The sequence below is a fragment of the Manduca sexta genome, chromosome 10, assembly GCF_014839805.1.
Source record: "Manduca sexta isolate Smith_Timp_Sample1 chromosome 10, JHU_Msex_v1.0, whole genome shotgun sequence".
Taxonomy (NCBI): Eukaryota; Metazoa; Arthropoda; class Insecta; order Lepidoptera; family Sphingidae; genus Manduca; species Manduca sexta.
Window position 1 is genome coordinate 7,578,539 of NC_051124.1, and position 72,089 is coordinate 7,650,627.

A 72,089-nucleotide genomic window follows, 5' to 3' on the forward strand; every position below is an offset into this window, starting at 1 on the left:
TATACATTGCCCAATGCTGGGCACGTGCCTCCTCTACTACTGAGAGGGAATAAACCTTTGTCCACCACGATGGCCTGGCAAAGGTTAGCGGACTGCACAACCCTTCGAAATTCTTATGACGTATCTCAGGTACGTAAGATTCCACGATGTTTTCCTCCATTGTTAAAGTAAAATTAATTGACAATCAAATCAAACATAATTTCAGAAAAATCATTTTGAATCTGCTGCCTTCATTTCGGCAGACCGCTCCATTCTCAACTAGTCTATCACCGCTTTTTTACACAGTACAAAATAAATCCCTGACCCATTAAAAAGTGTGATTGTGACATTTGGTATTTCCTTGATAAAGTCATCCGCACCTGTGTATATCGAGGTGAACAATCGCGGATGACTCAAACTGAACACACCTAATAATATTAAACACATCATAATTATTGCCTGTTTGCGAAATATAAATATATAGTTTATAAAAGAATCTACTGTAGCAATACACCAATTGTTTTTAATAATCATGAATACAATAAAGTACTAGATTTCTCTACATATTACAATGCAAAGGCAGCCATTCTAAATCTAATTCTAATACATGTGGAATAGTTCGAATGTTTCTAGAATAAACCCATTATATCTATAAACACCCATATCCCAAAATATTCCATCCGCAGTAGAACGATGCGATTTCATCGCCGCTTTTTACCGCGCACATGCAAACTTTGAAATGAACTCCCTGCATCGGTGGTCCCCGAGTACTATGACTTGTCCTTGAAACGAGGCTTAAAAAGAGTCCTCACTTCCACGTAGGTACCGGCTTGCTATGCCTCTGGTATTGCAAAGTCCATAGACAGCGGGTGCTGCTTTCCATCAGGAGGACCGCTTGCTCGTTTGTCTAGTAAGAGAAAAAAATACGAATCTCACAAACATTTGTCTCAGGTTTGAACCTCTCAGTTCACAACTGTCGGAATCCAGAACGCGTTCATACGCGAATATCGTAGTTGTCGAAAATGATTAAAACAAGCACGAAAGGCGCTTCGCTGGATCGTAATGGTGGACTGCGAATGAAATGACATTAGACATTTAACGTACAAGGCTATATATTTTAAGGCCCACTCTTATGGGACCGTTTGGGACCTTATGTTGTGTCGCCACAGCCGCTACGGGTTAGCGATTGCGCCTGTAGTGATGGCCGAATGTCGATATCGATTTATTTCGATCGATAATTTGTATCAAATAGTTTGACGTATCACGAGATCTGGAAGTGAAATAGGTAGAATACATCATAAATATTATATTATGTAAAAATCTCATTTGAAAAATCATGGTTCGGTTTTTATACATTATCTATGTATAATATAATTATGTAGAGGTATATGTACCGTAGTTTATGAAAGTGGTATAAAAATTCATGCTTACATGTATTTATTATTGTCAGAATAATAGATCTTTTACTATACAATTTTTACTTAAAAATTGAAGAAAAATATTTTCATAACCTATAAAATAATACAATATGAAACTACATGACCCCTATTATTTCACCCCAAAAAAGAACTTTTCGGCGACACAAAATAGTTGTTAGCATCAACATCGATGCCTGATACCGTTTATACTTGACTCGTTTATCCTAGGAAGGTATTTCTCACAAGCAGAGCCACATGTAAACTAATGGTTCATACTATCGACAGTTGGGTGCCGTCTCTACACCGCCCACGCGGGTCGCGGAGAGCTCGCGCCGCCCCGTTCGTGACATAACATCGCAAGATCGTTCAATATCTTTCGCAAGACCGGTGTTGCAAACATTGGGCACAACACTAGTTAATGTTGTTTTAAAATGGTTTTAGATTGATGTAAAAATTTTATATCTGTTTTATATACGCGTACTTTACTGGCAAATGCAAATGCATTCATAAAATATTTTGTTATTAGTCACATACTAGTTTATTCAATTATGTGCGAATAATGAAATATTTACATAAATAAAATAATAAAACTTTTTGAGATTCACATTTTATAAAAGCTCGGCTTGGTTTTGAGAGTCTATATTTACATTTAATATATGTAACCTTCGTACAAGAACGTATACAGTACCCGCGTATTTTGTTACTTAAATCTACATTGAAATTGTTTACATATCATAGTATCTCCTTACACTCAAACTGCTCCTACCTCAGAAATACGTACCATTTTACCACCAAAATCACCCAGTGGAAACTTCAAGTCGTTGCTAATTTTGTAAGCATTTTATCTTCACAACACTCGAAGCTACACCATCTCAAACCGGAATGGCAAACCACACCCAGCTCATTACGAACATATAAAAACGATATATTGCCTTTAACGCAAACATCACGTCAAAACACCCACAAAACTATTATTTATGTCCCCATATCGTGTTCATTCAGGGGCCAATTACGTTCATCCATTGACAGGTCGACAACGGGACCGGACTGTCACAATATTGTAATATAATATCAGATCATTAAGGCACTTAAACGCGGAAGTGTGTGGGTGCGAAACAACCGTATCTAAATTATAATTTGAGGTCTGACTCTTCGGTCCGTTATATACGTCTTGTGATGTGCGTGACGGTTGATAATTGTCGGATAGATGATTTGTTAAACTGCGAGTTTTAATTGTTAACACGTGCGTCAGCGTTTGTGGGTGCTCGTCGACTTTCTATTTGTATTAGTTGTTTACTATGCGTTCGGTAATTCTGGTTACGAACGCAATTTGTTACACGTACTTCACAATGTCATAGGTGTGTGTAATACGTTGAATTTATTCATTAGCAACCTTATTGCAATCGTTATACGGAAGAATGGATTTCAGTTATAAATTATTGTTAAATTTATTGCATATAAAAATGTAAAATAATTCACAAGGCGTTAGACTAATATTTCATCGATTGTGCAACAACAGCAATTCTCAATATAGATGACACATTTGGTTTTTTTATAGCACGTATTAATAGTCATCAAGCAACCACTCCTTAAACAAAATATACCTTATATACGTAGGTAAATCGTACATGCTATAATATAAATAATCCCAGAGATATAAAAAACTGCAAAACAGATTAAAAGAATAATAGACCAACAATCTGTAACGGAAAATTATATCAAAGAAAGTTCTTGACATATAGAACAGTAACCAGCGTAACTACTAGGCATAATAAGACAACATCTTCATGTCTCAAGATGGCGAGCGCAGTGGAATACCAAACAATACTTTGTAATTCAAGGTGTTGGATGGTGTTTCTACTGTTTATAGGCGGTCGTATCCCTTACCATCAGACGAGCAATATCGTCTCGTCATTCAAAGCACTAAAAAAATTGGAACGCAACATCAACGACACTAATTCAATTTACGTCAAAATAATTAAAACAGTTGACAATCCCTGCGTGGCGCGACGACGCGACGGCACGCGACGTTGCCCGACGCTCACCCTCGGTACGATCAAGCGATTTATTCAATGGAGATATCCGCTCCGGTTACTATTGATAGCCCTTTATTACTTAGGGTCACCATACAAATTTAACGCAATTTTATACGCGTTTAACGCGATAGGTGCAAATTTGTATATTCCAACAATAATTTTTGCTTTAAATGAGTTCTTAGTATATCATTGACCTAATATATAAGCTATTGCGTTTCAGTTTGCTCCGTACCCATTGAAGTTGTGGAAAGAATTAGTATTATATGTAAGAAAAAAAATAGAAATCTGGAAACCATTTTGCCCATCCAACTTTAACTAATGGGCACTTAGAAATGACCAAAGGAACTGCACTGTCTAGTTATGACGCCATGCAGAAATATGCATTTAATGTTGTCACCTGTATATGTCTTAGAAGGCCAACGCTATCAACTTTCCACATAACATCCTAGGAAGTTAAGAGAGGCTGAAAACCTGCACTGCTCGGAACAACTGTCTCGGTCAGCACAAGCAAGGCCGCTTCCTTTTGTCTTTATTATAGTATAAGTATAAGAATATGTATGTTATCATTTATGTAATAAGACAATAAACTGATTGATTATGATGATTTATTATTATATCCAGCATAAATACTTTACATCTCATATTGTCTTAGTGCACAATGCGCAGTACTATGCATTATAATCTATATATATATAAAAATGAATCCCTATATCCCTTGGTCACGCGTGAACGGTTGGACCGATTTCACTATTATTTTTTTGTTGTTTTTATTATTGTCAAGAGAAGAACCTTCTCCTATGAAAGAAAAAATTCAAAAAATTGCGCAGACAATTAGAAAATTTAAGAAAACTTAACGAAAATATGAATTTTATATAACTGTCAATTATTTGAAATAACTGTCAGCGATTGACAGAATGCGCGCTGCAAATTTATAGTTAAGACGGGACAACGTCTGTCGGGTCAACTAGTTTTTAACTAACTCTAAGCCCTTAATGTTGTTTACGCTCGTTAGCCCTTCAGTTGTTTAAAAATATCCATTCACAATATAAGACGACCCGTCAATAGCAAGTAACAACCCTTTACATCAATGCAAACCCAATGGTTTAGTGAATGGAGCGGGTCTAACCGCCGCGCGATGTCCTACACGATGTCTGTCTTGTAACTACGAACGGTGCCGCGTTATTTATTACTTTGAAGCTTGTATTAAAAATTACCATATCGTATAAACTATTGTTTTGGAACGTACTTTCATATATTTATAGTTCATTTTGGGTTGTAAATAGGTTTGTGTAGTATTTTTTAGTTTTAAGGTCATAAGTATTGTAGTTAGTGTGTTTGTTTTTTGATGTGTTATGAATCAAACAAATACAAATCCTGTATATTTCTATATAATGTAAAAGTCGGAAACTGTAATGAAAAATTAAATAGAAATTTCTAAAATTGGGTTAAAATCCAATATTAAATGATTCACATATCATTTTAGAACATATAGTATATACGTTTGTTTACGCAACTGTACTGAGTGAGTCAAAGTTTCTCCGAAAGTCAATTTCACATCACTTTAGACCGCAGTCATATCGAGTTTATGACATATTATGATTAAACGGCATATAACCGTCACTCGTGCACGTGGAGTTATTAAACTTTAGAGTAAGCATCACAGTGGACAAGTTTAAACTCCCTAACTCCTGCTGCAGCTACAACAAAAAATAACTAAGTGATATAAAACTATTTTTACGGATTTTATGGCGTTGTTTTTATATTATAATTTTCTCCCGATGTTTTGAAAACAGTCTAAGTGGTTCCGGAGCGAACATGGGATGAAAATTATATTATAAAAAGGCACGATAAAATCCATCAAAATAGTTCTATATGTCTAACGTTCGCATATATACATAAAAAATGGACCGTTTTATAAAATACTGGAAAAAATGCTCGACTGACGAAGCCCGTCAAAGTCGATCGAGAATCAAATGTCGGGAAAATCATTTACATCATGCGTTAATTTTTTTCTTTGCAGTGAAAGTGATCTATCACTTTCGACCAGCGTTTATGGAGGACGACTGGACGGTTATATTGAGTTCGACAGCTTGTGACCCAGCGTTGAGCTGCCTGAAGAGATGAAAACGTCGGGCGACTGCCGAGCCGAGTTCCTAACATATTCCTAAGATAATATAATACTATATACACCCTATGCAGTACCAACTAAAACTCCGCGATGGCCATCGCTTTCTTCGGTGCATTAAGGACGACTGCGGGCTTCCTCTCACGGCAAATATCTAGTTTTATACGCAAAAAATCCTGATCTTCTAGACTATTATTGCTATCCTAAGCTACCGAATGAAAATAATGCAGCTATCAGAAAAAAAATAACCACCCACTTAATTTAGTGTTATAATACTTAACCAGTCAAAATACAAATATCGAAGTAGATATTCAAATCAATTCTTAAACAGAACTATATTTCATTTTATTAATATTAACAAAACTTACTCTAAATTATTCATAACTTCAATCACAAACCAACGTACCCTAATTTCAGTTGAACATTCATATTCAGTGCCCATAACCCTACGAAGTTAAATAACAAAATACTTACATAAACGAAGATGACTGGGCCAAGTACCTACACTAATAATTTTAATGTCTGTAGGTTTATTCATATGAGACGTAGTACTACCAACCTGTTTCTAATAATTAATTGCCTTTAGTACTATATTATGTTACGTAGGCTCTATTTTGATTTGACTTTAATTCTGGGAAATATTTACGCGAAACGGAACTCTATACCATGGCTTTAGATGGACATAATTAATGTTGTTTCTTTCCATAGAAGACGTGAGCAGAAATTTTCATTGATTTCAGAACTTATAAGATTACAATTTTGTTATTTTGACTGCCTCGCTGGTGTAGTTGTATGGTGTACACTGCAGTGCTGAGGTCTCGAGTTCAATCTATGGATCAGGCAAAGTAATATTTGGTTTTTCTACTGATTACCAGGCTACAATCTGGAATTTCCGCCCGATATGGCAAAAGGCTCGTCCCTTATTATATCTTGCATCACGTCGAATACACACGGCGGAAAATAGGTGCAGCATTTGTGCTTCTGCCTACCCCTTCGGGGATACTGAGAGTGTGTGTGTATCATAAATATTGTAAACATTTTCGCCAATTTACATTATTTATAGAAGAACCTGCGCACGCGCAAGTGGTAACCACACCATAAACATTTACAATAATAAATACCTATATTTAGTTAACATTACACTTACTATTAAATAGAGTAGCTTTGTCACATCCAAAAGACATGTAAACCGTCGGACCTATTTTAAGTCATTTATTTGCCAGCCTTCAGAAGGAGGCTTAAAAACATACTAATCCAATCAATCCGCCGCCCGCATAGGATCAGAATCTCCCAGAACTACACAGAAACTACATACAATTATAAAAATATAAGTAATCCAAAATGCCTAACAAGACTCCAAAGCTAATCATAGATTAGTAGCCCTCCTGATAGGTTTAAATTTGTAATCTTTCGGTTATCTTTTCCATCTGTTGTGATAGAAAGGATTTTTACGTCTTATATAAAGAAAAGCGACGTTAGCCTAGTTGGTTGTGGAACGGACTGCCAAGACGAATGTCCGCAGGTCCAAATCCCAAGGGCACTCACCTCTGACTTTTCTAAAAAAAATATGTGTGTATTCTTTGTGAATTATCGCTTGCTATAACGGTGAAAGAAAACATCATGAGGCAACCTGCATACCTGAGAAATTCTCTATAGGAATTTTGCGAGGGTGTGTGAAGTCTACCAATCCAGACTAGGCCAGCGTGGTGGACTAAGGCCTAATCCCTCTCAGTAGTAGAGGAGGCCCGTGCACAACAATGGGACAGTATAATACAGGGCTGATATTATGTATTATTATATAAAGCAAAGGTGATTTGTGTAGCAGCAAGGGATTCTATTTACAGGACCGCCAGAAAAGAAATTGTCAACAGAGAACAATAGTTTAATAGAATTATATAATAGTTTAATTTGAATTAATTCGAGTTTGATAATGATTGTAACCTCGCGACAATTATTCGTAGTTATTAATGGCGCCTATCGTAGTAGTACGCGAGATTTAGTTGCATTTTTATGTTTATAAAAACATATATTTATTTTATTACATTGGTAATTTTTTAAACTCTATTATTGATTGATCGCGTTCATACAGAATTAAAAATTTTCGGTTCCAAAACGACTATAAAACCGCGGTGTATAAAGTAGTACGTGCGATCACAGGGTGCGTAGCGATAACATTGTGCCTTTCTAGAGGTGAACAGCGAAATGGGCTTGCGTTTATTTAAATGTCAGTCAAAATACAGATGTACGATTTATAATGATAGTATTCCATATGACTCTACTACGTACTATAACTCTTATGCAATTACGGAAAATCTGTAAAATACTGGCAATCAATAAGTTGGAAAACATTTAAACAATGGAATAAATATTATAACCTATTCCGATTACTATTATAATTTCATCCCTATTTACTTTTAACCGTATTTGTTTCTATGTGTTATGAATTTCAAAAGGTTAAATGAATGAAATAATTAAAGGCGGTTTTATCCAGTGAAATTGCTTGCACGCGAATCATATAAAACCAAATTAACTCTACTCAAATACTGCTATCTCCTATCCACAAGTTAAAAATGTATGCACACGACAGAGACGACTATATCGAAAATTTAATAACTCATAATTGTAAGGGTGATTGTAATTCACGGATATTCTGACACAGCGTCAATTTGTGGTTAAACCGTGATAAAAATATAATTACCTGCCATGAATGGGGTTCCATTCAAAGAAAATCGTCGGAACCAATGAATAGATATTAATGAACGAACATCAAAGGAAATTGGGACTGTATAAATATTTTCTTTATGAATTCCACGATTTGAGGTTAAATTTTATGTGAAGCGTGTCAATTTGATTTTATATTACGTTGATGGCGCGTGAATTTAATCGTTATAAATGTGGGTTAGGTGTTTGGATAAAGAATGAGTACATCATAGAATTGTGAGGTCACAGGTCGATATGTTTTGTAAAAAAAATTACAGAGAGAATATATATAAGCTTTCTACTTAATAGTTTCAATATTCTTTAGGAATTCGCACATTAGGTGCACACATAAATGATGCACTACGAACTAAACCCCTACAAAGTAGAGACCTATGACCAGAAGTGGGTCAGTACATAATACAGTAAGTAAGAATTTGTTACTCTTTATTTTGATAGTATTTTTTACATTTTTATATACTTATATCTTAATCATATATATATTTTCAATTATTACCCTCCGATAGCTAGGCTCAAGACCCAAACTACCGGTGGTTAGGGATTTAAAGAAAGTAATATCCACAAACAAATCAATCTAATTATATATTATTAAAAAAATAAACCGCAGATTTAAACCTCCTAACAGTTACTGATTCCAAATATGAATTGAAATTCCTTCCTTCCATTTAAACATTACGTTTATTCGTGTATTTATTATTGCCGTTAGAATTAATTAGAAACCGCAATGGTTTTTGCCTTTTCAGCACCTTACCAGCCAATGGTCCTTCGAAATGTCCACTTGCACTCAGTGTGAGTGTGAGTACTCAGTACTCATTAACACCCACACACGCCCACAAACACTAGTTATGACATTATTACGTGCCGCATTGTAGTTTCGTAATCAAAAATAAATATTTTTATAGTGCAATCAATGTATAAATAATGCAAAGAGTTTGATGAGCTCTCTTATTCACGTTTGTTTTATGGTATCATTTTTATGGTTTTTTAGTTGCATCCGTTTTGGAATTAAATGATTTTGAATAAGAATTTAATTTTGAATATGATTACAGTATTCAATAGTATACAATCAATGTTTTATGCGGCCTACGCTGGTCCTAGTTTTGTGGTAAAATCAATGATTGGAATAGTCTCTTTGAGGCCGTTGTGATTGTCAGAAATACGCTCAGCATTTCAAGTGTCTATCTTTTCTTAAAGGCAACCATTCTAAGAAGAGAAAATATACACGGTTAGTTATAAAACTTCGACACTTCAATATAAAAACGCTATGCCTGTGCGTGATATGAAAGAAAAATGTGTCATAATTTTATCTAAAAAACTTAATTAAAATTATAAACTTAAATACTCCCTGTTACTTATTTATCGTACTTTATTCCATAAAATTTAATCACCTTTATGTATCTGTTGATGTAAAATGCTCCTTAAAACAGTAACCTGAAAATATTCGAATATAGCTAACCTCAATATATTAATTACTACATTTTCACCGACATTTTGCCAAGAATGCATGCCTTCCGCTTATTGTGCACATCGCGCCGTGAGCGAAATTAGCGCCGGATCACCAGATCGTGTGTGTTTGTCTGTTTGTTTTTAGTTCGATCCGCGACTTGGGTAGTCCGAAGTACGTAGGGCATAACATAGATCGCCTTTAATTTTTATTATGTACTATATTAATTATATCTTTATTAACATTATTATGAAATATTAAAATCAGCTGTCAAGTTCAGGCGGGTGGACTATTTTCACATTTTAGTAACAGTTTTTATACGTACCGGCAAAGGAAGCGTTGGGCGCACCTCCAAGGTGGAAATACAACTTAATAAAGGTCGAAGGAACGCGCTGGATCTAGACCGTTTTTGTTGGGTCCCTTTAGAAATCTTTAGAGGGGGCCTAAGTTCTTTAAAATTCTTCATAAAACTTACCTTCCTCACAAATATGACTTTTTACTATTCCTTTACTATCGCTATTTTATAGCGTTCCGGTAACACCTTTTATAAGAAATACACGGCGATGGTAGGTAATAAAACATACCAAAATGACGCAAAAAATGGATTAAAAATGAAAATGACATAATATTTATTTAATACAAATGATTTTGCTTCACATAAAGAATATATCAAATATGATTTTTACAATTATGTACGAAATTACTAAATATTACGGTTACTATTAGGTTCTTTAAAATTCCTCAACAAAAATTATCTACTTTAATAATATCAGCCCTGTATTATATATCTCCCACTGCTGGGCACGGACCCCTCTACTAATGAGAGGGATTATGCCTCAGTCCACCACGCTGGCCTAGAGCGGATTGGTAGAATTCACACACCCTCAAATTCCTACAGAGAACTTGTCAGGTATGCCAGTTTCCTCACGATGTTTTCCTTCGCCGTTAAAGCAAGCGATAATTCACAAAGAATATACACATAATTTTAGATAAGTCAGAGGTGTGTGCCCTTGGGTTTTGGACCTGCAGACTTTCGTCTCGGTAGTCCGTTCCACACCTAGCTAGGCTACTGCCGTTTTTTTTTGTACCGTACAATTGACAAAATAATTACTAGTCAAGTCCATACCATTTCCTTACACTGTGAAGCTAGATGCTCGTGAGGACAGCGCGCCCATCGCTCTGAAACACTCAGCAACTCAGCACAATATCCACTACCGTTGCATTGTTTCAAATATTAACAGATCATTCGTTAGTTTATTTCAGAATACCATAAAGTCTAGAATTTATTTTACTTGGCAAATTATTGTAATATCTTTTAAAAGAAACAAGTGTCAATACCCACCACAATAGCCGGTAAATGTGTCGCGTTCCTGGATCAACCTGCATATATTGGGTTTAAATAGGCCGGCATAATTATATCGACTGGCGAGGGGTCGTCTATCGTCAGCCGACAGTTTTATTGGACCACTCTACTTGCTATCAAATGCAGGGTAACTTTGATGTGTCTGTTTAATAAAAGCTATTACAATAATTATAATATAATTTTTTCTCCCTCCTGAGAAAATGCTTTAATAACCTTAGGGACCGTTTGATAACACTAATGATATTTTTATTACTACCACAGTTTTAATCTGTCCTGAAAAATGAAAGTAAATTTACATTGCAACAGCGAAGGTCCCAGGAAACATGATGCCATTTAAATGACATTTGCCAAAAAATATTCAAACACGCCTGTCGTGACAAAGGCTGAGTGACTTGCGTTCCCTCCCCTGGCCTAGAACGTGGGAACTCGGCTAAAAATTCAGCTTTCACGCCGGCTTCCGTGGGGCTGTCAGATATTTGCAAACAAGTGACTCATACACGGATGTGGTGTGTACATGTTAAATATAAACAATTTTTATTTGTCAATAGTTTTAATATCTCGAAATATATGTTGGTACGTAATGAAACAGTTTTCAGAAATATTATTACGATATCTTCTGTCTCATCTGTCTTAATACAGTCTGTAAAATAATATAATATTAAATATATATACTTATATATAATTCCCGGACCGCGGAGATGAAAATACTTCGTAAGCGATCTCCTGATGCAATGACGTCTAGGTCTAAATTAGGGATTGCAATCCGGGAAAACGAGACACGGATATTTTTGAATTTTTTTTTCGTCCGAATAGAACTTTCATATGGCTGGAACGCAAGCAAACACCTAATAACTAATATAAAATATATTATTAACCCAAATTTAACCTAGTTATATTTTTTTATTATTATCGATTCACACTTACGTAAACTTACAATCATTTTATAATTTATAGATGTAAATAAGGATATCATAGAAAATAAACATTTCTTTTTGTATCTATGCACGTTCAAATTATCATCTTACTAGCGACCCGCCCCGGCTTCGCACGGGTGCAATGCTGACTATTTAATGGGTGTTATTGTTATACATATAAACCTTCCTCTTGAAACACTCTATCTATTAAAAAAAACCGCATCAAAATCCGTTGCGTAGTTTTAAAGATTTAAGCACACATAGGGACAGAGAAAGCGACTTTGTTTTATACTATGTAGTGATAAATAAATAGAAGATATTGCAATAAATAAACAAAATAGTTATGTGGATCCGTTCCGAATTGCAATCCTTAGTCATAATATTACTAGGTAAGTACTTATTTATATATTTCAGGGACAAACCACATTTAATATTACTTAAAAAAGTTTTGTGTAAGGGTCTATAAACATTATTAATTTTAATTTTTTAATAAAGGTATCTTTCATTGCCTTTCCTATAAAACATTTTACACCTTCACAAATATTGAACCACCTACATTTTCAATACATTTTATAGAAAGTTAAAATAAATATTAACTGTCTCGTTACATACGTCAGTATTAAAATGCGAGGACAAAATCTACGCATGAACCATGATTATTACAAGGCCAGATGGCAGTTTCGTTAAATAGTTGCATAATATGGAACAAAACATCTAATACGATAAATGTACTTTCTCAAATATTAAAAATAATTAAAATAATAAATACTTATAAGGAAAATCATATAAAAATATAAAAAAGTGACCTACGCCACTTCATCTACATTTAAATAAATTAAGTCCAACACAATATCTATACAGTCGAAGATTACGTAAACTTGCGTCATATTACATGAGATAATAGAATATAAGATGAATATTGTAATTATTCATATTCAAAAGAAAGAATTGTCTATTACATTCTATCGGTATGATGAAACCATCACAATAGTACCAGAAAATACTCAAGAATCGACATCGTTTACGCATGTATGGAAGACAACCAACCGCACATATAAAAGATGGAAATATTCCACTCTCAGAACACTATAGGCAAATAAATATGCTATAAAACAATTACAAAGCCCTGTAGACATAGGCAGTATCGTTGTCAATACACGTTCAGATGTATAAGAGACCACAGAACTTTCAATATTTGGTAAGATGATTACACAGAGCATATAAAAGATGGAAAGATTCCACTCGTAGAACATTATAGGCAAATAAATATGCTATAAAACAATTACAAAGCCCTGGAGACATAGCCAGTACGTTGTCAATACACGTTCAGCTGTACAACAGACCACAGAACACTCAATATTTGGTAAGACGATTACACAGAGCATATAAAAGATGGAAAGCTTCCACTCTCAGAACACTATAGGCAAATAAATATACTATAAAACAATTATAAAGCCCTGTAGACATAGCCAGTATCGCTGTTAATACACGTTCAAATGTATAAGAGACCACAGAACACTCAATATTTGGTAAGATGATTACCCAGAGCATATAGTAGACAGAAAAATTCCACTCTCAGAACACTATAGACAAATAAATATGCTATAAAACAATTATAAAGCTCTGTAGATACAGTCGGTATTGCTGTCAATACACGTTGAGACAGCGATGTATAAGAGACCACAGAACACTCAATATTCGGTAAGATGATTACACAGAGCATATAAAAGATGGAAAGATACCACTCGTAGAACATTATAGGCAAATAAATATGCTATAAAACAATTATAAAAGCCTGTAGACACAGTCGGTATCGTTGTCAATACACGTTTAGACAGCGATGAGTAAGCGACCGGTGCCCCGCCGTCTGGCAACCGCGTTACGCGCAAACCAGTTCCGCGCATGACCCGATCAACTTGTATGGAATTTATTTACGCATTTATATGTGCTTTGATTTTGCACACTTTGCAATGGACTGACGGCCACTTTGTTATTAAAATAATTATTTGTAGCAACTCTTATGGTTCTAGAGACATTGTGTTTTGGCAGATTTACTTTAGCTATTTTTACTTTCATTGTCATCTGTTGATTTTATATTTTGAGGCTTTTCGATATCGAATAATCGGTAAATAATACAACACAATATATTTTTATTAATAAGTCGCAGCCATTTCAAGCATATCATCCCAGATGCTGGAGTCATTTCTTGTTATCGTCGATTCATCTGGAACCTTATTATCATTTTTTACTAATATATGGACACTCCGTTATAAACAAATGGCTTCATCTCGTTTCAAATTGCATCTTCTTTTTACTGATTTGAATGTCCTAGTTTAGTTTTAATAAGATTTCTCATACGTTTCCTTCAGATAACTATATATTCTATTTCTAGTTCAGTTTTAATGTTATTTTTCTAGAATTCGTGTATTGTATCCTATGCAGTCTAACATTTACCTTGTTATATGTAGAGTATGATGGATCTTTACCTGCTTACTTCCTTATGGTCATGGCATTAAATAAGCCTTAATACTTTCGTATTAAAATGGGTTTTCCAATATCAATATATATTTCATCAGAAAGATTACTCATCGGATGTTTAAAATTAGGTTGATTAGATTTAACCAGAAATGTAATGATTCATGTATCGATTACTATCTCTATAAAGATGTTATGATCAAGTTTAGAAAATAGCAAACTTGAACCTCTTTTTGTAATAACAATGTCTAAAAATTCCTTAAATAAAATAATTAATAATTCATTTAAAAATTATCTACTTGGAATCTTTTGATATTAAAAAATCTTGTAAAGTTAACAAACCTTTTGAAATATTTTATGTTATATAGTATGACTATTATATTTCTCTAAGTCATTGCCTGACATTAAAGCATTTCAAAACAAAGATGTTAATAGTGTTATAAAATTCTGAGTAAAAAAGAAATTCATATTTCTACGTGACTCATTGACACGCTGACGTGAACATCTCTTGAATCACCTTAAATAACATCAACACCCAAATAAAAAAAAACTTATTAATCAATCAATTTATTATCATTGATTTACAATTTAATGCAATACATACATAATATAAAAATATAATCAATTATATGTTTTTACATCTAAGGCTCTATTTTCACAGAGCGTTTCATCGCGGCAGGAAAGCGCGTACAAAACGCTCGTGTGTAAATAGCCCCTAAAACTAAATAGAACATATAGCTAATAACAGAGTTACCTCTGTCATATTGGCACATGGAATATAAAAAAATAATTTCACCAAACATCCTTAAACATAGGAAAATGACGGCTTAACGTCTATTGTCACGGAAATATCTCAGGAATACATCTTAGCGCGGCTTCAAACAAGCGTGTTTTACTTGTAGTAAGATATATAATATAAAGGCAGCAAATGTGAATTAGAAATTAATTTAAAAATCTTACTTTTACTTCGCATTAACGAAATATAGTAAGATCTCGGCGATCAGGCGTCTCATTTTCTTGTTTATCAATCTCAATAATTATTTTTTAAATTCTCTTTACTAATTTGTAAAATTTTCTATTGTCCAAAAATAAGAGGTAAAAAATCGAATACAAAATTATTTATATTTTTCGCAATAATTATTTCCTAAATTCTCTTTACTAATTTATAAAATATTCTATCCAAAAATAAAAGGTAAAAAAAATCTAATACAAAATTATTGAAATATGTAAACAGAAAATTTCAAGTTATCTTCACATTATAGCTGTCTTTGTTATTTCACCTGCGATACAATAAAGCGTAAACACTATAAAATACCTTCTTAATTCACTCGGCTCACTCATACTTGAACACCTCGAAAATCTACACTTACTTTTTTAACCGGTTTCATAAGTTTAATTTTAAATACAGTCAATTTGCTTTAGAACCAAATCATTTTGTTTTACGATATCATAGCTTTACATATTGCGTATTTTAATAATATAAAATAAACGTACTCATAAATTGAACTACTACTTTATTACCTTCTTAAAATATGGATGTCAAATTAGCCAATAGTGTAGACTTTCTTATCAACCTTTTTAGTTCTAATCTTAACTCATTTCTACCCATAGTTAGGAACAACCCTAATATTATATATTAATAATAAGCGATTATTGGAATGTTATAAAGCATTAAAATTAAATAAATAACACAATTGATCATTTTATTCCGTCAAAGATTTGAATTTAGAACTGCATACGTCCCACGTATTAGAATAATAATATTTTAAATATTATATAAATATTATTTTTACATTATAATATATAATGCTAAGCAGTTAAGCTGTTTAAATGCTACCGTCTTAAATCTAATAAATACTATTTACAAATCACCAGAACGTTATGTGGAAAATTTTGCAAACCAATTCGAAAAGAATCAATGAAAAAATAATTAAATAACATTATAACTGGATCACTTTAATCAGGTGTTTTCAAAATTTCACTTAACTTTACACAACCCATATCCGCAGTCTACAGGGTGTTTCAAAAAATCCAATTAATTGCACTGGGATAGAATAACATGATATGATAAACAATTGAATTGTTCATCATATCTATAATCATTTTAAGATTAAAGTGAACCAGCCAGTTTGTAATTTAACAATGTAGTCAACAAGAAACATTTACAAGTCGCGGGAGAAACGGAAACCGAAAGAAAGGAGTTTTTAATTTTAAATCATTGCAATATCCCATTCTGGCGGTGTTTATGATCAAGCACGAATACTGTTGTGTAAATAACGCTATAGGTGATGTAGCGTGACGTCATCATTATGACGTATCACCATCTTAAATACATGGTCTCCTTGTTAGGGTTGTAGTGTATTTCTCTGTAACAAACAATTTAATAATTAATAACGTGAAGACATTTTAATGCGATTCTGGATTAATAAAGGCCATATGGGGAAAACTTAGGGATACTATAAAATTATCGTTTGTTCTGATTTCCGTATCAATTAAAATAACAAAGAAAATAGGTCATATTTATTTTTATTAATGTGGTATGATTTAAAATGAAATTTAGCCACATTTAGAAACTACAATGATTTTTAGTAAGATAGGTCTTTAAATCATTGACATTCAGTGAATTAATAATACATCATAAAATTGTATGTATACCATTTGTGTTATTTTTTCACCTAGAAAAAATTATAATACGTCTAAAATCAATGAGATTATGACAGTATTTAAATGGTGCTACGTTAGACAGCCGTTGGAAATAGCATGGAAAAGTTCAAATATGCTATACAAATAAATATTTAATAAACACGCCATGTTTGTTCGAAGCAGCACCTTTTAAATAAGCCATTATCAGTCTTACTTATAAAACATCGCGAAGCAATGCTTAGTTACATCTTAAACTTCTAATCACAGGCGATGTTTAATTTTTACAGCTATTTAAACAATGCTTAACCACATATTAACGCTAAAACAAGTTTATAAGTAAAATTTTAGGTAATCGGTGGCAAAGCAATTGATTAAAACATAAGAAGAGTTTATAAGTAAGACTGTATATTCTGAAATGCTTGCAGGGCAATTATAAACCAGCACGATCATTTAATTTTTAAAAATCCGTCGCGGTCCTCTTCTTCGTACTTACTTTCGTAGTAAAGTTGACATCTTCGATATATACAAAAAATATACTTAAGATAATGACAATAAGGTATAAAATATATCTTACTCTATAGTGTAAGAGAGACCGCAGTGGTTGGATCGTGCTTCCATCACCTTCACCGCCACAAGCATTGACTACATCTACAACAATTGAGAAAAAAATGTTATTAATAACAATCAAAACACACAATTGTTAAAACAACACGTTAATCAATTGTTAAATACGTGTAAACATTCTATAAATGATATTCCATTGTTTTGTTTTAAATAAAGAATAGAATGTTATTCATCATCATCCACTGCTGAGCATGGGCCTCCTCAAAAGATTTTTAGAATGTTATTATTTTTATTGAAATACTAGAAAAATAAAAATTAATTCAGAAAACTAGTTAATTTGGTGCAAAATTATTCGGTGCGTTTTCGGTTAGTCATTGTTAACGAATTAAAAAGACACCAAAAACACTTCATATTTGACATTAGGTAATAATAGAAAATATATTTTTGTTAATTCAAAACTCCGTTTTAATCCTTAAATAAGATTGTATTTAAAATAACATTGAGCCAACAAGTTGTTTGACATTTTTTTGCTAAATCGCATCACAAAGAACAGTTTTAACATTTTAAAAGGATTACTGTCCACGGCGCAGACAGCACGTTCCTTAAAACCAACAAAAGGCTCAATCTGTAAAAAAATATTAAGTCTTCAGACTTCAACCTTTCCATAAAACACACTTTAGTTAAGAATACACGTATGAATCACAAATAGATCGAACCATAAAAAGAAAAATAAAAACAAAACGATCTTAGAAAAATTATTTCCTTCAAAATGTTATTTGAAAACCAGAATCGCAATAAATCGAGATAATACAATTATTTACATTTGATCATATCTGTCAGAAGGTGCGCTAAAATAACAAATTTAGTCAAAGGTTACAAGTGGGCAAATTGAATGAAATGTCATCAAGTCAAATCACACGATCGTGATGAAGATATTAAACGTGTCCGCGTTATTAAAGTTAATTGTACCTTTTTTAATTTTAACAACAACCGAAACAGACGCGGAAACGAATTATAAAGCAATTATGACCCTTATTTGAATAAAAATGTAAAAATATAACAAAAAGTTTCCTTCAAACCACGTGTTTAAGAAAAAGTGAATCTAATTTCGTACTAATGGTATTCGAATCGAACTCGAAGTATCGAGATGTGTCGATACGAAGACAACAGTGTAAAGGCCGTAGGTGACAGCACCGGCATTTATACACTTCCGTGCGATACAAGACTAGGTTAGTTCGTGATCGCGCACCCTGTATGTGCGACTGTGGGAACCGTCTCTTTGTTTCCATATACAGCGTGCTTGTTATTTAAACAATTTAACGAATTTCAATTATAAAATGTTATTAATCTTAAAGAAATGTAATTCAAAACAACTATTCATGTAAAATTCATAAATACATTTTTAAATACTTTTTTATATCTTTAAAATTACGTAAGTTGTTAGTTATTCTATCAGAAATTTATTAACATAGAAACTAAAAGTAAGTAGTGTTAACAAGTTCCTAAAATCACACTCCGATAAATACATCCCATTACCTTTCAGAATATAATTACTTTTTCAAATCTTACTAATATTATAAATGCAAAAGTTTGTGAGGATGGATGTATGCTTATTCCTCTTTCACGAAAAAACTACTGAACGGATTTGCATGAAACTGTACCGGCATATTTTTTATACATCAGAATAACATAAGCTGGAATTTATAATGATTTTGTACAACTTGGTATTATAACGATACAAATCAAATAAGTCGGAAACAATTATCCCGGGGGGTAAAACCGCGAGCAAAAGCTAGTAATCTATAAATGCACAAACAAGAGCACCCTGTACACCAAGAACATTTCTCAGGGGTGCCTAATTAACCGCGTTCGGCACCTCCAAGGCGCGATGCGCACTATTGTGTGTCAGATACCTGTGGTAATTAAGCGCATCTGTGACTTTACCGTCACTTAACCTTTGCTTAGATAAAGTACTTTTCATTTACAATTAATCCCCGCTTCAAATGTTTTACTTGACTGTATCGTTTGCGTTAGTTATTTCTTAATCTGCGTTTGTGTTAATGAATTTTTAGATATTTAAATTGCTGAGTAAAAAAGACCTTTATTATTATTGATTGTTGTTTAAAAAAGGCCTTTATAGTTATTGTGCTAAACGTTAATTAATATTTAATAATTACACTAATAAAAGTTAAATCATACTCTTACTTACAACGTTATAAATGCGAACGTTTGTAAAAAATAACCACAGAAACTGCTGAACGAATTTAGACGTAATTTGCAGTATGAAGTTTTTAAGTTAAATGAAAATATAAATACCAATTACTCACTTCACAAATATTGATTGTTATCAACAATTAATTTAATTGCCATTTTAAGGTGAGTAATTGGTATTTATATTTTCACTTAGCTTAAAACCTTACTACACAACAACGCCATTTTGTAGATGATATTTTGTTCTTGGGGACCGTCGGTTTATTTAATAATACAAATAAACACTCTGTGATCGATCTCTCGTGGCTTAATCATTCAAAACGCAATTTGTAACGATGCTAAAGTTTACAGCGGTATGTTTTTAAATAAATTCGCATTTGACATTTGCTAAGGTACGCATGAACTTTGCTCTGTAGAAATATTCCATTACATTACCCGAAGCCACAAGCCTTTATATCTGTTTTGCTCCATTAAAAACCTTGTATTTGTAAGCTTACGATAATACCTTAGGTTTTGTAATGTTGGCATTATATACGCAAGCATCATGTTGTGGAAAATGATTTAAGTGTTTGAGTAAGTTGTTTTGGTGTGATAAAATCAAAATATTTACACGTTATACTAATTACCTTTTAAAGTTATTAGGATTTTACATTAACTAACATGATTATTACAGAAAAATTAACCTTTGGTCGCGGCTTCGAACGTGTGAAAGATTTTCCGGAATAAAATTGAAGTTATATTTTATTTTGTTATGTTTATTTGAATATTAGACATTAAAATTCAATTATTTTTCGGATTTTATCGCGGTTTTTACATTTTTTTAAAACCGCACTAAAATCCTAATAGCTAATATTGGAGTTCCATGTAGGTTTCCAATTCTAAACACATAAGTATTTTGAGATGTCCGAGGCTGATAATTTTACTTATATGTAATATGTTCTCTGCCTACCCATAAGAGTGCAGGCTTGCCTCCTCCACCTTGTGTGTTACAAAAATGAGCATGATGCACTACTACTGCCTTCACCGGAGTTAGAGGTACATAGATCACTTAAAATACGAACTCCAGAAATGTCAGCAGAGTTCATTGCTCATATGTTATATCATCACCGTAAAAGAACTCAGAATTTCATATATAATGTCACGTGGTTGTTAATTAAAACAATTTAATAGAAGCACTAGTTTAAAGACTCGAATGTTTACAACCATTATAATCGTTAATAGGCAATAATCGATATATCAACTCGATGCGCGAGTCGTGAATCGAACGTATCGACCTATTGAGAATCGATGTGCCGGAGATAGCGCATTGGGTCATCGGCGCAGGCCCTAACTAAATGGGACATCGCGTTCTCGATTTAGAATCGTAATTAAGCGAGATGTATTGTTTCCCATTAAGCTATAAATAAACAAGGACATGAGAGCCAACTGTAGTGCTTTCGACGTAATTAATTGTTGTTTATGATCTTAATTTGATTAATCTTGGATCAGGAGTTTATCATAAAGTATTGAGATTATTTTATTATATTTAAAATTCGAACACAAAAATTGTTTAACCAATATCATAAAAAAAGAAAACGTATAAGAAATTCTGCGAGTTTTAAATTTCCGCAATAAAACCTCCTGATCTAAATTAAAAAAAATTGGCTACCAAATTTGAACTTAGAACACTAAAAACCCTGTCCTCCGTGGAGGTTCACGACACCGTTCGGGAACACATGATCGGTACGCAGTCCACACTTAGCAAAACAATCAGTAGCGGTACTTATGCCGAGGGCGCTCACGTAGCGTACAGTACTGACGTTTCACACGCAATCCCTCATTATCCATCATCTCGGGTGATGTTCGGTAATATCGCCGGTGCTTTGATGAAGATATCGGTATTGCTACTTGGACTCTGGGTTGAAAGTTTATTGTACGGAAAGGATTTCACTAAAACGTTTTGATATTCTTTTGTTCGATTCTATGGAATTGCTGAAGAGTGTATTTTTAGTGCAAATAATCATGATTAGTCTGATAAGTTGAAATTAAGGAACACTAACTTAATCGTATTTAGAAATGCAATAACTATCTCTCAGAAGCGTTCTCAAGCCTATTATTTAGGATGCAAAATTAAACACCGACAGAAATGATCCTAGTTTAAAATTCGTGGTAAACGAAACACATTAAAATGTTCTCTAAAGGGCTCACCAAAAGTCATCGAAATATTTCAAATCGGATCGCACAATAACAGACAAATTGCGGCAATTTCGCAGTACTGTTAAGCGTGGTACACATTGTTATGCCATGTATGGTGGGCGCATAAACTGCAAATTATACCGTGGTAGTCACGTGTGGCTCGCTCTCGCGGGCTACCGTCAGCGTTCGCACAGTTTCGGAAGCATTAGGGCCCATTAAGCACCGTTAACACACGGCCACGTCACGCGTTCGGGTCGTGCGCAGGCCGATCTAGCGATCTCGCGGTAGCCGAGATGGCGGTCCTCCAGTCTTTTCACACGGAATGTAGTACGCATGCGCATATACACGTTCCCGCTCGTTCCAACAGTTTTATTGCACACGACATTTCGTGTGTTTGTTTTGCAAACGGTACGGACTGTCGCATAACATCGGTCATTACTCACGAATGTGTACCCGCTGTATTTTGGTATTGTTGTGTTTAAATTTGAAGAGCTATTGTTCTTTCACACAGTTATACTTTAGTTATTCTAATCTGTTACTTTCAGTTTGTATCCGATAGTAAATTACAATCTAAAATTACTCATCGAAAAGAGATCACCTATAAGCCTTCTACCAGGTTCACCTATACATTTTTCCATTTAGTCTTTTGCTTAAATATCGTCTACAAGAGGTAAATTAACCTACTCACCTAAATTATTATCTACCTCGTCTAAAACTTCCCACGTAATACATCATCCATATTTCCATAAAGTTAATTTTCAGAACACTACCTCTGAGGTCAAAATGAATCATCTAAGTTCTTAGTAGGTGTCAAACGACAACACACCTGTCAGATGAATTTTCAGATCCGAGAATCGCATGGGAGTCGGAGGGCGCTACAGCTACCAGCGTATTGTATGGTAATCCGTCTGTCACTTGACATGAGAGATGACAAGTTTAATGAACTTGGTGAAATAAATCAAATATAACAAGTTTCGGGTAAGGATGCTTGTGGATCATTGAGTTGTCGTTTTTGGTCAAATAAATTTGAGCTCAATTACTTCCAAATAATAAGACACATTTTCATAAACCTATGCCGTTGTAGTGCCATAAACAGATGAGACTGGTAACTTATGGCTTTTCCTATACTACCATATACTCAAAAGGAATGTAATACGCGAACCTATTTCACGTGACTGCAATTTTCTAGATTAATTACGACGTATATGATGATTTGTCAACAAATGCATTGTTTTGTTGTATCTTAAAATTCCTCTCTTAATCTAGTTTACCTACAGCTTCCATTTGAAACCTAATTTCTTTTCACGCTGTTTATACACTTAACAACACCTGTAGTTACGCAGCACTAAACCAAACACTAAGCAATAAACTTCAAGCATTGCATTATTAACCGAATATTAATAAAAATGTGGAATACACACTAGTACAACGCGCTAATCGTAATACAGACAATAAACTGTTTCACAACCCAGATTAGATAAGTGATGGTTTTATTACCAGCTTCTCTGTTAACAGCACAATGTCACAGCGTTCCGTCTCCTTGTAACTATTTGACATGTGGCACATTCGTTTTATTGTCAAAGAATTCTATTTTTAAATTTTGACATTCAGAAAAAAACGTGAAAACGAAATGTTCGATTCGGCATAGTGTTTTGTTTTCTTTGTTGGTGAATAGAATTTATTTTTTAATGTCGAGGTCAGAACTGTTTTAAGCCAGTGTTTTTTTAATAATTTATAGGCTAATGCTAATGTCTTGGACAGTGACGTAAAAGAGTTTATGACAAAAAAGTTCAGTCTCTTATTTCATGATTTAATTCATTTAAATTTTAAACTGTTCGTAAAATAGAAATAGCACCTAGAGTATGTATGGTGGTGTAATGAAAATGTAGCTTTCTAGTATTAAATTCAGCTAGCGTTGCGCAAATCTTTATCAACACCACATGTTGCGGTCTTAGAATCTTGTGTAACAGTAGTACGTTGATTAAGTGCTATGGTACATAACACCTCAGTGGTTCCGTGATAGGCCAGACCCTAATAAAGGTCGAGCCTGTCGACCACAGCCTCGTCACCTGATCGCGGCATATGTAGGTCGCCGTTATTCTGGATCATGTTAACATTTGGTTCTATGTCTGTTATGGAATCTTTTGTTCTAACTACAAAGAGGGTTTGTCAAATGTGGTATAGGTAGTAATGGACGATGTTTTTTTCAACATTAATATTGAGTAAATTAGCTAAGTATGGAATCTTTCTTATAAATTGCAGTCTTTTGTGATCATGTGTCAGTTACAAAGGGAATAAGTTATACAATGAACTGAGGATAGGTCCTAAGATCTGGTATTGTTATTTTAGATGGATATTCCCAATCTCTATGGAACAGTAAATATTAATCTTAGCTATCTATCATCACGCTGCATCCCTGAACGGGTAAGTAGAGGAGCAACTGGTGCACTCCTTTCGCCTTTCCGCCCCGAATGATGGGGGGCGAGCTTACTATCTTAGTATATTTTAAATAATCACATACTAAAGAGGTTCTGAAACGTCGCAGTTCTAAATGCTCAATTAATTTGTTAGTATTGCGGTTTAACTAACAAGTGACGTGGAATATAATTGTAACTGAATGAAATGTAATTATTAGTTGTCGAACAAACATATCGGTTGCGGTTAAGGCGGTTTACTATTGTAACTGAAATTAAGTTATTACTATAAATGTTTTATAGTACTGAAAATTTCACTTCAGTTTATAAATGCATTTGCTCTTTATCTTTCTTTGATATTTGTTATGATTCGTAGTATTGTTACAAAAAAATCTTTTGTTCTATTTTCTTTTATTGATTCGCATAACATGTGTGATTAGTTTATATCGATATGCTGAGTCTTAGGTTCATTTTCTGGAGCAAATTATTTTTAAATCCATATTTCTATGGATAAGAGAAAGTGAGCAGAACGCGCTGGAGTAGTATGGGTTCGAATCCCAGACAGAGAAAGGTCATGTTTTTGGAAATCCCAAAGTTCAGATCATTCAGGTCGGGTCCAGATATTTTCATATGATATGTTAAAATAAATTAAGTTATTTTCCTTGTAGAATAGTTGAGTTGTTTTTTTCAGTAATTTATATAAAATCACGTTACCGAGATAATTATAGCAAAATGTCAAATTCAATTAAGTAGTTAATTTTCGTATATCCATCGTTTACAAGTAAAATATATTCGAAACTAAGTAATTAAAAATATCAAGATAATTTATACAATATTAAACATGCCAAAAAAATATTAGTCAATTACGTAAAAATGTGCACTTTGCCAAATTACTTTGAGTTAATCTAAATTAAATATTTTTTTTATGTAGAGAATACTAGCACAAAAAAACCAAGGCTGTCCGGCTTATTACCTTTGCCTTTTCCTCCAAATATTTTATAAAAAAAAAGAAAAAAATAGACTCACCTGTGCTGGCGCAGATTGTCTTGCCGCTTGAAGCTCTTCCCGCATACTTCGCAGCTGAAAGACAGCTCCGGGCTCTTATGGGTGCGTTCGTGGATCATCAGGTTGTAGGACTTGGTGAACCGACGTTGGCAGTACTTGCAGACGAACTCGCATTTTGGGCGCAGTTTGCGTCTGAAATCCCGTGTGTGCTCTTCGTCAATTTGCATCACGGCGAACATTTTGTCTGGACTAAGATGTGATGCTTACGACGGGCGGGGCTTGAGCGCCTGTACAATGATAAGTTATCAAATGTGGTGTGCGCATGGAATGTGGACTTTATTGTGTGCGTGTTAGAGTTCATGTTTCAGTGTAAGTGCGAGTGTGTGTGCTGTGTTTGTGTACGCGACGATTAAATTTTTCGTCTCACTCTACATCCAAAATGTTAACCCTACCGAAAGTTAGTGGACGCTACTAAAAGTCCCGCCACCAGACAAAATAATACGACGTTGAAATTAAAACGATTTCATTTGAAACAAGATTATTCCGACACACCGCATCGACATTTAAATATTAAAAACGAACGAACTAAATACTCAATACAATTTATGACTACTAAAAAACCTTAAAACAAAGAAGATTAAAACACATACCTTTATAACTATCGAGGTGAAAAAAAAAATGCTTAAAAGCGCCGAGCACTGTCACAAACTTGTACGAGGATACACTGTCACAGACGCAGATACAGAGAGTCTAGATGTGTCAACGTTGCGTGCGAACAAGAGCGGGTGCGTTTAGCAACTGCGCTGGCGAGTGGGTGCGGAAACTACTGATAGTGTTACGCGGAAGGTGTGCTCGCCCCCACCACGCCACGTGCGCTCACTGAATGAACAGGTAGCGGCCGAGGTGACGGCCCGATGGGAAAATTTTATTTCGCCTCCACATTGCGAATATCGTTTATACTTATCCTCACAATTATCGTTTTAGTATTCAATTTCTATCATTAAGACCAGTTATAAAATAACATGGTAACTAAAACATCGTTAACGGTGGGAAAATGACACCGGCGGGTGGCTCGCGGCGCTTCCGTGTGTACAACTCACGAACGTAAGCGACCGCCAATCATTTCGAGCGCACACGTTGTTTACTGGTAAATTGGTGATGATTTTCGGCTTCTGTCATTATTGTGATGACCTTAGGTTAATTTGAGATCAATTGACAAAAAAGCTACTGCGTAAATTTGCGTACGGTTGATCTAGATTGTGTAACTCTATGTAATTTCTATTAGCTGCTAGATATTAGTCAGCCATACATGTTGTTTTTAAAATAATGTCCGATTCTAAAATATGTTTTCTATTTTTACCGATTTCGCCAACATGAAATTACGAAATAAGATTAAAAATGTATGAAAAAGAACTTTAAAAATAAAATAACATGAAATTAAAAATCACACGTAAGCAAGTCAAGAGTGCGCTTCGTTTTAAATTATTTTTTGTCTCGTTATATAGGGCCCTTGCGTTGTTAGTTCTACTTTCGTTTGCAAAACCACGAGCATGATACTGAATTCATCGCATTTCAAATCTATTTGACGAGTTTATGGCCATGCCAGGATCTGACAGTAGTGAGATAAATAATATTTATACATGTGCACCTAACGATCCCTTAGGGAGTATACGTGTGAACTCATGCGCACTCGTGTATACAAGTAGTACCCGAAAAGCAAATTGAATAAAATAATCATAGCTCTATACTGATTTACAGTCCACAGATCTGTTCAATAAACATACGAACGACACTGGAAAAAAACTCTAAACAAACATACTAAGAATAAAGGACGAGTTTAATAGCCAAAAAATTGCTCAATTTCAATTCATAGTTTTTATAACTGTATAATAAACACTATTTATAACAAAAAAAAGTCGAAAATCGTCGATTTTTCACACAATATTCAAATTTCGCGTGTTAAAGGAGCTATAAAATTTAATTCCTGGTACCGTGAAGCACTTATGGTCCGTTTTATGGTTGCGTTCATTCAAATTATCTCGACTCACCTACGTTAAAAACATTCGCTTAATGAGCATTCATAGTTGGCGAATGACTGGTCATAAGGCCGTGTAATTAGCTGCTATTGATTCGGTCGACTTCACTTTTAACACGTACTAAGATGGGATAAGTATATATTGTATTCGTATATCGACAAAGAAGAAAATATATTTTCTGCTCAGCAACAATTGGGATTCAATTGTCTGGTAACACAGTATAGGGAGCGATTTTGCTGAGATATGGAACGTGACGTATATTGCGTTTATGGATAGATAGAGTAGAAGAATATAATATTTTTCTCAACATAATGGCTACCTGATATAATAAATATTGTTTAAATGAAATTAATGAGCCGTCGTCTCTACAACAGTTAGCCTTATCTCAAGATATTGTTAATAAAAATTCATTGACGATGCAGTGGTTAATGCTTAGAGTCAGATTTATCTATCGAATAAAATAGACAGTCATTTGAAGTAAGAGAAGGTATCATAAAGTATAACATTTAGTATCTACTACAACAGCTACATTCGAAAGCATACGAATCCAAGACAGCGAAATTTTAAACAATCCAACAGTAATTTATTGAAATAACCAACAAAACGTTCGAATAATTACATCCATAATTCTGGCAATTATCTCAGTTTCGCTACAATTAGTTGTGAATTTTTATAACAGCGAATCCAGGCCGAGATTTGCATAATACCAACGATTACCATAACGTCCGTTTCGAAATTCACATAGAAATAAAAATGGCGGCGGCTCAAATGGCGTATCAGTATCCCTAAAGATTCATCGCGTCACGACTTGCACATGGCGACTGGAACGCGCAAAAAATTCACCAATCGTACATCTTAATATTTGGCCCAGACAAACCATTTATGGTAGCTTTGAAGATTATGATTTTTTCAAAGCCAAGCACCACAGAGTTGGAGTGATGAGGCGAGATGATAAACTCCGTTGGTCACGGTCGATCGCTAACAGTCGTAAAAGGCACTGGCGGACAGAAGTCAAAGGTGTAACGACTCACGGAGGCAAAATACTCTAATGTCATACTAGGTTATGCTAATGGTTTCGGTTGTCGTGTTTATCTTTGCAGGTACTGCGTTTCGGAATCATACTATCCAACCATCTAAAGGTACTGTGGTGAACTTTAGAAGATCATATTTAGCAGCAATTAATATTGGATATATTTCTATATAATATTGTTTTCTTTTCAATTACAATGTTTTAGATCTATGCAATGATTAAACCTATATCTTCTGCACTCCTCTATGAACTTTGATTATGCCAAATTTCACAATCCTCCAATGCGTGCGCAATGTACTTAAAGGCTGTAGTTTTTTCTTCATGTGTTAATATAATATAAATTTTTAATATATAGATACCCCAAAAAAATGTCATGTCAAAACAAAACTTCTACGAATAACAAAACGAACGTCCTATGACGTACACGATAAATAAGAAAACGTCTCAATACGTCTTATTAAAATGAGTCCAGTCATGAGTCACGCGACCACAAGCCTTGTGATGTCAAAATCGTCAAAGCAAATGAATCAGGCAGACTTCTTGTCCCTTGAACTATTGACATTTCATAGAACGGTCGATCTTGGAAAACAAAAACCCCAATTGGTAGAATTCTATGACGGTTTGAAGAAATGGGACAAGAAAAATTTTCCAGACTAAATAACGAATTGTTCAGCAATGGTACTATAGGAATTTTCTAGAGAAACTATTGCACAGAATGACAATGGAAATGTTGATTTATTAAACAGTGAAGAGTATACTTAAGGAAAGACTATCATTCACTATTAAACTGCCAAATTTGAACTTGGGTGGGCACTGTCTCTTAAAAAGAAAGTTATTATTAGTATTGCGGAACGACCGCGCTGAGATTTCCGGGTTCAAAATCTGAGTCAGACACTGATATTAGGATTCCTATCAGTATAACTCGAAGTCTAGAATTTGTGCCCAGTATGATAGGCACGCCCCTTATCACATCACGGGACGGATTCCACATAGCGAAAAGTGGGTACAAAAGTTGCCCCTCTGGCTACTCCCTCGAGAAGGATATGCGTGTAATATTTATACGAAGAGAGATCTGAACATATTAATATGGTTTACAATTTATTCATGACATGACAATTTGACCATCGTTAATTTCATTTATTTATTCAATAGTTAGATATATAGATAAAAAAAGTATATTTTGGCTACAATTAACACACAATATAACCTAAGATATAATACACAGACAATGGACAAGTAACATATCCATTTGCGAATTACAGCCGCAATCAGACTCCAGCCCAGCAATATGCTTTGCTCGAAGGAGCAAAGTGCTGGTAATTCTGCAGTGGTCACCCATCGGTTTATCACTACATCCTTACAAATAATACAATGATTTTTCTTATATGTAATAAACCTTTACAGATGTTAAATAATTTATAACCAGCATATATATGCTAATATAAATTATTTAATTATTGTTATATATTATTATTGCTATATATGATAATGAAAACCTCATATTATCCTTTAAATGATATCATTTAAAGGATAATATGAGGATTTCATATATATTTGTGGTAACTAATGGATAATATAAGGGGCAAACCCATATGTCACAAATATGATTAATTAGGTGTCCTACGTGACTTGAAGTCTAGAATCCAAAAAGATTCATACATGACGACACGTGTAAACCAACCTCACGTCTGATTCTTACATTATGCAATGGGAAAATAAAATACGTGTACAATAGCAATATGTAGGTACCCAACCTAACGAAAACGGAGAATAATTATCAAAAAAATAGAAAAAAGGCTTTTCCGATACCGGGAATCGAACCCGAGCCTCCTGGGTGAGAGCCAGGTATCCTAGCCACTACACCATATCGGATATGATTACTTCTCCGAAAATATAGCATATGAAACTTTTATATATAATTAAATAATTAGTTGAGCAAACAGCTTACTAAAAAAAAAGCGACATAACAAAAAAAAATTGGAACACTAACTGAACGTTGATTTGTAAAGACACTACACTGCGCTCGCCGTCCTGCCACTAAACACAGACTTAAATGTAGAAACTGCGCGAATGATGATCATATTCCAACAGCGGCAAAGGGTGAATTTTTCGAAAGGTAACCCGACACCACTTCTATGTTCTATGTTGCGGGGCTCCTTTTTCCTTAGCTCGTAGTAGGTCGGGCCGTTGTGCGTGGGATGCTGACTATGGGTTTAGCCAGCTAACCCGACACAACTTATAGGTAATAATAATACGCATAATTGTAGTCTGCAAATCGTTCTAAAAATAATTAGATTTCAAATAAATTACGTAAAGGATGTCAACACGAGTCGAGTTAGATGTACCCTTCGCTACTGTGTGGCAGAACCTAGCTACACCCAATTTGTCTATCAAAAATATGCCAGCTCGACTTAATGATGCAAATCTCGCAATAACATCATGTAAACAAACAACGCTGATGCATTTAATGCGATTAGGCATTATTTTTTTTGTATTTTTTTTTTTATTTTTTTGCATGAGATAAGCTTGCCATTCGCCTGATGGTAAGCGGTACCACCGACCATAAACAGTGGAAATACCATCCAACACCTTGAATTACAAAATATTTGTTGGTATTCCACTGCGCTCGCCATCCTGAGAAATGATGTTAAGTCATAGTATGTCCAGTAGTTACATTGACTACAATGTTCTTCAAACCAGACGATTTTAAATGCTGGAAAGACTATCATCTCAAATCCTAGCATCTACCAAATTTCGATCATATCTTAGACGTCGAAATAGCCTATACGATTACTAATCTATTTTGGATATTCATAAACGATAATTTTAAGTAACTTACACATTATTATGAAGACATAACAACTTGAAACTTCCAACAATTCGCGACATAAAGTACAAAGTTAATAGTGCATCATAATTTCCAGAACACACTAAAGGACTAAGACGTAAGGGTTTCTAAAGGAAACAGGGTTTTTTTAAAAACCAGCGTAGTACATGACCAGGCAAATATATCTGTAGTATTACGGAAGCAATGCGTAAAGTGATGTTGTTTGAAGGAGGTAATCTTTAGAATTACTGTGTAGATTCTTAAAAAATATTTCACTCATAGAAAGCTGCAATCTACGTGTATACATAAGTTTATATTACATTTGAGTTGATTGGTTTTTCACACACACTTCACGCATTTATCTCCGAAGAGAACAACTACTTTTCGCCAAGAGTGTGCCGTCCCATGACGTGATAGGGGGCGAGCCTATCGCCATGTCGGGCACAAATTCGAGACTCCGGTCAGAAAAACCCAAATATCAATTTGCCCAACCCGGGAGTTGAACCTAAACCTCAGAGCGCTGCCATACCGCGCATGCAGTACAACTACGCCACCGAGGTAATTAGTTTATCTCCGGCAAAAAATCCGTTCAAGCAGACAGACCCGTGAGAAAAGCTTCGTATAACTGTCATCATGCGTCATAAGATGTTTTGCGGTTACCACGTTTGTTCTAAAACTGACTCATCATTGATTAGTTGAGTGAAATCTTGTGGAATGTCGGTGACAATTGTGCAACACGGATGTTGCCAAAGGGACTAAAATGTGATAAATCTTTAGATTAATTAGTTGAATGTCAATCAATAGGCAAAGTTTCAATAGTACAACTCTCTAACAGAATTAAGCAATGTTATGACCTTATGTGAGCAGTATAGTGCAACTCCAATATGGATAAATTGATGTTCGATAAGGGATTTGATGAGAAGGAGAATTATACTTTCTTGTCTTTCTAGTTGTTCACTGACTAAATCCAGAACCTAGGACCTCGGTATAAGACACTAAAATAGGTTTTAACCTTATGTGTGGTCACGCAGAAACCATGGACCGATATATACTGTACGCTCCTACCTACGAAATAAAATAATGATTTTTATTCTCTTGGCAATAATACATCGTATATTAACAGTTTAATCCGTCCATACTTATTAATATTTTATGAAAATCGTTAGTTGGTCCATTAATTTTTGCGGCAATTTGGCATAACTCCAAATATGAGAGCTTTCAATGACAATTGCAACATACTAAACATTTTGACTTCAAACACCACATCCGATATGGTCTAGTGGCTAGGATACCTGGCTCTCACCCAGGAGGCTCGGGTTCGATTCCCGGTATCGGAAGAAACTTTTTACTGAACTATATGTTTTTTTATAAATAATTGTTCGTTATAAAAAGAAAAGAGGCAGTTTTAGTTTTTTTATTATTATCTCTAAAGCAGCTTGTCTATATTCGTTCAAAACACGAAATCCTGCAAATACAGAACTAATAATCTGGCTTCTGGATATATTCCTGAAGCGCTAATACAAAAAGAATATATTCCTATAATTCTAATAGTATCCCTCCCTATACAAGTCCGATTTAATCAATATAAATATAAGCAATACAGTTAAAACTCTTCTATAAGTCTGTTCTTCGATGCTGGTATTCCATAATGTACTGGGTGGCGTTGCACTGCGCTCGTCACCCTTCAGGATGTGAATTTCTATTGATGTTGGAAAGAGAAATTTAAGGTTTTGATGTTGGTAACAATTAGAAAAGACAATATTTCATGATTACCCTTTTTTTATCTTTCGGGTTAATGGAATTTTTTTACTGATATATATCTAATTAAATTTGTGCAAAAAACATAATATAACCTTTTAGTAGTAAGCCAGCGATATATTAATTCCCAATGCTCAGTAATTACGGGATCACCATTCGCTTACCCATCTATTAAAAATACTTCAACAGCAATAACAAACTTCTCCAAGCCACAGTCCTTCACAACACTCATTGCATCTCATTAATAACATTGTGACGAATCTTACACATTCATAAAGGTTGCACATCTTAATAATTATCGACAAAAACTGCCACTACGAAGTTAATCATGCAAAATTCCACAGAACAACACAATGGTCGCTAGGAACTACTAAATTGTTATAGGATTGTTCGCAACAATGTACTATTGGTCGGCAATTAAAATACGCAGCATTAAATCAGTGATACGTATGCGTTCATGAAGAATTGTTTATTTCTTAATAACACCGTCGTAACTTATTTGTGGGAATACATTATTGGGCTTTTGTTTGTGGTTTTACTCTTGCGCATCATTAGTGATCCACAATGTCGCTTGATCTTCAGACGTCTATGTTTAATTTTATTAGTGCCTTGAAGTTTTTGTATTTATGTTTACTACTGCTCGCTGGCATTAAGTAGTGCTAAATTTGAAGTGCCTTCCAATTTTCCATGGCATTCGAGATTTAGCTACGTGGTATATGTAGGATCTAAACCTGTCACTTTTTAAACTCTGACTCTTTTTTGCAAAATTTACTCAGATTTTTTTTACTCAAAATACATTCACCAAAAAATTTTATAGTATACTTAGTTTAGTTCCGAATCGTAAGATACGTGTTTTTCTTTCTTTGCACTGCGCTTAACAAACCGTGATATTGTGAAGAAAAAAACACGCGAATATATTCTTTATTGCTAATGAAGAAACCTCAACCCCCTATCAAAGCATTGTCCAGTACATCTATAGATGCCGACGATACACCGCCGTTTGAGCTCATTGTACTTCGAACGCGTATTTAGACCTCGGCATTCCTTTTTCAAATTCCCGGAACTATGCCTTTGTTTTAAATTTGTGCAATTGTTTTTAAAAAACATATTCGCGTTCCATTTTTGCACGTTTTACAATTTAACGAATTTGTAATGGGTTGTAAAATATTAAAGAAAAGTAAAATATTAAAATTTGAATAGCATAACCCTTAATGTTACAATTATTTTTCTTTGTTAAAAATATTTGCTAATATAACTAGTGAAAGTATTATTGTAAAGAGTATTGTACTATTATTATTATAGTTGTAAACATACGCAATACACCCACATTATATTTTGTTTCTAAAATTGCATACAATTTTACTAATTATTTGAACAATGGACGTAATAGTTTCTTACGCGAATGTTAGATATTTTTATTCTCGACATTTCGAAAACTACAGTCTGCATGGTCAAGGGCGGACTAAGGCGTTGGCTGTTCAAAAGTTAATTATTATAACATGAATAATAATAATATAAGTGACGAAATATTTGAAAACAGGCTATGAAGAAGCAATATTTTTAATTATATAATTCTATTATGAGGAATAAAACACATATTTCTTAAATTTTCTTTTTAAATGCTTTGTATACGACTCTGTCACTCCATACTTCAACTTTGATCAGTGCCTACACATTAGATGAAATATTTTGTTCATTAATATTTTTGTTCTTTTATATTGCTTTGAATGAATAGATGCCGTTCGCCTCATGGTAAGTGATATGACCGCCCATAAACAGTAGAAACGCCATCCAATACTTTAAATTACAAAGTATTGTTTGTTATTCCACTGCGCTCGCCATCCTGAGACATGAGTTGTTAAACGTTATTATGTCCAGTAATTACACTGGCTTCAATGTCCTTCAAATCTGTACACAACAATGACTACACACTGCTGCTTGGCGGCAGAATAAGACATTACGGTGGTGCCCACCCAGACAAATTCTCACATGTGAGAGACCACGAGTAAAAATAAATAACTCAAAAAATCTTTAAGACTAATACGAAAAACTTTCCTAATACTTATTCTGAAGCATTCTCTATAATTAAGTAGAAATGCAACAACTGTGAAGATGCGATCTCTGTAAAATATAAATACTTTTTCATCTTTTTGTTAAATAATAAAACGTCAATAAACATGGTCAGAAGGTATTTCAAAAGGTACAAATGAGTACAAAGCTCAGTCATAAATTAAGGCTCATTTGATCAGGGAAAATAAAAAAATAAAATCTCATGATCATCCACATCTGAATAAAATTATTATGAACTTATTGTTCGGCGCGTGCGCATCTCAGACGTTTCAACGAGAAATTTTATGTTTATCATTCTATTTGACATTTTTAAACAATGACATATCTTTCTCCCTTTTCCACAGATAATCATCGCGTATCAAAGAGAAGGACGGAACGTGATTGTTGGCCTGTCTTCGAAATTTTCAAAGAATCCCAAATATTAGCTGAATCACTGTAACGTAATTGCGATTGTTTACCTTTTATAACTTAAGTTGTATTAATTAATCAAGACCAATAACACGCTTTAAACCTTATGGTAGAATGCAGTGAGTATTAATCCTAATGACAAGCTTAAAAACTCGATAGAGATATACAATTTTATATTTTTGTAATTTAAAAAGGACGTGTACATAAATACCTGCATGGTTTATTGTTACCACTCTGGCGCTTACCGATTTCGGGATAAAACTGACTACAGATCGTATAAATTATAAATAATCATTTCTGTCATTGTTTTTAAAAATAATCACCTTGACAATTCTGGCACATTTTTCATTTCCAACCTACGAAACTACCAAAGAAATTCGATTGATAATAGTGTCTGACAATAAAAAAGTAGCCCTAAATTTAAAAAACGAAACACTAATGTAATAAGTTCTACTTCAACTTCTAATAAGTTAGAATGATAATTAAATATACCATGAAAACTATTAATGGCGGCTACCCGTGAGAAAACGTAAATAACAACAAAAAAACAATTTGTCATCACAATATGTTACCACTTTTAACTCATTAATTACCCACATCATTAAAACAAAGATATTGAGATTTTAATTCGTTAGCCAAATTACAATATACAAATGAGCGAGCGAGCACAAATAACCGAACGGTTTATGTCCTACCCGTTCCCACAGGAACGGTATGCGCCCGCGCAGCACATAGAAATATGTAGAGACGGCTTTAATGCATAAGTTTATAAAATTTGATTCATAATTTTAGAGTCGGATTTGTTACGTTATAATAATAATTGTAGAAGTTGCTTCAGGTTAGAAGATATTCCGATAAAGTATTATTAGAGTAACCATTAATTATAAATAAAAATATTAATATTATGTACTCGTCTAAACTAATAATATAATCCTATTTATACTAAAATAAATTATAAACATAAAAGCAAGGTGATCGGTCTAACCATAACGAGGTTACTCTTGACAATTAAAATAAACAGTAATTTTAACTCAATATAGGTAAAGTTTACAATATTACATGTTACTATCGTGTTAAAATACAGTATCAAACACAATATCAAATATTTAATTTGTACGTATTACTTGGTACTTAAATCCAGACAGCTTTCATAAACAATTGCTATCTAACTTGATTAATTACTAAACGTAAAGTTCCATCGTGTTTAAAAAGTATAACGACTCCATTCCCACGATGTTCGTGTACAGTCAAGTATCCAAGGCTGATATACTGGGAGTTTGGTCGGGTAGCCCCTGGCGATTTCCCTCGTCCCTCGCGCCCCGCTCTTCTTTCGTCCTATTGCCTATCCTATACTTGTGAACTTTGTATACGCCTTTGATTTTTATGTAGTGACACTAGTTACCCGCCCCGGCTTTGCACGGATAGCAAAACATATATGAATTAATTATACACATATCGTTTTCCCTTAAATTTCCTCCTCTGTGGTGGAAATCGTATGGAAATCCGTTTGGTAATTTTTGAGTTTATCTTGTTCAGACGCGGCGGCCATGTCAGTTCATGCAAATTATAATGTTCTATGACTATTATGTTGTAGCTAAATGTAACATCATTTATTTTGATGTAGCTACAAGTATCAATAGTCTACGTTCAATGTAAGACACAATTAATAATGTCATTTAATTTATTAAATAATTACAATCAGTAGTCCAATACAACCACACAAGAATTTATTGTATGGGACACAAAGACTTAATTTCGTACGCATTCCAGAAATATATATTTGCGGATCAGACTCACTTTGCAAAACGGGAATGAGCGTCGTGGTTGGTAAATCGAGTCATGAGAAGTTTTAAAGCGCATTAATCACTAAAAGTGACTTTGGTTAGCTCGTAATTATCGCATACCAAGAGATTTACTTAATTTAAAATTAATACATTTAATTTCGCCCTTAAAATTGTGAGTATTATAAATTATTTATTTAAAATTAAGGTTTAGTTAAATAATGTTTTCGTTCATGTTTTTTGTACTATGATGTAATTAAGAAACTTATATTTTTTTATCACTTTTATTTTTACACAGTTGAAGATCAAATATAAAATAAAATTTCTGAAATATTTATTTAGATACCTAGTATTGAATTGAATTTCGACCGTTTTTATAATAATAAAATATACATACATATTAATTAACTTAATTCACATATTTTTAAATACAATTCCATGTGTGATGGACCTAAATAATTAAAACTGTCAATAAATTGAGAAAAGTAACGTTTCATTACACCTAGTAAAGGATTTATTTACACTGATAAAATATTTTTTATAATAATAATTTAAAAAAAGAATCGGACGAACGACGAAGAAGAAAATATTAACTTAATTGTATTCCATAAATAACACATACATCCATACCCTTATACATACATTTTCATTACAAATGCATACCAAAACCGGCGGGCAGGGCGGGCCCACGCATCACAGTAGCACGTGTATATAACATACATAATGTGCGTTTGTATGTCCGCCGGCTACTGGTTACGCGGCGTCCAATCGAATTGTAGGTAACGTTTTTTTAATTCCATGTACGGCGTCTGTTTCTTTGACGCGGAGGTTGATTTGTTTGATTTCGTATGAGTATACGTAGTTGAGATACGCGTTTTTGTCATAAAAACTTTGTTATTTTAAATTATACAGCGTTTAAAATCCAAAATTACTATATACTGATTACAAATTTTAAAATCGGTGACTAATTAAACTTAAACATTTTTTTTGTATACTTGTTCCTGTATTTATCTAGCTTAACTAGCAATTTTAATTGATCACCACCTAATACGTAATTCTATAAGAAAAATCTAAAATAAACGATTCTGATCGAATTTTACTTAGGTTACTGGAAGATTATTAAAGTCTTATTATCATATAATTATAATAACCTCTAAAATATACACGGAACACGCACGAAATACAACCATAAAATGAGCTTTGTCAACATAAAGTCGATAGAGTCCGTGGCCTTCCATAATCGAACGGCTTAAGACGGCTTATCTTAGCACCTAAATTAAGACGTTGACTGGGCATAAATTAACTTTTATGATGAATAATAAACTTGATCCAACTATGTTGGAATTAATGAACATCGCACCTCGGTATGGTAGCGACAGAATGCATAATTTATTTGTTTCAGTGTTAGTTCTGAATTAGTTGTGAAGTTTATCGTCTTGTATACTTATATGGGAAGGTGATTTATTTCCGCAAATTTAACAGGATAAGTCAAATTTAAAATGTGTGGTTATTCGATATAAGGTTATGTGCAAAAAAGTTATAAATTATTTTGAGTTTCGGCAAGAAATTAATAGCTCTATTAGTTTAATAAATATATTTAACAAAACTCTATAGTCCTCTTAAATATTATACAGTTTAGTTATTAATCTGTATATTTGAGCCGCGGCAAAACCGTAAAATCCGTCAAAGACCGTCGTTAAGTCCGTCAAAAACCGTTCATTAATCGTATATAGAGCCGCAGCTACTGTGCACCAATCACAAAGCGCCCCGCCCTCGCGTAACACGGCAGCGAATTGAAACTCTTAAAAAACTGCTATACAATTTTTTATAAAGCCGCGATTGCGTGGGTGTGACTATGGCCCGCGGCGTTTTTCTTATGAGATGCAAACGTGCCTTTACCTATTGCGTATGGTTATCGAGTGTAAAGGTTTGATATGTAAAAACGCTTTAATGTTGAAGGTTATTGAACGTATATTTTTGAGTTATTTTTTCTTATAATTTACTGTGAAAATTTGTGGGTGAAGTTTGCTATAATTTATTGAAAATATACAGGTTTTGCATAGTATGCTTTTTATAATATATATGATATTCACAGTATTTGGGAGTTCAAAAATACTCTTCTAGAACCTAGATATCAATAAATACGGTATAAATGAATAAAGAAATAAATATTATGATTTAATCTACAGTGCATCAAAATAAACGTGTGATAGCAATTTTACTAAACCATTTCAGATCTACGTGAAGGCTTCATTAGGTAGCAATTGTTATTCGCGCTTTTTTTATATTATATGATATATCAATAGTCAAAAATTATACCCAAACTTAGCTAATTCGTCCTTCATTCACTATTTTAACACAAACACGAAACTTGAAAGATTTTAAATGGCCTTATTGCCTAAATACACATCGCAAAAACCATTCAAGTAGACATCAGCTGTGGCGCTTGCTCGCAAACAGCTAGTTTGCCCAGCGGTCAGAATAACGCCCAAATAGCGCCGGTGTGAAATAGCCTTTACAAACAATCCACTCAATGAACAAGCCCTCAATGAAACGTGCTAAGTGTTTAGATGCGAATAAAACAAACTAAATATATTGGGACGGAAATGACAAGAGTATTATTTTAACGAAAATGGAAAAATGGTTGTTGCTTAACGAAATGAAAATCGACTGGCGCTTGCATCTACAAAACTTTATTTGTCTTAAGTATGCTTTTTTTTATTTATCGTCACACCAACGGCTTACGACAATAACAATGCATTTATCACACTAATTATCTTTACATAATAATTTAACACAATATCCGACAAGAGAATTTGTAATAGATTACTATAATTTATAAGTTACAAGTTAACCTATAACATTAACGTTTAAATGTTTTTAGTAATTATTTATTATATTAAATTATAATCGTCGTTGAACGTAAAAATTATCGTTTGTAAAAGTTTAAATTGCGCAGAAAGATGACATCATCGTTCTTAAAGTTATCAGATTAAGTCACAAAAGCACATTTATCACTATTTTCCAAAGAATCAATAAATCTTATCTTATCAGACGTTTATGCTTTACAAAAGTCCCCACAATGATATCATTTAGACGAATCGGAACTTACTGAAACACAATTTTATCGCGTCGGGAAATGGTCAAAGAAAACACTACAAATATTCAAACAAGACTTGTCAACCTCACCCACTTGATATGTTATCAAGCAATAAAAGTACAAAAGAAATATAACAGTTCGTTGTTTGTCAATTTACCTACTACATTATAAAAAATTCGGTAAAATAGGTATTAAAAACTTAAATAAAATCGGTATTTATTCGTAATATTACTTACAATACGCGTAAATTACATTTTCAGGGGCTATTTTCTTGTATACATATCGGAATTTTTATACGTATTCGACAAAGCATTTAAAATAAATTATTATTTATAAACTTATGAGAAATAAAAATCTGGACCTTTTATAAGTCGGCAGCTTTGTGTTGAGCTAAATTTATTCAAGTCTAAAGCTTGATTAATGTCTAATACCAAATACAATAATACCGCATTAGCTAATAGAAATATATCAGACTAGCTTTTGCTCGCGACATCGCCCATGTGAAGGCGTTTTCCGGGATAATTTTTTCCGACTTACTTCATATGTATCGTTATATTATGACCAAATTACACTAAATCATTGTAAATTCTAGCATATGTGTTATTCTGGTGTATAACCAATATGACTGTAAAGTTTCATCTAAATCCGATCAGTATTTTTTTCGTGAAAGAAGAACAAACATACATCTATACATTTATAATATTAATAGAATTACGTCAAATAGAAATATATCATATGACGTCACACTAACAAAAACTTTCGTAATTTAGGCGACGGAATAAAAACTCGTTTTAGAACCAATTGCCCCCATTTAGTATTACGAGCTAATAAAAATATAAAACATATGCAAACAAATGGCTTTATATTGCGCAGTTATGTCGTATCTAGTTCAATTTTGTTCATTTTGATATGTTTGTTTTTTTAAGTAAAGGGAAACGCGCGTGAGATTCTGACATATTGATGTCAAATAATATGTTACGGATTTATAAAATTAGTATTACCTAAATTATGTAAGATATTTTTATATCGTTACTTTAGAAATCAAATTGTCAAATACCTATTTTCTTTTAAAGACTATTTTCCGTGGATTTTCAGTTGGACACGAAGACTTGTCTTTAAAGAATTTATGCCCAGTACGATGCAATTGTGATGAACCATAGGTTCTTCTCTTAATCAAGGATACAAGCATTTGCTTATTCTTTGGATTCAATCGCTTATTCTATCTAATCGTGTACCTTGTAGGAGTCAACCCATTGATGCCTGCAGTTCCAATAATCCCCTCTTAGGTAGTACTCAACAATATAAAGAATTCTGGAGCTGAATTTTATCTTCCTAGAGCTATCGGTTTAGAAAAAGGTATGTTTGTTGACCAATGCTAAGAACTTTATTTAGATATTCCCAAAGAAAACAAAGTATCCTCAAGATTATTTGTTAATATTTAACACATCCGAAGGAATTCGTTTATCTATCGTAGCACCAGGTTACCAACAGATAAGCTCGGTCGAAACTCGACCAACCTTTGTGTTATTATCTCGTTCAAACAATGGTTTCCTGTCCTGTTGCGTATGCTTTGTTGCTCACAAATTATGTGTTAAGTGTTATGTATAAATATGGTTATAATATTAGTGGTTGAAAGTGGATTTTTTGGCTTATTGGCAGTCTGTTTTGGCCCTGAATACGTTGCTGAGTTAGTTGTAAATTTCATTCGTTAAAAAATATTTTTATTTTTTTCTTGTTGACTCCTGTTCTAGAAACTAAGAAACGTCGAGAAGATTAATTACTTTCCTAATGGAAAGGAAGGTACATAAAGTTTTTAGCATTCATAGCTATTTTGGGCATTATACTGATCAATGGCGAATTGTCCTTAAAACCCGATTCCTACCGGCTTCCCTTTTAGATTAATACCGTTTGTCTTAGTTTTAGTTTTCTGTTAAATATACTACATTTTTGCCTTGGGTTACCTTTTGAAAAATTTCACCATTCGCCACTGATACTGATGATAGTAGAATCAAACTTTTTCGTATCGATTTTTCGACAGATTAACCCAAATACTGGATTTCATATTTCTTGTACTAAATCGTATAACGTTTACACAATAAATATCGAAACGCAACAATCAATTCTACCTCCTTACGTATATACATTATAAATGAAGGCAAAGAAAGCTCCGCGGCGCGGCATGACAAAGCCCTGTCAATAAATATCATTGTCTTATATTCCTCACATGATACGTGTTTACAGACGAAGGAATGCAACTTTAAATGACTTGTTCATAATATTAAATATTGGTAAAATCGGATAACTAGGAATGAAATTTGTATAGGAATTATTACCAAAAAATATGAATATTTTTATAATTTAGTAATAATTCCTTAACCTAACTGTAATCAAAATATCCTTTTTTGTGAAGAATGGGCAATCAAATAGTTATTTATGTAGATTACAGTTATGTTGGTTTATCTGGAAATCAATTTCTTCTTTTTAGTTTATGTGACTTCCCCCTCGTCGTCGTATTTTACTTATATTTACAAATTTTGTTTCTGGCCATTTATAAATTGTATCTTTGTAATGGGAATAGTATCTAAGGAAGGACCCGAAATCTAAACTTGCGGATCTTATACGATTACTAGCGAAAAAAATCGTTGATATGTACATAATATTATAAACTAAACATTTAAATACTAGACTAGTCTTAAGATCTTATACGATTGATTGGTACCATAAAAACACCGATGATGACTGAAAAAAAACAAATTAATTACGAAAAATATATATCGTATATCACACAACCACGAAAGGACAAAAGTTAATTTATAAATACTATAATTACGCGAACGTGTCTAAAATTATTATGCAAATGACGCGTCGTTCATCACAAAGGTTCTTCGGCGAGTTGAAAGCTCAGACATCCCGCCGAGTCCACGCCGTTCCGAAAACCATTTGGAACCTTCGACTGCCTTTTGATTTTGTGCATTAGACTATCAAAGAAATATGATGTTATTGGATATTTTGGGATTGGTTTTCTCTGAATTCTATTTATATAAAGGTAAAGATTTTTTGTTTGGACGTACAAAAGTACGTTCTATCCGATTTTCTTTCAGTAATAGAAAATTAAATATATAATTATGTCGTTGGATGCTGTAGACTATTTTGATCCCTACAAAAGACTTTAACGCGACGGAAAAGTGCAAAGCTCGTATCGTGTAAAATTCATTAACAATCCAAAAATATCAACATTTTAAAGACAATGGGTTGGGTTCCAATTTTAATAACTAATATATTCTGAATGCGAAATAGGAACTATAAATTATCACGTAATTACATAACATTTAAAAATCACACCGATTCTAAAATATATTCGGCAAAAGAGGTGAAGGTTATTTACGTATAATTTAATTTGAATGTATTTCATGTCATCGGCTAAATATGCGAGGCGAGATTGGAGCGGACGACACGCGCGCGCTACCGGCTTACGCGATAGACCGACAGCTAGATAGTATCTCGCATTCAACATCTCCGATATTGAGACGTAATAAATGATTTCATCGTTGCGGTTTTAAATCTTTATGTTTTTTTTTTTATATTTCTAACTGAGATTAGGTGTGTAGACTATTGTATAATAAATAATCGGGTATAGTGATCTGTACAGCGGCGGGAAAAATGTACGTATTTAAAAAATATAAAAACCTTATCGCTCGATTTTAAATTCCATCAAAATTGCGTAGGTATTTATAAATATATTCTATATAAACCCTATCGTTCGATTTTAGATTCCATCTGGTCAATATTTATAAATTTTTATATTAAAGTATAAATAAATTAATTGAATGAAGATAGCATGTGCAATGTTTAATACAATTACGTAACGATTAATGTTATACATTTTTTTATGGGGTAATAAATAGCAATTATCTTTTTGGAGATACAAATTAGAATATGATAGATAAATAATTGTATAATTCTGTTATGTCACTATTTTTTCGTGGTCTCTGAATTCATAATATACATTTAACACCTTCTACAAAATAATTTAGAACAAAATACAACTTGTAGATATTCTCAATTCGGTATCTAACCAAAATACTATTTTTAAAATAAAAAACGAACTATTGGCAAACCCTTGACTTTTAAAGTGTCATCACAATTTGGCAAAAAAATCACTTCAATAGTTGAAAAAATACCAAGCTCTGTGCCTACAAGTCCACATTGTTAGTAATTACGAAGGTAAACCCATGACCCTAGGGCTTTTCAAACCGACTCAATATAACACATTAACATGTAATTTTCTTTATTTTAACTCGAGTTTAACATAAATTATGTTTGTTTTATTGTTTCATTCAATTTAAACATCGAACAAAAAGATTTATAAACTTTTTAGAAGTAAACTTAGTAGATACGTTCCTTTACTTCTTATAATTTAATTTAAATATGTATAGTTAAGAAATAAGTAAAAATAATCGTTAAGAATTCTTAAAGCGATTCCTTGCAGACTCGAATATGTTTCTTCGAAACGAGAAAAAATCGACCAGTTCAACGAATGAGTTATAACTGACTGCATTGTAACTTAAGGTTAACTATAGTTAAATACCGGTTCCCATTACCTTACATGTACGATGATCTTTAATTATAATTCGCGGATAAATATTGCTGCATTATTATAACATGCACTATGAAATCACATTTTTTTATGAACAAGGATCAATTAAGTAAACTATCTCACGGGAATCTCAGAATTTAATAATGCATACAATACAAAACTTTAGTCACAAAAAAGGCATATTAAGCACCTTCGGAGATATGTTACTATTTTTTTCATAAACCATTCTTCTTTTATTGTTAAATAAACTATAAATCTTTATAAAATGGTCAGTATCGGACATTGAATGGTTCGGCAGGTGCTGTTTCTATGTTCTCTTTAGAATGTATCGTAAAGGACGTTATTTTTGTGTCCATTTGTCCCGTCTAGCGCCTCTTGGCGCTAAGCCCATTTAAATGATAATGCCATTATTCAAATAATTTTTCTATACACATGGAAGGATTGGGATATGTTTAATTAAATGGAATTTTTAACATATTTGAGTTTACAGCTTTTTTATTGGAGAGAGTTGGGATTGGTTACAAAATTTAAAAACGTTTTCTAAGTCATTTAACTTTGTTTTTACGTCACTGGTTCTATTGGAATGTATAAAATATTGTACAGGCATTTAGGACGTAAACAATATGTTGTATGTGTGTTTGATATATTCTGTATATGTGTGAGTTAATATGAACGTGTAAATGAAAAACGAAATGCAAATGAAATGATAGATGAACGTTTTCTAACTAAAACACTACCTAAAATAATCAATAAAAATAGAAAATATCGAGATCCAATCGTATCCTCGTTTAAATTAAATTTTGTTGAAACAGACACTGACACTGGAACACATAAAATTTTTTAAACAATACATAAATTTTGCTATATTTTTTCGAAATAATAAAACTTCGATAAAATCACAGTAGATGCGTTTGGATCTGGACATATATGAGACATGCAAGTGGTACTCACTGTATTCGGGCGATGGGGGTCGCAACTATTGCTGATTTATGTTTATTTTAACGTATAAATAACTCGGCTGCGCGGCGGTGACTGTTGCGATTGCAGTAAAAAACAGTAATTTATTAGTGGCGACTCCTCGTGTTCGCACGGGCTTAACGAGTGTGTGGCGTGCGGTGCGGTGGACAGAAAAAACTGGCTCGCCTGGTACGTAGCTCGAGCAGCAGTGGCCTGAGGAAGAATAACCCAGGAGTCGATGGGAGCTGCCACCGCTTCCGAAACCCACCCCGCGCCCCGCGCACCGCTCACCGCCGCCCGCCCGATACAGATCACGCATTCTACGAATACCTTTAGCCACGGCACCGGTGACCGCCTGCCATCTCTTTCGCTCCAATGTTGGTCTGCTGTGCTGGAGGTCCACGGAATCACTACAGCGCGGGACGGAGGGGCTCTAATCGAAGTTTCACAGCGAACGCTTCCTAAGTTCACCAAGTAAAGGTCACACGGGCCAAGCGAGCCGAGCGTCGCAGCGTGAGCGTGGAACTCAACCGCGGCGAGGTAGCTGCGCGTGCGCAACACCGGCAGCGCCCACATGACCGGCCGTTTAGCTGCGCGCGGTCTCGCGGAAACATACCCGTCCCGCTCTGCGTCGGGTCGCAAACGCACTACCTCGCTCGCACATCCCGACGTGGAAAAATGTATCTAGTTCTGTGAGGCGACGCGGAGCACAGTAGCCAAGTTTTTTTTTTCGTTTCAATAAATTTGTGGTTGTTCGTCTCGCTTAGGCGCGCGCCCGGGGCGTCGTGGAGCGAGACGGTAGATTGCCACCGGGTTACGCCTTCCGCGCGTTCTCCTTATTATGTAGGTTGGCCACGTATTTGAGCCTCCGTGTACTGAACCGACGTAAGTATAAAGTATAATAATGTCGTAAATATGAAGCTTGTTTGCGGTGTGGCCGGTTATTTATGTTCATTTCACGCGCCGCTACCGTCTTACGCGGCGCTTGCTACCTTTTCGATTTCAAATTACCTCACATATGGATCGATGGCAAATATTAGGTAGCAACATTATTGTTTTTTTTAGCTTATTTTTCATAAAGACATCAAATATGTTAATTTAAAATAGTCGTATACATTATATTTCACTTGAACAAAGTTGAAAATTTTGTATGATCTTAAATCTAAATTCCAATGCAGTTTTAGTGTTAAGACAATTATGATTCTTTGATTTAATTCAGAACAAAATCGTTTAGCTTATAAAATATATCTAACAATAACCAATCAAAATTTTATGAATCTGATACAAGTTCAACTTTATACTTATACAAATACCTATGATATTCAAATATTAAAATTATACTTTTACTAAACATACCACACTATATTATTTAAAATATTCACCCAAAGGAATATATAATTTGTATTACATTAGAAAAATCAATTATAAATAAACGGTACAACACAAAAGACCTACAGCGCTGTCCACACTTCCAAATAATAGGATCGTAAACAAGTAATCCTCTTACAACAGAAAATAATTCAAGAACAAAACAACAATGTGGCAAAGTTATGTAAACAAAGCGACACACGACACACAACAATGGCACAAAAACAACAAAAATGGACGAACGTCACGGCCGTAACGCCAATCAGCAACACACAATGACCGAAAATATCAAAACATATTAGGAACGACATTGTCTTCGAAATTGGCATTCATTGTACGCGCCAACGGGGGCTCATAGATCCATTGTAATGAGTTATGGACTGCGAAGTATCACAGGACATTGGACATAATGAAGAAAACGGTAATTTTACGAGGCAGAAAAAATTCTTTGTCACACTCGACCACACTGTAGGGATGACGTGCGTGGCTAATTCTCTAATTTTGGATTTGTAAAGTTATAATGTATTGGGCTTTGAATTTAATTTAAGTGTCATTGTAAAAGTATTTTAATTTAAATAGATGAATATGAGTGCAGGGTATTTAGTTTTTTGGTGTTATAGCATAAATTTCATTTAAATAATATTCAATACACACATCACGACTTTTCGCCATGTGTGTTCCGTCTTATGATGTGATAGGGGCAAAACTATCGCCATATGGAGCACAAATTCCTGACTCCAAGCTGATACTACACAAAAACTTTATATACAATTTATTGTTCCATATTTTATGAATATTTTCCATGAACAGTAGAAATATCACAAATGCCTACTTCTTTAATTGTGGGCGTCTAGTTCATTCTCTTCCTCTGGGTAGGTAATAGATAATAGAATGTCTGGTTATTTCTGCCACAAAGTAAGTGCGTAATGTATAAACACAGCTTTCAATTCGAATATTAATGAAACTAGTATAAAAAGGAGACAGGAAACATATTATCTGACGTCAAAGACTACAAGTACATAGCAGTATTATGCAGTATTTTATAATTGAGAGCTATATGCGATTTTCGTTAATGTAGATGACGTCTAAAAAAAGGTTTTCCAAGAGTGATTCAACTAGGTGACTACAAGATTACATAGATAAATTCACTATAGTTAACACTGTCAAGTTGACGACAAATTTCAAAACAATCAATATTATGAATTAGGAGAAATTAAATAGTTTGTATGCCGACAAAACTGAAGGTACAGTGGCGGGTCCACAAAAGAAGTTACGAAAAGAAGTCTCAGACTTGGAATTCCATGTTTAGAATAGTCAAGCATAAATCAATTAATTTTCTCGTCATTCAAAGAAATTAAAAAAAATAGCAATTCCAAGTACGTTTACAAAATTAGGTTATTTCCTTTGCAAAATAGAAAAGTTAATGGTTACTCAAACTCCACTGATTGACTTTTACGACATAAAAATTCTAAACATTTTAAAAATAAGTTTATGCAGAATTATTCATTCTAACTAGACGAATTTGATTAATTTATTACCAAAATCAATATCTTTCCAACTTTAAAGAGGTTTTTGGGAAAATTTGTCAAAGCTACTGCCATATCTAAAAGAAAATTATCTGTCCGATCGACTATAGTGCAAAAGCGGCCAGTCTAAAAATAATGCTTTAGCTCATCATTAGCCGAACGATCGCTTCGTGCTTTGTCTTTTTAGTCGGTGACGCAATTCATATGAGACCGAACAATAAAATACCAAACCGAAACATCGTAATTCCAACCCTATATATTCCAAACGAAAGTCGAATTTACATTGTTCTTAACGTAAGCTCGAAAGAATTGTCCGTTGACAACAGAGACATCGATTCTGTTCTTTTTTTGAATATCGATTGTAAAGAGCATCGCGTTATGAGAACTTTCAAAGATGTAGGCATAGTCGCGGCTTAAATTCTTTCAACCTATTCAGCATTGAGCCTTTGTGTCAATGTACTTATATGGCTTGCTTTTAACAGTACTTATTTGGCAGTGGGAAGGATACAGGAAAGTACTTTTTAAGGACTGTTATACGTTTTTTATCAGTAATCGAGATATGCACTGTAAGACTATTTAAAATAAACAAGCTTACCAAAATTATTTTTTATGTTTATAATTCATACGTCTGATGATATCCAATCTGTGTAATACATCGCTTATGCATTTTATTTCTAGATGAATTAGTAAATAGTTATATGTGTAACTGAACACATTTGAAACAGTTATTTTTACCTATAACATAGTATTTGAAATAGGCGTAGTAAAAATACAAAAATGCCTAATTAGACGTAGACATAATACTATGTCAAGTATTTATTTCAGAATGCACTTTCGATTAAGGATTACTTTTGAGCCGAACACACCCTTAGTCATAACTGATTTTGTACAATAAAATATAATATTAGGAATGAAACTGAAGTCGAAATCATAAAAAGCATATTTTAATGGATTATGTATAAATTCTATATTATTTTCCTACAAGGTAACTACCGAACAGAGCGTAAACTGATTCATTTTTGATTTTCATTTATAATATTTTTGAACTACAAACGCTCTGTTTCCTATTATTTTATAGTAGATACGGACCCCCACTGATTGTTATGAGCTCATTAGTGCAAAGACGTTGAAAATACATCTGAATAAGAGTTACGATGACATTTACTGCTTTATTAAAATAGATTTCCGATTTGTGATTGAGATTCATCAATGAATAAACGTGTCGTAAATAAAAATCAATTTGTTGGATATTATGCAGAATCTCATTCAGAATCTATTGAGAATTAAATAAAGATAAACTTCTAGATTGAATATTTGAAATCATTTTTTTAAAAATCTATAAAAAAAAATCGAGCACCTGACTGGAAGAGGTCACCAACATAATGCTTACAATTCAAGTATACTATCCAGTGATTTCTGTGTCTATTTAAATTTTTCTCCATACTGTTTTTTTTTTTTTTTTTTTTTTCTCGTTGCTACGCTGTGCATTCTTTTTGTCTATTTCAAATCTGAAAATTAAATGCAATATAAAAGCAAATAAAACTTAAGTAACTCCTGATTCTTTTTAGTTTTCACAAGAAGTCTTTATCAGTACCGCATCGATTAAAACATCTATGGAATTTGTATTTAAATTCACTGAATGATTAATAATGGCCGATCTGTAATCTGCCACTGAATTCCCGCATCCTTCACAGGTAGTCAAAATACCTCATTAAATCATACTTATGCTTTTTTTAATAACATCGGACTACCGAGCAATGCTAAAAATAGAAAAATGTGAAACAAACGATATTCGTTTCAAGATTAATGTTGACACTGCCACGGTGGCGTAGTTGTATACGGCTGTAGAGCTGAGGTCTTGGGTTCGATCCCCGGGTCGGTCAATAATATTGGGTTTTCAGTTTTCTACTCAGTTTAGAGTTTGGTTCCGAAATGGCGATAGGCTTCCATCACATCATGGGACGGAATACGCAAGGCGGATAGAGAGTATACCAGTTGCGTCTCTGCTTACCCCTCCGGGGATAGAAATCAAGCGTATGTATGTGTGTGTAAAGTAATTCGTGAAAGTAAGTATTTTTGGACATTTCAATTTATTTACCATTAAATATTATGTGGTTATGTAGGCATACCTGAAAAAAAACATATTTCATCATTGTATACTATTAAATACATACATACATAGGGTATACTATACAAACCTTTATTGATAAAGGATAATTGAAGAATTCTGTAGGAATAAGCATCATGGGGTAAGAAAAGATATAGGTGATTGTACAATCAAAATACATTTAAAGATTTTCAATAGGTACACTGAACTTTAATCAACTCAATATGACACATAGGAAAAATTCCAGCAAAAATATTTCGTAACCAAAAACAATTCAATATTTTCCTTTTAAAGTGTAATTTTAACTGGGCCGTGTTTCGATGAAAACAAAAACAAAACCGAGTGTCTCCGGGCCGCCGAATAAATGCGTATTACAATGCATCGGTATAATAAATAATTCAATTTCGCAACTCAGAGATTAAATTACGAATTTCGTCCATTCCGTATGCGACAATAAAAATGCAAATCCGGCAACAATTTTATAATTTACGACCATGGACATCTGACTGTAGGTTATTATTGATTCTTTAATTTAAGTGATCATTGATGCTTATGATTAGCCAAATCAAATAAACCAAAGTAATTTACAATTTCATGGCCGTTAAATATGATAGAAATTGCAGTCTTTGCTGTTTTGTTACCCATAAAAAACATAAAAAATTCACGTCGAATTGACTCCTCCTTTTTTGAAGTCGGTTAAAAATGGGACAGTAAAGGCGCCACTCCGCGGCGGTTTTTTGAGCAAATGATAAGTACTATCCACAACATTTAATTAATAGATTATATATTTATTCAATTAATAAGCATATTCGACTGATTTCCTTGAACTTTAGAATATATACATTATACAGTGATGGTAACCGATCTAATTCGATCTAAGCTGGCTTCATAGATATTCAAAGAATCTACCGACGTTAGATTATAATGAACCGTATTACATACTCAGGTAAGTTCTTTTCCACTTTTTCATATGATTTGTTATAGCTGGAATCTTGAATCTTGGAGCTCCCAAAATCATAGGTACCTACTTCGAATGAACCTCCCAGAAGCATTCGAATGTCTTGCAAATATAAACAGGCGAAGAAAATATATTCAAATCTTAATATATTCACATATTAAAAAACTTACCCTCAGACTACTTAAATACTTTATAAAACCTCTTTAACACCCCAAAACATGCCAAAAATAAAAAGGGCCGAGTTATTTACGGTATTACTCAAAGCATAAACATTATGGGCGTAAACAATGATATGCCCGCGACCTTATATTTCTCGCAAATTATACCATTAATGATTTTTCTTATTAACAAGGTCCATTTACGTTTTAAAAACACCATTATCGTCAACACCTTAGGAACTACTTTATAATAATGTTATAATTGAATAATAAAAACCTTTTAACGTCTTTATGATGCTTCATTGACCTTCCTAAACATCTTTCGTTTCTAAATAAGTATTATATAAGAAATTCTACGAGATCGACGATGAATACCTAATGCTTAGGGAGGACTGATGTTTGTTTAGGACATTTTTCAGTCCCAATTTTACTATGTTTAATCTGCAATGACTATGGTTAGAATGACACGCAAAAAAAATCCATTTACCAATTTTTTTTTCACTTTCATTTATTTATCGGATATAATATTATTATGTTACGTAGTAAATGGCAAGTTAAAAGTATTAGAGTTTGACTAATGTCTGATTGTTTGTTCGCCACAAATAATATTGCCTTACATACATTTTTTAAGTAAAAACAAAACGTTGGCTATATGTTTATCAAACATTTGTATGAACTTATTTGCATATATGACTTGGTATTATTGTTTCATGAAGTTCGAAACACTGTGCAAGAACTTGTACAGTCAGCCGTAAAAGTAGCTGCACGAATGCATAACTTCAAAATGCTTTTATACATCAACTTCAATCGAAATATTCGTTTTTCTTTGTTTTAAATAAAGTAAACCCTTTAAAGTTTATTATAGTGAAGAAAAACGATTTTGATACGGACACAATAGTTTAAAGGCGAATTGAAATTTAGAATTTGTCCAGCTACTTTCGTGGCCGACTGTACACAGACTGTAATAATGTATGACGTTACTGGTCTCAGGGACTTCGTGACCAGTCAGACGATTGTGATTTACATATTATTACCACTCCATACACACCGGTCATCACGGAATCTATTTCGAGCGAAGAAGACACGTGTTCAGCCAAATTAAATCTCATAGCTCTGTCACACAAGCAATTAACAACGTATTAATGGCCATCCGTGTTTGCCTACACAAATCATTATCAAAATGGCATCAAACATATTTAATATTGATTTTTTTATATCTTATTTCCTTCCTTATCATTTTATTGTCCAGATGTTTCTATAGCAGAGCGCACGGCCACGCCAAAAAATCAATTTACATGTTATTAAACGAATGTATTATGCAGATTTTGTCGATTTTATTCATCGAATATCGATAAATCTCCACGGGCGAGACAAATAAGTCATAACATTGTGAGATCGGGTAAGGACAAGGCCAGATTAGCTCTTTTTTATCGATACAAGAATCAACAAGTTTGTTCATAAAAAAAAGATTTTATTCTCTAGCATAATACATAATTACAACAGGTTTTGGTTTAGTGACAACGTTATGTAGTATATGGCCAGACAGCACGTCTCACGTTATACAAAACGTGTGCTGAATTCACTAAAACCTCATGCCGACTTCAATTGACATTTTAAAATAACTTGTTTAGATAAAACGTAAGAAACGTACAATGCGTTCTGAATTTACATTATTAATTCAGTGTTGTACAAATAAGGGAGACGTATGTTAATATGGTGGAATTAAATAATCGTTAATAATTTCTGAGTCTGAAAAAGGTCGTTGTTTTAGCCTTGACTCAATATTCTATCGTATAAATTGTGTATATTATCATGATTACATTTAACTTTTTTTATTCAAAATTTATTCTACCGTATAATCTTTTAAAAAAAGCGGCGACAGCCTAGTTGGTCGTGGAACGGACTGCCGAGACGAATGTGTGCAGGTTCAAATCCCAAGGGCACACACCTTTGACTTTTCTAAAAAAATATGTGTGTATTCTTTCTGAATTATCGCTTGCTTTAACGGTGAAGGAAAACATCGTGAGGAAACCTGCATACCTGAGAAATTCTCTATAGAAATTTTCGAGAGTGTGTGAAGTCTACCAACCCGCACTAGGCCAGCGTGGTGGACTAAGACCTAATCCCTCTCAGTAGTAGAGGAGGCCCGTGCCCAACAGTGGGACAGGATATAATACAGGGCTGATATTATATATAATCTTCTATAAGTAGCTTAATATATCATTCGATGATTAATTAAATAGACCCAAAAGAGCCTTAATAATTATTTAGTAGTTATTGTCATGACGGCAAACCAAGCGATAGGATATACTCCCAAAGCCAACAACGTAATCCTAGACGTAGCATACTATTACAATATCTTTTTCAGACAACCACCTCCACAAGGAGACCATAACACTTATAATTTCAAGCAAAAATATAACAATTGCACAATACAGGCCGGCAAGTAATAGTTTTAAAAAGCGTAAAACACCCATCAACGGTCAACCAGTACGACACCGCGCTAAGTCGGCGAATCTTTGTACTTACACGAAACTATAGGAATTATTGGTATTGTTGAAGCATTACTCTTGCATTTCTTTAAGCCATCGGCGTGTGGAGATGAATGGGTTAGCCCTATACATGTTAGCGGTACAATAGGCCGCTGTCTTATTATTACGAGCGGCGGTCTTTATGCGCAGACGTCACACGATAAAGCAGGGTATAAATAAGCACATGTCATGTGAGACAGCGTGCCAACCCTCGAATGTACTCTCGTAGAACGGAAATATATTATTTATTTCTGTAGGGAGACTCAGGAGGAGATATCCTGGATTTGGAACCTGGTATTTCGTTGTAAGTGTTCGAAATGACATTGTTTATTTCCTCTAGTAATACCATTATAGAATGAAAATCTTTTATGACGGAAATAGAAATTCAATCGTTTAATTTTTAACTTTTCACTTCTGTTGTAGGTAAGCTATTAAACCCTGGACACATTGAAGACGTAAAGTGCTCTCTCTAACTTAACAAGTTGTTAATTAGGCTCGAAACAAAGCAAAAATATCAAAAATAATAAAACTTGTCTTCAGCCATAAACACTATCGGCTTTCCGCACTGATTCCAAGAAACAGTTGATTTTGTTCACTTTTTGGCGATGTCTTATTTGTCTGTATGCACGCACTCAACAGGAAGCGTCGGCTTCAAATAAAGACTTCCTTTGTTCAATTATGGTAAAAATACACATCTGTATGGTCGGAAAAATAGACCGTTTCCGTAGAAACCTTCAAACATTAGTCTAGGAACAATAGAAAGAAAAAATTCCATGTGAGTTTCAGTGATACAAAAACAATCAATCTTTTAATGAAAAATAAAGACAAATATGACCTTAGATACCTTCTAGAAATTACTAAGATTTTAATATTAATAATCATAATTAATATTGTTTGTTATGTCTGCATCTTTTGCGTATTTTTCTTTAATATTTACTTCTTGATTTTCACATCTGCTTTCTCGGTTTGATTCTTAAGCTCCATTATTTCTTCATGTTTATTGTCTCCACTTTTTTTTTCTTTCCAATGACCATAAAATCTTTTAGTCTGTAGCCTAAAATTACACTATTATTACCCAAAGAAACCAACTCATCGCTGGCTTACTGGTCATTACGCCTGATAACAAACGATAGCAACATCACCCAGAACCTTGCATTACTGTTGCGTATTGCACTGCCGTCTTACCGAAGATGTTAAGTCTCGTTATTCTAATTACTGGCCATTATTGGGTTTTAGCCCCTATTTCATTAGGTTTAAGGACTGTTCAAATATAGGATGAACAAATACTGCTGTCATATAGGCTTCCTATATTACTACCGGTACTACATTAATAACGATTGTCACGATTCATTTGCTTTCACAGTGAATCATGACCGATAAGCTATACAAGTTAAAAATATTCCTGAATCACCTTTCATCACAAGATCGCTTGAGTTTCTAATAAATACTAAAGGCCCCTAAACGAGCCCCAATCGCTTACTATTAACATTATTATTATGTATTGACATAATGACATTTATTACCGAATACTCCGTGCTTGGACCTCAAGAATGATCGGCTCATCGTGTCGGATTACACTGATGTGTTGTTACGGACCCTAAAGTATCTCTTTACGTCTTAATGTCTTCTGAGTCATTATTGCCTCGCGCTTTACAATGTGTGAAGAACAAACAACTTGGTTTAGTTTTATTTCTATTGGAAAAAGATGAACTTGTATTTAAAATTTTGCTTTTAAATTTTATATTGTTTCCCGCTGTACAACAACACAGATCACGTTTGCAAAATTTGTACGAATACATTTTGTTTTTAAATGATTAATCCATCTACCTTGTATAAAAACAAATTGCTGCTTAATGAAGCATATGTTCTATTATAAGTCATCAATAAAGAAAATGGGCCTGATGGTAAGTAATAATTGTTACCTATGAATGTACAACATATAAAATACCAGAGAAATAATATTACGAAAATTTTATGGAAAACAAAGAGACGTTTAGAAATAGTACAAGATAGGCAAATGTCCATAGCCCACATGGTAATCTCATCACGTTCCGCAACACTTTAGTCGAATCACTTAAAAACCTAAAAGAATTAACTTACAAATAAACCAGTGTAAGACAAGCCGATGTTCAGCCGGCACTAAATTTGGATTAAAGAGGATAGTACTTACCCACTGACGGCAGTGGTTCCGAGGGCCGCGAGATGTTCCCACGGCAAAACGCCCGCGGCACTGCGGGCTGAAACGAGACGGCCGATTACCCGCTCTGAAACCAAACGTTGAGATGACAATTTGTAGATTAGATCGATGTAAACGCTTTTGAAACTCATTTGGGTGTTTTGGCGTGGATTTGTCTGTGATGTTTAAATTATAACCAACTAAATTTAATGTTATTTGAGCGAGATAAGACTATGCTAGTTGCAACCGCTAAAGATTAGTCGAAGTACATTAATATATAAGGTACTGGCGCAATTTTAAAGCCACCCACTGTCCGAATTTGCTTACATTACCAACACTTTACCTTTCACTGCTTACAGATCGCATGTTACTTAGGTACGGGCCCCTGCAGTGATCCCTTGAGAAGTAATAAACACCTTACATCTGACACAACATGTGGACTACGTGTGTAAATCGTAACATTTAATCGCGTGCCGAACGAACCACGCACAGAGGCTGTCCGCGAGTATCAACGCGGTTGGATATCTCACGCTTTAAATATTTTATTGCTTGACGCTGTATCTGGCTTCATATTTTCTAAATGAATAATGAACTTTATTACGACGATATAAAGGCTTTCTTTCACCAACGAAAACGTCTGAAAATTGCAGAATTAATTCAGAATTATGCTACTGAAGATGTTGGTTTTGTACACGATCCGCGAGAGCGGAATGTGTTGATATCTCAACAAAAATAACCGACAGAGTGTGCAAATTCTGAGCGAAACGTTAAAAAACTTTAATGCAATAATCGTCCTTCGTTCCTAAGTGACCACAAACTACGAAATGCTGAAACAATAAAATAAAAGGCAACATATTTTCACACTATCCTAGATGTCAAACTAACGACCCTACATCCGGATCACAGATAACATCAGTAGAAGCTGAAGACCGCCCAAACGTCCACACACGTTTACCTACTCATTCACATCTCATCATTACAACTCAACTAATAGCGGCCGATTCATTAAACTAGACGGTGAATGGTGAAAACCGAACGAGCTTGACAACGGTTCTTATAATTATCGTCGCATCTTCTTCCCGGCAAAATTATATTTACCGTTCCAAAACATCCTCAAACAGATTATGGTAAAGGAGATTTTATTTTAAAGCCAGAAAACTAAGGTTTGTACGTCTATACAAATACCCGTCACGGTTATTCTGGCGGGATGTTAAAAAAAGAAAGCCATGATCGCCTTGTGAGGCCTAATTAAGATATGTATCGTGGAGGCCAACCCACCCCTGTTTCAAACACTATTGTCCCTCATACTTTAATCTAAACGACTGAATGGACCCGGCCATGGGATTGTGTTCTTTATTTACATGAATATTATCCGATTTATATTACATAGCGATCGTGAGATGGCAGGTGGATAGCCCGAAATCATGTAAAAGGAAGAGTCATTTGATCCAATTGATACATAATGTAAATGAGGTAACAATATAAAGATGGAGTTATGTGTACGTAATAGATTTATGTGGTGTCAATTATAACTTTACATTCAAAGTAAATTAACCTAAACATATTACAATAAAACGGGATTTGTGTTTTGAAGAAAATAATATTGAATTAAATTTAGATTTGATTATTAACATTTTAGAATATTAAGTAATTCAAGAAGTTAAATTTGTAATTATTAATCATACACATAATTAAAATGCATTTTCAAAGACATTCCACTAATTCTACATAATAGTACCATAATTAATTAAACTAAACAATAAATAAGAGTTGCGTAGAAGACGTAATCTACAGCTCCATTGTAAACATTACAAAAGCAAACCATTTAGAGATATAGAGGTACAATTATTTCTTTTACCTTAATAAATATTAAAATACGCGTGGGGGGAGCATTGCAGGCCGCTTTGATTGATAGAGATGGGCGGACAAATTATTTTTATGGGAATATTAATTTTATGATTGTAAATTGAAAAATAAAACTTATTCGCAGTAACGGCGCGTGGGAGACTCACACTGCGGTGTTGTTTGGAAAGTTTTGGATAAGTGAAAGTGTGCATGGTGCATATTTATTTGGAGCTCTGGAATAGATGTTTAAGATCAATATTTTTGTCTCAATATGGCTACTGGATACTGGAAATTAGAAGTCAGGTTTCTCTTATATTAGCTGTTTATGTTTAACGCGCATTTTCGTAAAATAGCTCATCTAGGTTATGCTTAAAATATCGAGAAATTAATTAAGAATAGTTCACCTACAGCTAAAACATCATCCAATACCTCAGTTAATTTTCAATCAACTTTCAATATTTTTGTAACTGGAACACAATAATGCCGCGCAACTGTATAAATTACCTTATTACTCCCACAAGCTCGTGAATATGTGTTTATTAAAGCACGCAACATTGCTTTTATTATAGGCGTGTGCCGGATCGACTTCGTAAACACCACATTTGCATCCCGACCGAAGCCCGCCGCAGAAACCTCAATTGATCGCTAAAAAAAATCATGATACCTACCTACCTATAAGACTCAACTCCCCATAGCTTACTCAAGTGCGTAAGAAACGAAACCAAAACTGCATCTTATTTCGTCGGAATAGAATGTAATTTTGTACCATTAAAGTCCATATCATAAGTTGTTATAAGCATCGAAGATTCCAATACAATAATACGTGCACTGGGCCGGCGCGCGCGCACTCTGATCTGACCACTACTGTTCATTTCCCACGGGCTGCGTACTCGTCGGTCCCTGTCGTTCTGTATAACTTTGTCTCGCTCTCTCCTGATGGACTGCCGCTCTTTCGTTAAACGAAGCACACCCACACACGCCGTCGGTATTTCAGATTGTTCCGAGGTGGATACCAACATACATTACGTCAGCCCACAGGTTAGCTGCTAGAGGTTTCAAATCGATGTTGCCCTATGCTTGAGCCTCAGTAAGAACATGATAAGTAAACTGCGTTTAGCTTTTAAATGCTCATAAATAGAAGCCATTCAAGATACTAAAACGTTTTGATAGACCAATCTGGGATTTCCAGTAATCATATCGCTTAAACGTGGCAAAAAAATATATTGAATGAAATTATTCAATTAGTTCCTCAATCCTAATCAATTAAAGAACATTTCTAAGAAGTTTTATTGATAAAACGTAATCTTTCTAACATGAGAATGACGATACAACACCGCTTGGAAACTAAAGATATCTAGTAACATCTAGATAATTATCTACAATTTTAAGAAATTGCACTTAATAGAACACAACATTCCAATTATTTTGCAAATGGATGTTTCGAAGTAATTCCGCGAATACGTAAAGTGCACCGAGCAGTTTCGATCGCGTATCTAAACGTGCAAATTAGATAACCTAAAAAAATTACACAACCGGCTAACCCTTAATCTTTCTGTCAGATAGCAAATCTTGATCTAAATTCCAGAAATCTTTTAAATTGCTTATATATTTACACATTTAAAATATCGGAAAGAATTTCCCATCTATCAGATACCGTTTATAAAGATTGTTCTTAACTTGTTCCATCCATTGCCTATTAAATCAAAACTCAAAAATAGACGTGTTATCGAAAACCAGCAATGTATACATAATATTTAGAACAAATTATGTGCATGATTAGAAATCAGTATGCTTGGGTACTAGGTACTCTAATTCCGCGCTGTCTTGAGAGCGTGCACATCGCGTCGCCTGTCGAGCAGCGCCGCGGGCAAAGATTACATTGTGCCTAATTAGGGCAAAATAACAGATTAATATTATGGAGCGAATATTTGTGAAATCACGAACGATTAGAATAAGGATTAGCTGTCTGAGCTCTGACGCGTTCCTTATTAAGTTGTGTTTATAGATCAAATGGGTAAAGTTATTATGAAAATATACTCAACGAAAAAAACTATTTTAACGTTTAGATATGGAGTTTTATCTATAAAATAATACATTACATACGCTCTGTCTTGCTATATATAGATAGACACGATATTGACTACTAACCGCGGTTTAAAACAGCAATGTTTAAAACTGTCACAAGCCAGACATAAATAAGTAGGTACCTTAAAGGTAGAGACACGTTTCAGATGTCATATTTAACTATTAATTTGCTCTTGGGTACGTTTCGTATGGATTAGAATTCCGGAGGCCAAACCATCCCCCTTCCCTCCCAAATCCTTCTTCGCTATCGTCTCGTCGCTTCGCTATATAGTCGCTATCCGAACAGATATAAAATGTACCCTACTTCCAGCATAATGACTAATGATAGACAGTTCACCAGATTTTAAATGCTTCGGTAAAAACCCAATAAACACCAAGAAACTGGGTGTTTATGGTCATAAAAATGAGTGTTTAACGCGTTTTACCAAGCACCGGGTTTAATTAAAGCTGTAAGGCTGCCTATTTGGGTAGGTATAGGTAATTGTTGATATAGGTAAGTATGACGGTAGTAACCACGTAACATCAGGAAAGCCATTCGTAAATATATTTATTATAAAATGACATAATCATTTTCTCGAAGGAACTTACCTTATTATCAACCCACGCAATTTTGCTGTTACTTTTCTTGCGGTTTAAGATTCCCAGATTTTCCTTAGATTGTCCAGTTTACGGGATAGTAATGTGTAGGTATAGGCAGACGTAAAATAATTATCCAGTTCGCAATTATCTACTTAGAATTACTGTCATTTAAATTTCAATCGTGTTAACCAACATATTGGGTCTATTGTGTTATAAGATTTGAATTAATTTCGTTAAATACGCTCTGCGAGTAATTGACAAAACTGTATAGGCTCGGTGACGTAGTTGTTTTACGGTAGAATTGCAATACCCAGGTCTCTAGTTCCAGCCCCGGGTCCGGCAGTGATACTGAGTTTTGGTACTCAATGTGAACCCGGAGTATGGAATTTGTGCCCGATATGGCGATAGGATCGCCTCATATCACATCATAGAATAGGCACAGAAAATTCAGGTGCATCAGTTACGAATCTGCCTCTAAAAGACGTGAGCGTGTGTGTGTATGTGTGCGTGTACGTGTGCGTGTGTAATGATTCAATTTAAAATATTAATATAAAAATAAAACTATAGTACATAATATGATCATAATATAACATTAAATAACTAGTACATAATATGATCCTGATTTCTCCCAAAATACGATAGCTTAGTAGCAAATACAATACATTTGAATTTTTGAGGCACTTTCAGTTCGACTCAATGAATGATGTACCTGCCTACATAAACATATGTCTCAGCGTGAAGAAAGCCGCGGGCTTCGATTTACAGCTAACTCATGCGTCTGCTACAAACGCTATAGAATATTCTAGTAAGTTATTTTTATACCTAAATGAAGTTTCAATAATAAGTATAATACTAACACAATTAAAATTAACTAAAATATTATATTTTAGTAAGTATAATTTTCTTTTCAACACGTCATGCCTCTTTCGTTAAGCAATGGTAAATGATAATACTGAAGAAACATTCGAGGCAGATAGGTACGTATATTTTAGTTTTTGCATTTTTTATTGAAATAATACTAATTTGCGCAATTTATCTCAATGTTTCGTTTAACTCACTGAAGAGCCACAAGACAAGCTAATAACTCCTCCAGTAGTATAGTCGTTAAATTAAACTATATAGCACATTCTAGAGACGGATCTCGACCCCTAATGAAAAATGTGTATGAGTGGTGGAATGTGTATATTAGTCTAATGAATAATATACAAATTCCACCCACATTAGCTTATTATTGCGTATCCACTATAATCCTCCTTTCGAGATTAGCCGACTCTGGACTTTAGGATTAGTGAAAATTAAATTTGTTTTAATGAGTTGTAATCTTTAACGAAAGGTTATGTCGGATACTAAAAGCCTATAATTATCCCTCTCATGTGAAGAGACATTTTTTTTAATTATCAAAGAAAAATAAAAACAAACACATAAATCAAAAAGGTTTTTATTTTCAATAACTGAGGTATGTTTTCAGTCTGTATCACATGTCACATAAGATACACAATATTCTACAATCGGTGGTATAACAAAAAATAATCAACATAAGTAATGAGTATACCACTATATCTCTATAGTATCCCTCTCAGTAGTAGAGGAAGCCCGTTCCCAGCAGTGGGACAGTATATAATACAGGGCTGTTACTAAATAATATATGCCATACTATTTTTATCGACTAGTAGTTTTAATCGACCACAACACTAGAAGAGCTGCCCAGCACTAACTTATCGATAACTATGCAAAATAAAAAAGTCAAACTGAACCACCTATTGAAATGTTATAGCACCACACAAAGTTTAAAGAAAAAAACGATATTTATTGTCCCTCCACATCTATAACATCGACATGTAAAATAATATTTTGCATTATCTACTTCACGTTGATTATAAATCTTTAGATTCGTTGAGCATAAATTTGACAAAGATAGTCACTAAATCTATATATATAAAAATGAATTGCTGTTCGTTAGTCTCGCTAAAACTCGAGAACGGCTGAACGGATTTATCTTATCTTGGTCTTGAATTATTCGTGGAGGTCTAGGGAAGATTTAAAAGGTGAGAAAAATTCGAATAATTGCCGGGAAAATCCTCAAAACAGCATTTTTCTATTTCCCATACAAACGTTTTCTAAATAAAATGGAGAGTCAATTTGTAATTTATTACCGCTGCATAAAGTTCAAATTCGCGTGCGCGTTGGAGGATCTAATATCGCGTTCTGAAACTCAACAAAAGTGAAAGTGAATCGCGAACGCGACAAAATTGCATAGTCTCAAAATACATAGTACATAAATAGTGGTCGGCTTCGAGAAACTCAATTTTAGCTAACTTCAGTTGTTAATATAATATATAACTCAAAGGTGACTGACAGTGATATATCAAGGAACAGCCCAAACCATTGGACGGATCGGGCTAAGACTTTACATGCATAAAGCTACTATGACGTAGGCGTCCCCTAAGAAAGGATTTTGATAAATTCTACCCTTAAGGGGATAAAATAGGGGATGAAAGTTTGTATAAATGTTCTTAGATTTTCGACTGATTGAACTGAAATTATAGATTGGGGATAAAATTAGTTTGAACCTATAAGTACCGGGAAAATATGTAGCAAGACTTTTATCAAACAGTGGAATTTTATCCTGGAAAACACCTTCACGCGGGCGAAGCCGCGAGCAAAAGCTATTGCTTTATAATAATGGCATATTATCCTCCATGTTGAATAAGGAAGGTGCTGGAACATTAAGACACAAGGTCCATGTCCCGTAAACCAAATACGACTATAGGCGAAAGGTTGATGGAATTATAACATAACATCGACAAATTTATCGATAACTCAGATCTTATTTACTTTAAAACTATAATTTCTTGGTAGTGAATAGAAAACTTAATCGATGAAGGAACATGTTGAATGTCATCACATTATTTTAGATCGGTAACTAAGACAATTGCGATTTCTAGAGCAAGGGCAGATTATTTCAAAAGGGTTTTCTTACATAACATTTGTACAGTCACACACAAAAGTAGCTGAATAAATCAAACTTTCAAGTTACTATTGTGTGTGTATTTCTTCACTAAAATAAACTTCAGCGAGTTAACTTTATTGTAGCTAAAGAAAAAAGTTAAAGTGAAGAAGCGTTTTTAAATATTTAACGTGTTCAGCTACTTATGTGGCTGACTGTACAATCACCATAGACAAAGACGAAATGCATGAATTACAATGTAATTAAAATGACATCTCTTGACATATCTACTGAAAAAAAGCACCGGTTAACATAATCGTAAAATAACGTATTTTAAATTGTTAAACAACGTTTACATAGTATTAACCGTTGTCTATAACTTATCTGTACTCGAAGTAAACTATAAACAAACAGCCCTAAAAAAACTAAACTAAAAAACAAGCAACGGTCAAGAATGTTCTTTTTTAATGTTTAAACATTTTTGCCTTAACAAAAATAAATAACAAAAAATTACAAACTATAATAAAAATGAGAAATAAATTTAAATGGAGTACAGCATGATGTGTACCTCATTTCTTTTCCCTTTTTACGTATAGACACGTCTTATTAAGGAAATAGATTTGTAAATTGTTTGCCTCTGACTTTTCCTAACTCTTGGGTCATTTAAAAAAATAACAATTCTTCAGTAAAGCGAAGTTTAGATTAGCAAGAAAACTTGCAGGACTCCTGCAAGTTCTGTAAGCAATTTTTAACGTGTAAACAATCACGGCAAGTTGACTTCTGCTATTTTGAAGTTTGCAACACCAAGAAGTCACATGTGTATAGAACTATTAAAATATTACCGCTAGTGTAAACGCATCCGGAAGTTCTTAGATGATATCTTGCTAGTCTAAACTTACCTTTACAATGTATTATAATATACAAAAAAAATATTATCAATCCGGTAATACACAACTTTATCACAAATACAAAGTTTGTCATCTCATCTCACAGGACAATAACAGTAAGACCGTTAATTAACACTAGAAAATATTGAACTTGAACCACTGAAGTCTGAACTTAAAAACGAACCCCCTTCATAGACGTTATTTATCTAAGGACTGAGCATTGCTATGATAACAAGTCTGTTTCTCAGTGCTGACGGCATGGCAGCCTTCGCAGTGCAGTAAACATAAAGCCGTTGTGATTGGCTAATATTGAGATACAACTTGAACTAGTTGGCTGTCAGATAAATAAAGCTGAACAAACAGCAAGCTGTCCGATAAATAATGCTGAAAAACAAACTTGTTATCACAGCAATCCTCCATCCTTAGATAAATTACGTCTATGAATAACGGGGGTACATATTGAATTAATTTTTACTTTCATAAAAAATATCAATTCACCGCAAGAAATCTTGTTATATTAACAAGGAATAGCATATACTAGGAGAAGAAAACTTATTTATATAAAAAATATCGATATGTAAAAAAATATTAGAGATAAATATTTTAATGGTAATATAAAAAGAATTGCAATGAATATTCGGCTACTATTCGGTATTCGTCTTCTTTAATACTATACGGCCGAATACCGAATATCTAAGTACTATTCTGCCAAACACCGAATACTTAAGTTTTGTTGTAATCAGATAATTGGCTAAAGAGTGATTTATTAAAAATATAATATTTGCCTTGCAATTATTAAAGTAGCCAAATAAAATAATTTTGTATACAAATATTTAAATTAGTGGGAAACGTCTATGCACATGAATTATCATTATTAAAGTGTATGATGATGCAAGTATGTAAGTGTATTATGATGCAGGTAGTTTTTTCTGCATTCATTGTTCACCTTGTTGGAATAAACGAACAAGATACAAATACATTGATAGAAGTTTTCCTGTAAATGCCTTAAATTTTGCCTTATAATCGTCCGGGAAGGCTGCAGAATATTCTATATTCGGTGTATGGCCAAATATATTATATTCATTGCAAGTCTGGTTAGAAGTTTTCACGTAATCTTACTAATATTATAAATGCGAAAGATTGTGTAATGTTTGTATGTTCGTTAGACGTAAAAGAAAAAACAACTGAACAGATTTGGACGAAATTTGAGACAAGGGTGTGCCATACCCTGGATTAACACATAGTTTAACTCCTATGGTAAAAATCGATTTTTTTAATTAAATTTTTAAAACTAATGTAGCCGACGTCGTGTTCAGGGACTTTTAGCAGGAAAAGCTTTCACTGGGGCGAAGCCACGACCAACGAAGAGTTAATAAGTGAAATAAACTGATTTTGGAGACTGGATAAGCAAGTTATTACAAATCCTATAGAGGTAAGCTAAGGCAGTGAGAACGCAACTGTGACGGTTCAAGCGTATTAACCTTCAAGAATACAACTAAATTAGCATCCTAAATAATTATAATAAAATAACAACACAAACGTAGATATTAGGCATATATCTTGATACCTGTACGAGATATAAATTCCAACTAATTAATTAAATCTGATATGATATGTTACCTGAGTACATCACATCGGAAATAGGAAATTAAGTAATATGTGAAACAAAAATTCCTTCTATTGTGTTTGCTTTACCAACTAATAATAGATAAACCCCCGCAACAATTTCAACAAAATCCCTGATTGTCATCATTAAAATGATGAACCTCCTACCAGAATTTTAACCATAGCGGTCAATCTCTACGGGAATCAGCCAGGTACACATGATATATTATAGTGCACAAGTTTGTGCGCAATACACAGATGCACTCTTTGTTCCTTCACTCTCATAGTCCGGTGAAACGGCTATCTAACATCGGTCGATCATGTCGGATAGCTGCCCCACATGAGCCTCGGAAAGAAAGATCACTTCTTTCAGAGGCTTGGGGATATCACACAACCAACTCTCAGACTCCGAACTGCAACTGTGTAATTTTTAAGATGGAAAAACTCAGTAACAATTACTTTTGTCCCGGGATTAGAACCCAGGACCTCAGCGCCGTAGTCGTAACCGCGTACGCATTACAACTATGCCACCAAGGCAGTCATCATCTCTCTCTCTCTTTCTCTCATTAAAATATGTCTTTAAGAAAACACGTTATCGAAAAAAAACTGTAATTGTAAAGTACCGTACAGTATTCAATGTATTATATAACTTGGGTTTTTAGAGCACTCTGTATAAAACACCCTCGAAATTATCTCAGTGCTGAATACTTTTGTTTGTACTTTTAAAAACGCTTACTAAAATTTTTCATTTTGCTTCATCTAATATATTTTTGAAGTATATATAAAAATATATTTTTAATATGAAAATAACTTCAAGACATTTAGATTCTTATGTACTAGTAATTACTTAACAACTAAGGCTGATTTTTCAATCACCAGATAAAAGTTCCTCGTAATCAAATATAACGTAAACAAATTAATATGACAGCTGTATAAATAAAGCCGTTAACTAGTCTTTTATATTGACTGGAATATAGTTCCACTTAAACGCATTGATGGGTGTGAAGTAAGCTGCGGACACAGGTCAAAATTACACACATCAAGCATTCCTCCCCGAAGGGGTATGCAGAGGGGCAAAAAGAGTACCCACTTTTCGGTAAATGTGTTCTATCTCATGATGTGCCAGGGGGCGAGCCTATCGCCATATCGGGCACAAATTCGAGACTCCGGGTTGATACCACGCAGAAAACCCTAAATATTACTATGCCCGACCCGGGATTCGAACCCAGGACCTCGGAGCGATTTCGTACCGCGCATACAGTACAACTACGCCACCGAGGCAATTAAAATTAAGTCGGCAAGATATTTAGGCTAAATTAAAATTTCTATAATTACAATTTTCAAACATAGTATTATGTCGACCCTTCAAAACGTATGAATCAGACTATAATCATATGTAAAGAAAACTTTCGTAAAACGATTGAAAAATCGGTAAACATCGTAAAGCAAAATTTATCCACTATACTAACTGCAAAAATTTTTGCTACTAATGAGAAATATTAATGTACAACTTCGGAGACAATCGTATTATGAGTGATAAGGTCACGAGCCGTGATATCAAAATTAAACGCGGTGGTATAGTTTCCAAAACTTAAATAATTGATGGCCGAAGTTATTAACTATATTACAGAAGTAATTAAAACCTAATGAGCCTCTGCGTTATTTTAAGAATGGATAGATTACATATGATCTTTATAGTCTCTGCGCTGTTTTGGGAATGGATAAATTACGTAATAATCTTATCTTTATGACTGTTACAGATAATAATTATCCTAGTAATGCTCCTAAGATATTTACTCATAGTATATTTACTACGTACCTCGAAAGTAAGGTCCTTCGAGGCATCCCTAGCAATATTGGGTTGGCAACACAAATTAACCTACTCTAAGGTTTTTATGGCACAGAACCAAGTATTTTCAATTGCAAGTTTATTAACTTTATACTATCAGTCGAACTATATTCGTTTGCAACCATGGTAGTAAAGTCAAGTCAACATACCAAAAGTTCAACTTTACGAACTTGAACTTTTATACTATAGGCCAAATCATTTCTGCAACATTGTTATAAAATATCAATGTAACTAGAGTTGGAAAAGGATTTGATAAAGAAGTTGTTCATTTAAGATTCGGTATCTATATCGAGAAAAAGGAAACTTTTACTTAAAAGTTACCCATGATACAAAAACCTTTAAAAAGTAAAAAATATTGTCACGCATTTTTTTATAAAAGTACTACATTTTTATATAGATACTTATTTACTTAATAATAAATACCACTTTCCTAGTAATTAATTCATATTTTTACGAAATACGAGACCTTTCCTATCAAAAATATAAACTCAAGCCCAAAATTTCCATATTCTATATGAATTTTAAGGCTGTATACAGAGGTTATATGCCTAGTGGATGTTCGAGACATAATATTTATAGTATGTTAGTTCTACCCTGACCAAAAAAACCTGCTTTAAGAGGGTAAATTTTGCTTTTGTTTTAAAGTTAACATTATCAGTACAAGATATTAGTTCCATATTTTTCCTGGTAAGGCTATCTTTTGTTTAAATCTTTTCATAACGTCAAAATGGTTGCTTAATATAATACTCGTGAGTACATATTATTTACAATTCATAATGTACTTTTATAATCAATGTTTAAGTCTATATCCTTATAGTTAAAAATAAATTTAATTTGATTGACTAATCGTCATGTTTTCATAATACTTATTTAGATTTAAACCGATTACTAATAATCACGAAATATTTTCTGAATCTTGTTTTTATTATTTTAAGAGGCATAAAAAAGACAAAATGCAAAATATTGTCCTTAATATGTCGCATACTACGTTTTACGTTAAGTAACGATTAAAGTTAGAGAATGGACAAAGTATTCACTTTCCATGCATCAAATTAATATTTGCATAAAATTATGAAAATAGCCAAACAAGACATCTATAGTACAAAGTTTTGACCGCACATTAGCTTTGTCTCTTTCTACACAGTGGTCAATACTGAGCGTATTGCTCAGTCCATTCTGTTTTGTATGATAAGTATAAATTTTGTCAAATTAGTTTTTTCATATTTCTCAAATATCTGTCGATTTACTATCCTAGTACTTGTGGCTAAGAATAAACTTTTATTTTTATTATAATACCCTTTACGTCCTTTTTACAATTTTTATATATCACGAAAGGCTTAGACGCTACAATCTCATTTATCAACAAAATAGAGACGATAGAAATATTTTTTATAAAATAAATCATCGTATCGATACGATCCTATCGACTTATCGATAATAGATTTAACTACAAAAAGTACAACTTATCAGCGAGCGCATCCGAGGGCGGGCCGTGTATGTTCTGTCCGACGAGGTAGGCCAGCTTGTGCGCGTACTGGCACGGAGCTGGCACTCGTACGGTGCCAGGCCAGTTGTAGTACAAGTGGCAGAGCTTGTACGTCAGCCGCTGGCACTGGTCTGGCGTCATACCGCTGTTGTCGTACACTACGACGTAATGCGTCGGCGTTACAGTACCTTGGTTCACTTTCTGTGACGCTATTAGAAAATCATACCTGGAATAGTAAAAAATAGGTTAATAGTATCAATAGCTTAGCAATTGATACTGCATGTATACAAGCTATCGATATTGATAACATGATAATCGATACCCGTAATCGATATTTTAAACACTTGTATAAACTACCTTTTAAAATGTTATAACGTCGATCGTTCAAATACAATTGATTATAATTAATACGAGAACAAATTTATTGTTTGTGTACGTATTATTGTCATACTAATATTTCCCAGAATTCACAAATTTCATTAGACGAGTTATCAAGTCTTATTTTTCATACCAACATCTAAACTACGAGTGTTAGAAAAATACTTACCAATCACGTCTTGTAATCGCATGATCAACAACCGTTCCCGGATGCGGATTGTCAAACCCTTGAGCCGACTTCATGAATATGCGCGTGTTTATACGTTTCTGGACGACTATGTACGTCAACGTGGGCGAGTACGGCTGGCCCATGGCCGAGAAACATATCTTCATCTGCGGTATTTCGTAGTCGTGGACCAGTTTCAACTGGCCGTCGCCGACACCGTCCCTGAAATTTGGAGAATAGGCTTAACATACATTTATGTATTGATAATGGTTGTAAGTCGAGGTTGACAGTGATGTTTTATTCGATAAAATCAAGCTTGCCACCGAGCTTGCAGAGATCAAGATTTAGCAATAAATCTCATCTATAAGTAATATTATCTATACAATATGTTTTCAACTATGGTAGGTAACCTGTATATAATAATTTTGTCGGGTAGTGTGCCGTTACTCCTAAGGTAGTGCGTTAAAGATTCCACCAAACTGGACTTGAGCCCGTCCACTATTTCTTGACCTCTCTCTTGGAACACGGCCCTCGAGAACCACAAAGTCATCGATTGGTTGTACGACGCTATGAAACCTAAAATAAAATACATTTTTATTACACTGGTAATTGTAATTGCATACGACGAAATAGTGTGCAACTCTTGTTTTGTTATTACAACGTTGCGCCCATAAAAAAACTGTTTCGTGAGGCACAGTCGAAGTGGTAAAAGTGGTCTTAAGAAGAGTTAACTAGATTTTAAACTCACTAGCCTTAGCAAAAGTTCAATAGAAACAATCCAACAACAATTCATCTACCAATTTCGAATATTTCTTTAACGTTTCATCCAAATCATCAAAACTAAAAAATATTTATAGCTTATTAGTAACAAGGAACGCAATTGGTCAAAAGTTTACTAATTTACAAATTATTATGCGTATTTCAGGTACACACGCTGTAAATCGATGGTCGATCATTGCTATACTGTACTCACTGTAAACACTGCGACTCTTCCTGGTGGGATCATGGTAAGAATCGATGCCAACGACCATGGCCGTCTTGAACGGTATGCTAATGTTCCACAGCGTGCCACCGAGCTTGCAGTTCATTTGTAACAGTATCTTTTGCGTCACCGCTCGCACTCGCTGCGAGTTCATCAGTGAACGGGCGTTTATCACCTGGAAATCATTTATGATAGATAAAAGTGATATAATTAATAGTGACTGATGGGCAAGGCAAGACTTAAAGTTAGGGATTTGAAAAAGTAAAATTATGCACCGGGTTTTAATATGTAGGTGACCACTAAAGGGGTATCTGATAATTTATCCCATAAATATATTTAATAGATGACAAGATTTTTTTAATTTATAAATTTACTTAACTCTAAGCTTTATAATATGATTCCGTTTCC

At 33.8% G+C, this 72,089-nt stretch overlaps 2 protein-coding genes and 2 non-coding genes across 8 annotated transcripts in view; 1 reads left to right on the top strand and 3 right to left on the bottom strand.

The window, feature by feature from the left end:
- Positions 1-15,022: 15,022 nt before the first annotated feature.
- On the bottom strand, positions 15,023-46,785 carry LOC115442705 (protein drumstick). 5 transcript variants are annotated; one of them, XM_030167839.2, is made up of 4 exons: positions 46,043-46,303; positions 25,506-25,771; positions 17,690-17,763; positions 15,905-16,838 (listed from the first exon to the last, which is right to left on the bottom strand). In XM_030167839.2, the coding sequence occupies exons 2-3, from the start codon at positions 25,721-25,723 to the stop codon at positions 17,739-17,741; spliced, it is 243 nt and encodes an 80-aa protein (XP_030023699.1). In that variant the 5' UTR covers positions 25,724-25,771; positions 46,043-46,303; the 3' UTR covers positions 15,905-16,838; positions 17,690-17,738. The 5 variants fall into 5 exon arrangements, with proteins under 5 accessions (XP_037293043.1, XP_037293042.1, XP_037293044.1 ...); XM_037437146.1 differs by lacking the exons at positions 17,690-17,763; positions 46,043-46,303 and adding an exon at positions 46,379-46,619 and having other exon boundaries at positions 15,023-16,838; XM_037437145.1 differs by lacking the exon at positions 17,690-17,763 and having other exon boundaries at positions 15,023-16,838; positions 46,043-46,326.
- Positions 30,351-30,422, bottom strand: Trnae-cuc. The gene has a single exon. It is a non-coding gene; the product is annotated as a tRNA-Glu (tRNA).
- Trnae-cuc lies at positions 32,643-32,714 on the top strand. The gene has a single exon. It is a non-coding gene; the product is annotated as a tRNA-Glu (tRNA).
- Positions 46,786-65,257: 18,472 nt separating the features above from the next.
- LOC115442699 (piwi-like protein Ago3) overlaps positions 65,258-72,089 on the bottom strand; it is a 17,525-nt gene continuing 10,693 nt past the window's right edge. The window contains exons 14-17 of the mRNA XM_030167832.2: positions 71,673-71,856; positions 71,110-71,275; positions 70,703-70,921; positions 65,258-70,381 (exon numbers count right to left, since the gene is read on the bottom strand). Of these exons, the coding sequence (XP_030023692.1) occupies positions 70,117-70,381; positions 70,703-70,921; positions 71,110-71,275; positions 71,673-71,856 (834 nt within the window). The 3' untranslated portion in view covers positions 65,258-70,116. The remainder of the gene's footprint in view (positions 70,382-70,702; positions 70,922-71,109; positions 71,276-71,672; positions 71,857-72,089) is intronic.

Coding starts and splice junctions, on each gene's coding strand:
- LOC115442705 (XM_037437144.1), bottom strand. CDS start 46,624: ATGTGGGCGCTGCCGGTGTTGCGCACGCGCAGCTACCTCGCCGCGGTT. Junction 25,677..46,378: donor CACCGGTGCCGTGGCTAAAG/GTATTCGTAGAA, acceptor ACGGGATTTCAG/ACGCAAACTGCGCCCAAAAT.